This window comes from Schistocerca piceifrons, chromosome 7 (assembly GCF_021461385.2).
Source record: "Schistocerca piceifrons isolate TAMUIC-IGC-003096 chromosome 7, iqSchPice1.1, whole genome shotgun sequence".
NCBI lineage: Eukaryota > Metazoa > Arthropoda > Insecta > Orthoptera > Acrididae > Schistocerca > Schistocerca piceifrons.
In genome coordinates, this window is record NC_060144.1 from 227,586,998 (window position 1) to 227,659,086 (window position 72,089).

The following is a 72,089-nucleotide window of genomic DNA, read 5'->3' on the forward strand; positions in this document are numbered from 1 at the left end:
GACGAAAATTCGAACCTAAGTCTTCGCGATTTATTTCAAAGGTTACTTGGTTTATGGCGTATAACAAAATTATCTTGCTTTTACGCTTGAACCCGTCAGACAGAAAAATCAAATATGATTCCATTCATTCTGCCTTCAAATACATCGAACATTATACTTCGTTATTAACCTCACCAGAGAAAAAAATATTACTGCTGGAGAAATAACTGCAAGCATCATTTAATACGGTGTAATTCGGCCTGTGCGCTTGAGAACCGCTTGTATTCGGTTACGAAGTGAGTCCACAAAGTCGTGCAGGTACGTCGCATCCAGGTTAAGCGACTCGCTTATGATTTGATCGCGCTATTCCATCAAATTGCGGGGATGCTGATGTGGCATCTGACCCCTATTCCAACATGACCCACAGACTTTCTACGCGGTTCAAGTCAAATGATTCTGCAGGCCAATCAAGATGTTACAGGATGAGGGAGTATTCAGAAAATCAGTCATGTATTCTTTCTACCGAACCGGCTTAAGTGCTGTGTTTATGAGCAACGGCCTCTTGCGAGGTGGCCCACTCCAAATGTTCATTGCATGCAGTTCCCGTCGCCAGGTTCTCTCGCTAACACGTTGGAGTGGACCTTCATCCTCTGCCTGCAACAATTTTCGAGTTCGAAGCGATTTTGTTTCACAACCCGTGAAACGCGCCTCCGGTCCCTCTCAGTAAGGATCTTATTTCCGACCACAGCTCTGACGTGGTGTTTCGTGGCCACTTGGGTTACATCACTGCCTATGGAAGCGTTGAGCAGTCCACAGCCAAACAACAACAAACCCAGCAACTCTACACACCGAACGACCGTGGGCGCGGCAAAACATGATCGCCACTTTTTGTCATTCCTTCGCACCCTTACACTTATCCACGTTTACAAACAATGTCCCCTTGAAACGAACAGGCAGCATTTTAGCACGTGATTCTACCGTCGTGGCATCGGCAAAGGCTTAACGACTAATGTGCGCGTGCACACTAAGTGACTAAATTTCTGTCCGGTGAACTTAACAAAAGGAACAGAAGTGACTCAGACTTAAGCCATCTATTGTTAAGATAGAAGCAGGATCGTTTGCAATTGCACGGAAAATCAGGAAAAATCACCACCCTTCTTTTGAAAATTCAAATGGCTCTGAGCACTATGGGACTTAACTTCTGAGGTCATCAGTCCCCTAGAACTTAGAACTACTTAAACCTAACTAACCTAAAGACATCACACACATCCATGCCCGAGGCAGAATTCGAACCTGCGACCGTAGCGGTCGCGCGGTTCCAAACTGTAGCGCCTAGAACCGCTCGGCCACCCGGCCGGCCCTTCTTTTGACGTTGGAGATGTCAACAACGAATCTAACGTATCCAAAATACCGCACATTCAAGCATATTTAGCAACATTCCGCTCCGAATGGATGAAATCCTGACTTAAACAATAATGATTATCAACGCAAAAACCCTACAATTGATACGGTACTTTAAGTTTTAACCACCAAGCCAATATTACTCCGCATATCCGAGTATTTAGATGCCGATGTACGCATCTGCGCTGACCTCTAAGGACCTCTGTGTTAACATGAAAAGGCGTCGCACAGAGTGATCTCTCTATATACTTTTGAAATTAACTTAGATACAAAGATAAGCCTTGACACCAATGTTCCGGCCGTGCGTACATTGCTGTATGTCAGATGACTGCTTTGTAAGTCTGTCGATCGGTACTCACTTTTCTAACATTTAACTACATTTCTTAAGAATTCAGGAGGAAATCACTGCTTGCTAGAGAAAGAGACCAATTCTTGAATAATTCGTAGAAATGGTACACGCAGACAGCTCTACCAGTCTTGTTCCAAATACGGACAGATCAATGTCAGCTACGAAGATAGAAATCGTCTCTCTTATCTTTGCCATTGGCGGCTATAAGAATTAACAGTTTTCATCTATACCAATGGCAGCTATAAGAACTAGCTCTGAAGATCACCAATAGCACGGAAGAGGTGTTACGTGCCGAGAACGTGAGGTTCTGTTGTCCTACACTGCTAGCCATAGAAGTTGCGGCACCAGGAGGGACAATAAACAAAGAAACTTTTGCGGTTATACTGTTTCGCTGGAAGAATAAATTGTTAAATTTGTACATGATCTGAAGACATACAGGGTGTAAAATTCAGTACGCTTACCTGCCACCTCTGTCAGCAATGAATGGACTAATCCAGCAGCGTATCGAGTCGACCCGAGTTTGGATGACAGATACGGATACGTTGTTCCACGCAGTTTCAACTCTAGTCCAGAATTCATTAATCACAGTTGTTGGGGGTTAGCAGCACGTTAGACTCGCGGTAACACGTGAGTAGACGCTTTCAATGGGTGAGAGTTCTAGAGAACGTGCTCGCCAGGGTAACAATTGAGCATACGCTGTATGGAAGTAGGTCAAGACTAAACGGCAACATGTGGTCCTGTGCTATATTGTTGAAAGATAGCCCCATGAAGAGCTCAAAGATAGGCCACAGCCATCAGTTTCAAAGCATCAGAAATGTGACTGCTCTTGGGACCACAGGTAATCGTGGTGCGTACCCAAAGACACTCCATACCCTCACGCCGAGTTCTCCACCCGTTTGATGAGGAGTAATGGAATCTGGTGACGTTGCACGATTTTCTTACATATAATCAACAATAGTATCATATTTGTGAATGAGAAACACTCTACGTAAATTTTCCTCTTACGTAAGTATGGAACGTAGATGGTGTGACTATTGCCTACGTCGTGCGATTGTTCTGAAATGCTAATCATTGGTTTATCGAAGTATATAGTACGCTTTAGGCCAGCCCGACAACTGTTGCGTGCCGCGATCATGGCCAGCAATATGTTTGTATGCGAAGGGTGTACAGCATAGTGTAAATACTATTTGTTACATTGACCCTCATATTTCATTGAATAAAGTTACAATATAGCGGAAATACGATTGTCAAGAACATATATTTCAATGTTCAGATTTACTGACGTTCATAACTGAAGGCGTTCTGTTCTCTGAACATTTTATTTAGCGAGTCAATTTGTGATAAGATGCTAGCAGTACTGCGGAATCTCAAGGCAATTATACTCTTGCGCGACGTGTTTCGCCGCACGGCCAGTCATAGGCCAAACTGCGTTTGAGTGAACCCGAAACTGCGAGTGGGTCTGAAACCGAGAAAGCAGCGGTTCTATGCAGCGATGCGTATGGTAATGTTGTGTGGCATGTGCACGTGTGCATGGCGGGCGTCACTTGCAGCAATGCTGACGTCATCCCCCTCCGCCGCCACTCATCCCATACGCCGTGTGCTTGCGGAGATGCATTCAAGGTAGATCCCACTGGGATACGGACACGGTACTGATTTTTATAAAACCATGAAAACGATGAATAAAAGGGCACCGGAGGTTAATTATCTACGTCCAATCGTTGTAAAGGCAGGTATAGATGTAGATTTAACGATATGTGTAGTTCATGATGTTAATAACCACCCCAGAAATCCACTTACAAGACGTATATTAGGGTAGAGGAGCGTGGATTCTCTGAATATTAGTAGGCTCCGTATATCTCCTGAGCGATTCGTCTTACACCGGAGGTTAATTATCTACGTCCAATCGTTGTAAAGGCAGGTATAGATGTAGATTTAACGATATGTGTAGTTCATGATGTCAATAACCACCCCAGAAATCCACTTACTAGACGTATATTAGGGTAGAGGAGCGTGGATTCTGTGAATATTAGTAGGCTCCATATATCTCTTGAGCGATTCGTTTTAAAGTAACTGCGGGTAAATTTCAGAATAATTCTGTGACAAGAATACTCACTCTTTTCCTGATGTCACTGTAACATCTGACATTTGTGCTCAAGGATGTGTTAGTATGTGCCGTTAAAGGCTCTTTATTAGAAAAATATTGAGTCCTTCTCGCTGTACCCCACTTTTTGTTCACATTGATTCCCATAACTAACCCTGTTTAGTCAATGTTGAGTACAAAGCTTTCTACTCTACACGGAATGGAGCTAATTCCTTGTGATACAATTACGGAAAGAATCGGTAGGCAGGATAGGCGCTCCGTTACATCCTTAGCGACCGTGATATGACTATCCGTATCAGCAGCCACTGTACCTCCAATAATGATGTACAGATATTCGAAGACATTTATTTAATCAGTAGATCTTAACTTTTCATAATTTCGTGAATTTTATTTGATTTTTTTATACTTTTATTTTATCTGTAAATAGTGATTCCATTTACCAGGATCATGTGTCTTTCTTCTTCTAGCTGTACTTATACTGACGGGCCAAAACTTTTTAATTACTTGCTTAAAAGCTTTATTGTCCACCTTTGGCAAGCAATGCAGGAAAGTTTTTGCGTAGTATGGATGCGAGAAGACCTTGATAGTTATCCACAAGTATTTACATGTACGTCTACATATACAGGCTGGTCCAAAAGTCCGGAAACACCCTCATAAAATTCAAATGGAGTAGCAAACAAGGAATCAGAGTTCCTCCACACAAGGAACGGGAAGGGGGAAACTTTATAGGTGATGCCACCAACATGGCGGCCATCTTGAAAGCCGCCATCTTGGATTCAACTCCAAAATTTCATATGGGAATATGGTCATGTGACACGTCAAACAGATAGAGAATTTCAATAGAAAAACAATGCCGTTGTTATTTTAAACATAGCTTTATTCATTCTCGGGTTATAGCCAGTTACATGTGGCAGCAATGGAACGCTCAGCAGCAGGTGTGTTATGTGCCGAAGAGACATTACGCCGATGTTACACAGTCCCGAGAGACCACCAACAGTCATAGGAATGGCTCTATATGTTGTCCATTATGTTGGATTGTTAATGCTATCCCCCGAACCCAATCCTGATGAACATTGACCAACACATCTGGCTAAATTTGACCACACGCATCAACAGTGCGCTGCTTTAGATGATGCAAATTCCGTATTTTCACAGAATAAACCAGTACTTTGACATGGACCCAAAAATAGAAATCCAAAGGAGTCAAATCTGGTGAACGTGGTGGCCACTCCACAGCACCCCTACGACCAATCCACTTTTGAGGGAACTGCACATCCAGGTATGCTCGCACATAATGTGGTGGGGCTCCATCATGCTGGAAGAATTCCGGAAATGTCCCGTCCTCCGTTAACAACGAGGGAAACACTTCTTCATCCAATAACCTCAGATAACCGTTGGCTGTTAACATACCATCAATAAAAAAAGGTCCAACGGCTTTGGTACCCCACACACCACACCAGACCATCACTTTTTGTGAGTCAATGGTTTTGGAAGCATCAATACAGTGCGGATTTGTGTCGGACCAATATCTGCGATTCTGCTTGATCACATCGCCATTGATAAAGAAATTGGCTTCATCACTGAACAGCACCGATAGGGGAAACGTGGGTTTATCTGCAGCTGCTGTGTCACCCATTCTGCGAACTGTATCCGACATTCTGGATCTTCCTCGTTCAGGTGTTGGAGCAGCTGAATTTTGTACGGGTGCCATTTATGCTGCGATAAAATTCATAGTATGAAGGTATCGCTAACCCCACATTCTTGTGACAGGTGATGAGTACTCCGTCACGGACTCTTGCTAAACGATGCCAACACGCTCAGTGTTGCTGCTTCATCGGTGGCGGATTTTGGTCTTCCAGCCTTAGGTTTATCTGCGACAGAAACTGTTGCTCGGAATTTGGCCAAAAGCTTGGCAACAGCGCTGTGAGTGATGGGCTGTCTGGTTGCGTAACGACTGTTGAAATCCTCAGCAATGACCCGTGTGCTTCTTTCTCCTGATATCAAGATGATTTCAATGCGTTCACATGTGTTAAGGACATTTTGTAACCTGTAAATAAGGAAACAATGATTAAAACGTTAGCATGAGTAAATGATACCTAACAGTTAAACACATGTAAGATATCAGGCATGGGATTGTCACTTTGCACCGTTTCAGACTCCATTTTATGACTTCTCAGTACGTAATACTCACTCTGCCGAGCGCCCCACTGCTGCCGCAAGTAATTGGCTATAACCCGAGAATGAATAAAGCTATGTTTAAAATACCAACGGCATGACCGTCATGTTGGTGGCATAGCCTATAAAGTTTCCCCCTTCCCGTTCCTCCTGTGTAGGGACTCTGTTTCCTTGTTTGCTACTTCATTTTGATTCTATGAGGATGTTTCCGGACTTTTGGACCACCCTGTATACTACACAAGCCACCGTACCGTGCATGGCGCAGGTTACCACGAACCACTAGTAAACATTTCCTTTCCTGTTCCACTCACAAATACAGCGAGGTAAGAAACGACTGCCTATAAGCCTCCGTATGAATCCTAATGTCTCTCATCTTACCGTCATGCTCCTTACGCGAAATGCACGTTGACGACAGTAGAAAAGATACGCAATCGGCCGCAAATGCCGGTTGTCTAAATATCCGCAATGATGCATCGCGAAAATAGCGTCGTCTTCCCTACAGGAATTCCTATTTCAATTCATGAACAACCTCCGTAGTACTCGCGTGTTGATCGAACCTAACGGTAACAAAGCTGGCAGCTTGCCTCTGTATTGCGTCGATGTATGGGAACGATGGTCAATAGTACGCAGCACAATTTCGTCAATTTCGCGTTGTTGACAACGTCGACGCGAATCACACTATGACGTTTTAGTGTAGCTACAACTGTGTGGAATACGACGGATCACCATCGGTAGTTTATTTTCAGTTTAAAGGTAAAATGCACTTTCCTTACTTTTCGTAGTCATTTTTTATTCGTTGATCGTAAGTGTTTGTCATTATACAGACCGAAACAAATATCAACGTACGCATGCCAGGTTAAAGTATAGCTTGTTAGCAACAGGTTCGTATATTCCGAGATCTTGTACCTGTGACGTGCTGGTATCTAGCGGTAGTTTAGTAAACTGCTAACAAGGAGGCCAAGAGTTCGCAGCAGCTCTTCACTGCGTACACTCAGTTTGTCAAGATTTGCTCAATTTTACACAGCTACTGCAAAAGCTGAACTGGTTGAAAGACCTTTTTCAGCTACAGGTATACAGCCACTTAATCCTGACGTAATAGAGGAAGAACCCTGTGACAGCATAAGATATTAATGAAATGTGGATTTGTAGACCGAAGTCCCGGAGCAGACGAAACACTGTCAGAGAAAGACGTGACGCAAGGCCCTACAGAAAAAAATACTGTTAAAATTAGTTCACTTTAACCCGTTTCAAAGGGAAATGTAAAAGGAAACGTGACCGAGAACTTCAAATATGTCAGATATCTTGACATCTTCACCTTATAAAATTCCTTTGAAAAGAAAAATAAAAGGAAAAAAGTGCAAAAACAGAGTAACTCCATAACAAACCAGTAAACAGAAGAGAGAGAATAATAATAATAGCAGAAATGAGAAAAAAACCATCAACTTGCTAAGCCCACTTAGTTTCCGTTGATGCTATTACTTGCTCAGGATATGGAAATTTATGATGAACCGTAGATTCAATGTGGATTGTGCAAAGAATACTGGCACGAAGATTGCAGTGCCTACGACGGCTGTGCGCCTTTTGTTTGCGTCACTAGTGGGGTAAGCGCAAGCAAGTGTCACTATTTTCTGTTTCATTTTTCGTTTTTAAGTGACGAGAGACAAATTCTTTTACTCAAAACTTACTGATTCGTGGTTAAATAAAGGATACTGTGTGAAATTTTATCTTTTATCAATACCAAACCACTAGGTGCGTACTCTTATATACCTTTCCGACACATCTGGTAGGCAATAATGTTCTCGTAACCCGCAGATGTCACGGTGGCTTCAGTTGCCGCAGCAGATCCCAATGGAAGCCTAGGTGAATGCTTCGGCAGCGTAATACTGCCCTCACGCATACATGGTGCGGTGACTGTTTTGTATAGCCGTTCGCCTTGATAACGACTTATCCAGAAACAACCATCGAGCTGGCAAAGAATAAATGTGATGGATCAGCCCAGACGACACGATTGCATTGATCCATGGTCCAATCTCAGTGATACCACGCCCACTGCAATCGTAATTGAAGATGTCGACGGGAGCACGCAGAGGATGTCTGATGCGGAGCCCACTGTTCAGCAAATTATACTGAACGAGGAGCTCCGAAACACTTGTGCCTGCAGCAGCAACATTGTACTCGTATCAGATCTGCACGGACCGCCACCTACGCTGCTTGAAATCTCCAACCACCGCATTCTGTGACTAGCCATCGACGTCTATCCCCTTGTAGGACACGGAGGCCCACCAGCCTCGTTCCAAGACGCCGAGCCATAACATTCCGCCGTTTCTCAAAGTAGTTACTAACTGTGGATTACCTCATGTGTGTAGCAGCGTATGCTAAATAAATAAATCCCCAGAATGAGATTTTTCACTCTGCAGCAGAGTGTGTGATGATATGAAACTTCCTGGCAGGTTAAAACTGTGTGCCGGACCGAGACTCAAACTCGGGACCTTTGCCGTTCGCGGGCAAGTGCTCTGTAAGCCGCGTACGCCTTCTCCTCCTAAAAGTATATATATATAAACATTTATATATATATACACAAACATTCATTTGCTGCCAGTTGCTACGACATATATTTTCGATATGCTAGTGTACTATGTGCGGCGTTCTAGGTACTTCGCGTTGCCCACTGGGCGTTCTAACGCGACGCAACTAGTTTTACTTAGCGTCGCGCACGCTATTGCTCCGCAACCGGAAGTTGATAAGGGACTCGGCTCACTACTGGCTCGCTACTGGCAGCCGCACGTGCAGCAGCATCGACACAGACTAGTTATGCCGCGTTATTTTAGGAGGAGAGGGCGTACGCGCCTTACAGTGTATAAAACTATTGACAATATATCTGTTACTACGAAGAGCGGAGTAGGTGCGCAAGTTATTCTTCGTGATCCTTCAGTGTTGCGTGGATGCGTACTGAATTTCACAATTAATAATGCTCATGCTAGTGAACATGGTAATGGTTTGGTTACTATGGCTGTAGTTCGTGGTGGTTAAGTGGAGACTGTATCAGGGCTGGAGACTTATAATAGCCGAGAAGTTATTGCCTTTCGTACATTTCAGATATGTGAAGTGTATAACAGAGACCACGGTCCAGCTTACTATATGTCTACAATACCATTCGTTCTTAGGAAAAGGAATCGCCGTAAAGCAAATGAATCAGAGTCTGTGTCCGTATGGGTTAAAGGAGCGCTGAATTGTGCAAAGATTAAATTCATTGGTGATGTCACGCATTATTACAGGAACTGAAATAAAGCACCTGTCCTTTCCTCATTTGATAACTGATAACTGGCAGCTATATAAGTGACGTTTCTGGTAAGACGGCGTCAGTCGTCGAGCAGCCGCACGTGCAGCAACATCGACGCAGACGTTGTGCCGCGTGTCTCCTCCTAGAATAATGCGGTGGAACTGGACTGTGTCGATACTGCTGCACGTACGGCTGCCAGTAGCGAACCAGTGGCGAGCCGAGTCCCTTATCAACTTCCGGCTGCGGAGCAATAGCGCGCGCGACGATAAGTAAAACTACGTCGCGCTAGAACGCCCAGTAAGCAACGCAAAGTACCTAGAACACTGCACATAGTAAACTAGCTCTGGCGTTCTAGGGCACTTACCCGCAAAAGGCAAAGGTCCCGAGTTCGAGTCTCGGTCCGGCACACAGTTTTAACCTGCCAGAAAGTTTCAAATAAATCCCCATTTGCGGCCCGTATCGTCGCTGGAATGGCCCTTCATTGGCCTCTACTCCGCACATACGCGGTACGTCTCTTAACAAATCATCTGTCCGCAACGCCGCCAGGTGGCATTCAGTATCGCGGTGGGCAATAATCGTAATGGTTTGGTTCATCAGTGTATGATAACAGTTATTTAGGATACGTACCATAGTTTGTGTTAAGTATTGATAGTGTAAGTTACATCTAAATATGGTACACTGTAGACCACTATAGGAAACAAGGTTGTAGGTCTAGATAGGTTTCAGTATGTAATTAGATATAGAAAATAAGTTCACTGGGCAAGTAGTTAATAACGACGAGAGATATCATTATATGCGTCAATTAGTACCTTGTAATTCCGCCCCTGGACTTGACAACTGCCTGTTTTCGCTGACAAATTTGATAGCAGAATTCCACCAAATTGCGGGGATGCTGACATCAGCTTTTACGTGCTGCTTCAACATGTCCCACAGATTTTATGTGGTGCTCGAGTCAGATCATTTAACATGCAATGCGGGAGTATTCCGAAAACTAGTCACATGTTCTTTCAGCCCGATGAATTTTGCTGTTGTGGCGTTTATGTGCCTGTGTCACCAATGACCTCCTGCGATATGACCGACTGCAATCATTCATTGCAGGCAGTTTCCCTCCAAATGTTGAAAGGTGGCTGCACTGAGTCACAGCGCCAGAGACTGCGCCAAAGAGTTTTATTCCGCCGCCTCCACTGGCAGTGCTTGTTCAGAAGTGGTGGTGGTTAGTGCTCTGCTGAGAGAAAGTTGATAGCTGTATTTTTTGAGGCCATGTCGTGTGCAGTTGTTTCGATGGGCTAGACAGCAGATGTTGTTCGAATGGAGATGTTGTAATGATCAGAGTGTATTTTTAGTCAATATATATGAAGGTAAAAAACATTTTTTATTTTTAATTTTTTTAAATTTCCTAACTAACAATGCCTCTTGGTCACAGGTTCAGTCGACAAAGCATCTGACTTGTGTTCATGTATTAGAGTGTAATTCTGGTTTCTATGTGCAATCATAGTATTTCTGGTTTTTTTTATTACTCCATTGTAAATGGCGTTTAAAGCATCTTGTCGTATTGAGGAAGAACCGTGCCAGATGTGTACGTTGAATCACACTTCCACACACAGAACAGTTAAACTTGTGCCTTGTTGTTTCGTAGTTTTTGTTTCGTAGCTTTTATAGTTTCTGGGGACTTAATTAATTAATTGTGTTAACAGAAATTTCCTTTCATTCTTCGTTGTTATTCTATGCAGTCAGATTGCGTACTAATACTAGTCAGGGCCAACCGGTTACGAGACTGTGTAACCGGACAGACAGCGACTAAAATTGAAATTATTTGCAATATATTTAATTAAGCCCCCATGCAATGTTCTCTCGCTAACGGTTGGGGATGGACCTCCATTCACTGCCTGCAGCAATTCCTGCGAAACACTATCAAATCCAGCAACTTCAGACGCCGTATGGCCGTGGGCACGGCGAAACACGATTTTCCCTTTTTGCCACTCTGTCACATAATTATATTTGCCCACGTTCACGTGCAATGTCAACATGAAACGCAAAGGTCTCACTGATCCCTACTGCCTTATAGTCACGTAGAGGCACTGCGCGCCCCGTTGAACATGTGACTCGACCGCTGAGACATCTCTAAAGGCTTAACGATTCATCTGTGTGTACGTACTGGAATGACTGATTTTGTGTCCGGTAATCTTATTTACTTTATACAACACTGTCGAGGATGGCCGATTGGAAGGATAATTTGCAGGTAATTTTATTTGTGGCTAGTGACTCGGAACCAAATGAAGTCTACACCAATATTCCAGACTCTGTCGACATTTTCTTTTTTAAACAAAGCGCTCCTTCATTTTCTAACATTCGCCTCGTTTGTTAACTAGACACTAGCAGATTCATTGTGCAGTGTTACAGGCTTAATTGGTATGTTGAACCTTACCGATTAAATCAGTATAAGTGCAAATGCTTAGCGGACACTGTCTCCATACCTAACAAAGACAGTTCATAAAACGCGCCGGATTCACACTGCTAGCAGACAAGTCATTTCTCTACGAGCTTTCGGCATAAGGCGGCCAAGGAAAAAGACAATACGCAGTAACGGGATCGGTACTAGTACTAGATGTAACACAGCCATTTCTTCGAGTGGAGTACCACCTGTTTAGCAACGCAGTCAGAAAAAAAATTAAGTTATATCGTGCGTTTTGATGAGACAAATAACCGCACTAAATGTGAGATACATTAACATTCACTAATCATCTTAATAACAATAATTGGTTTCCAGCTGCAGAACGCCCTTAAAACATCGGACAGTTTCAGTGCAGTGCAAAAATAAGACATCCGTACATGACTGAAACAACTTGTTTTTAGTAAAAATGACAAACTTTCCTACATCTACATCTACATGGATACTCCTCAAATCACATTTATGTGCCTGGCAGGGGGTCCATCGAACCACCTTAGCAATTCTCTATTATTCCAATCTCGTATAGCGCGCCGAAAGAATGAACACCTGTATCTTTCCATACGAGCTCTGATTTCCCGTATTTTATCGTGGTAATCGTTTCTCCCTACGTAGGTCGGTGTCAACAAAATATTTTCGTATTCTGAGGAGAAAGTTGGTGATTGGAATTTCGTGAGAAGATTCCGTCGCAATGAAAAACGCCTTTCTTTTAATGATGTCCGGCCCAAATTCTTTATCATTTCTGTGACACTGTCTCCCATATTTCGCGCTAATACAAAACGTGCTGCCTTTCTTAGAACTTTTTCGATGTACTCCGTCAGTCCTATCTGGTAACGATCCCACACCGCGCAGCAGTATTCTAAAAGAGGGCGGACAAGTGTAGTGTAGGCAGTCTCCGTAGTAGTTCTGCTTTAGTTATCCTCATTTATACGAGTTCGTGTTAAAAAGTGATTCCCCGCTGTATATTTGCGAAAATTCTTAAAGCTATTTAATTGAAACAAACCGTATTAACATTCTACGTCTTTATTCTTCATGTCTACATATTTGTTTTTCAACATAGTCACCCTAGCGACGAACGCATTTCTTCCATCGACAGACCAGTTTGCTTGATACCGTCACCATAATATGTTCGACATTTTTGACGGAGCCACAACCTCACGTCTGCTTGCACCACTTCATTATTTGGGTGAAGTTCATGAAGGTGTTTATTAAGTTTTGGAAGCAGATGAAAATCAGATGGGGCCAAGTCGGGACTTTGTGGAGGATGACCGATGACAGTGAACCCTACGTGTAGGATTGTTGCAGATGTCGCTGTGCTAGTGTGTGGTCTGGCTTCGTCATGCTGAAGTTGAGGGTGCTCCACGTCCGAACGAACTCTTCGAATTCCTACTTTCAGTTTTCTGAGGATCCTCACGTGCAGAGATACTTATATTGCAAGTAGCCAGAGCAATATTCAAGTAGCCGACAGAGCAATATTCGTGACATGTAATACCTCAACCGATATTGAGAAAAGACTAAAAACTTCGAAGCATTAGTTTTTAGCAAGCCCTCGTATGCCCGAAGCGAATTTAAGGGTGATTCCCGCAATTTTGTGAAAGAAAACTGCTGGTACCTTTACAAATACATGGGAAATAACACTACGACAGTAATGACATTATTTTGGCCTAACTTAAGACTCTCAAAGTACTGCTCCCTAGCGTATGCAATATGTATATTAATACGTATAGTTAATTCCTCAAGCTGTCTTTTGTGATAGTTATCAGGTTTACACATTTCCAGAGATACTGTATTTTGCGTGGGCTGTGTTTAGTTCTATTACTTCACTTGATTTCCCGTGATGCCTACAACAAACAACTACGGGTGTCCAACTTCTCAACCATCGATCATAAGGACGATTCACCACTTGACAATGCCTGGAACGACGTACTACAGCGTATATATGTTAGGTTTACGACGCCGTAAATGTCACCAAGGAAAAAATACCATAACTCAGAAACGTGTATAAGCAGCTGTTGACAAACTCCTTCTGTCTCTTGATGCACATGTTTCATCTCTAAGTATGAAGCTGTTTGCTCTGCTTCGAACAAAACTTTCTGCGTGTAAAATTCAGGTAAGATGTTAAGTGGATGTGGTAGATGCGTTAGAGTTCTGTCAGTAAACATTCACACACTGTCGCGAATACGTTTTCTTATTGACTTGCTCACACACCTTCCTTGATTTTAGTCGGAACGTGTCTCTGTGTACCTCAGTCGAATCGTTGATCATCTTACCATATGAGGTAGCCGAGTGCTTAAGACGATACACATATTCGGAAGAATTGGAATACAAGCCCGCGTCTGCTCATACTGATTTGGGTTTTCTGTGATTTCTTCTCAAAACTTCGGTTGAGTGTCAGGATGGATCATGGAAAAAGCTATGGTCACTTACTCCTGCCGTTTTCTCCAGCTAAACTGGTAATGAGAAACCGATTGATTACGTTGAATAGATATAAAACTATTATCTTGCTTTTTTTCCATTTTTAATTTCGTTATTCCACTATCTGCCTTGTCATCAACAGGAAGGATTACGTCTAATACTTTGTTCTTCATAAAAATTCCTCAGTCTGTAATTTTAATGGCCGGCCGCGGTGGCCGTGCGGTTCTAGGCGCTGCAGTCCGGAACCGCGGGACTGCTACGATCGCAGGTTCGAATACTGCCTCGGGCATGGATGTGTGTGATGTCCTTAGGTTAGTTAGATTTAAGTAGTTCTAAGTTCTGGGGGACTGATGACCTAAGATGTTAAGTTCCATAGTGCTCAGAGCCATTTGAACCATTTTTTTGTAATTTTAATGGGCGGTCAATTCACAGTTTTTCTTTGTGAACACGATCTCTTTTTAGTTATCTTTCAAACATCTGTAAGTATTCTTGTCTTCACCATCTACCTAATATTGTACACTGATGAACCAAAATATTATCACCACCAATTTAACAGATTGTTTGTCCGTCTTTGGAACGAAATATCTTTGGAAAGAAATACACCACTGACTCTGCGTGTCAGAGATCTGACAGTTAGTTGGTAGGTTACAGTTTGTTGGTAGATATGTGGAAGGACGAGGCGTTAGATGTCTACGCACAGGTAATGCAGTTCGCGTAAGTCACGGGCCACTGATCTGCGTAAGCGACGACACTGCCCGATAGCGACCCAGATGGATTCTATATGATTTACAACAGGCGAATCTGGTCACCGAGACATCAACATGAGATCACTATAATGCTCCTCAAACCACTGTATCACGATTCTGGCTGCGAGACACGGACATGTATACTGCTCAAAGATGACATCGCCGTCGGGGAAGACAGGTGAACACGTACGGATGTCCTGCTGCGGAGCTCTATGTTCGACAATGTACGAGTGTAACAGCATTGTGCTTTTTCGGCAGAGATGCCACATATCACAATCTATCCTACTTTACAGAGCAGACAAGCACCCGAACCTCACGTTTCGTGAAGAGTCGTGGACGTCCAAGCATTTAGCACGTTCCTCACAAGCGTCTTCTAACCAAACTCTCTGCCTACGGACTATCGCCTCAGTTGTGCCACTGGACTCGTGATTTCCTGTCAGAAAGATCACAGTTCGTAGTAATAGACGGAAAGTCATCGATTAAAACAGAAGTAATATCCGGCGTTCCCAAAGGAAGTGTTATAGGCCTCCTATTGTTCCTGATCTGTATTAACGACATAGGAGACAGTCTGAGTACCCGTCTTAGATTGTTTGCAGATGATGCTGTCATTTACGGTCTTGTAAAGTCATCAGATGATCACAACGACCTGCAAAGTGATTTAGATAAGATATCTGTATGGTGCGAAAAGTGGCAGTTGACCCCGAATAAAGAAAAGTGTGAAGTTATTCGCATTAGTACTGAAAGAAATCAACTAAATTCCAATTACGCAATAAGTCACACAAATCTTAAGGCTGCAAATTCAACTAAATACTTAGGGATTACTATTACAAATAACCTAAATTGTGACGATCACATAGATAATGTTGTGGGTAGAGCAAACCAAAGACTGCCATTCACTGGCAGAACACTTAAAAGGTATAACAGGTCTACTAAAGAGACTGCTTACACCACGCTTGTCCACCCTATTCTGGAGTATTGCTGTGCGGTGTGGGATCCGCAACAGGTGCGACTGATGGATGACATCGAAAAAGTTCAAAGAAGGGCAGCTCGTTCTGTATTATCGAGAAATAGAAGAGATACTGCCACAGTCATGATACGTGAATTGGAGTGGCGTTAATTAAAACGAAGGCGTTTTTCGTTGCGACGGGATCTTCTCATGAAATTTCAATCACCAGTTTTCTCTTCCGATTGCGAAAACATTCTGTTGACACCCACCTACATAGGGAGAAATGATCATCACGATAAAATAAGAGAAATCAGGGCTCGCACAGAAAAATATAAGTGCTCGTTTTTCCCGCGTGCCGTTCAAGAGCGGAACGGTAGAGAGACAGCATTAAGGTGTTTCATTGAACCCTCTGCCAGGCACTTTATTGTGAATAGCTGAGTAATCACGTAGCTGTAGATGTGATAGTTTCACTTTTCTTCTACCTCTTTCCGTAGATGGTCACGACAGTAGCACTAGAACACTCGGCCAGTTTCGCCGTTTCCGAGACAGTCGTTCACAGGCTCTCCGTAATAATTATCCACCCTTTGTCAAAGTGACTTATGAAATAGACATCCGTATTTTCAGATCATAACTTCGCTAAAGTGATCCCCCCTCCGTGTCACGTTTGTTACCGCGTCACGAGCCCGCAACGCCACCAGGCAGCATTCAATGATAGGCACTACTCATAATGTTTTAGCTGATCAGTGTATTCTTGTAATATAAAAGAGCATTTCTCGCTGAATTGTAATGAATAAATTGCATTTAAAATTATTTCATTTTTCTTCTTTGATGAGAGGATGAACTGCACATATCTGCTAAAAGTTGAGCAATCATCGATGATTTCATTAGTCTAATGCAGTATCTTGTATCGAATTTTCTGCTGCAGTTTTAGCCTTACTTATCAACTGAAGGCGTAAAGTCTCTAAACGAGTCCGCCGTCACGTTTGGCGCTTTTTTCACCAATGTCGGTCTTAATCACATATACTATACAATTCATAAGGACAGCTTACCCCTTACCGTCGTCGTCAGATCATTTAATGAATTCTGACAGAAATATCGACACCAAACACTTTGTACATACGGATACTTGTTCCGTACCTGTGTGTACGAATTATTTGACGTTGGTGTATCGGAATTCCTTTAGTGATGGGACATGCTGCTCTGCGTGAATTTATAGTATATGTGAACAAGATGGACATTTGTGAATGAAGTACATTACAATGTATCGAACCGCACTTTTCAAAATTGAATATCGAAGATATCTTTTAAAAATAATTTTTTTCCTAGCTTCTTGCGTTTAAAATGGAATTCTTGGTCCCTGAATTCACTTACTGACCATAATACACGGCGTAGCCGAATTTCACAGATAAAATTTCAGATGTTGGTGAGGAATATTTTCTGAGTGTTTTGGTATAAGACCCACATGATCTCTGGTGGCTCGTTACAGAGAGGTAATTTAAATATGATGTGTTTCAATCAGACTTTTGTGATAGTAGCTTCACAGAGTGAAAAAGTACAGTCACCAAAACTTACAACACAAAACGCAGTGTAATGCAAGTATCCTCAGTCGAAACACGTACACTGTAATATGATAGCCCCCATTGCACGAATAGCTCAGCATAGAGTTCCTGTTTAGCTCTTCCGTTTCATTCATAAAAACCATACACAAGGTACATATCGGCCTTCATCAGCAAACCTCTGCATACTGCTGTGTTGAATGAACACTGTCGGGAAAACAAACCTGAAGTAAGTTTCAGCAGGGCCGGACAAAGGCATGAGGGCAAAGCGTTGTCAACAGCAAGTACTGTCAATTAATGGAACAAGTGTCTTCCCAAATAAAGCACACAATCCATACATATACACATATATACAAGTGTAAATAGTACACAAAAATAGTTACATACACACACACACACACACACACACACACACACACACACACACACACTCACTCAATAACACACAAAACTACCTACACTATGATAAAAGAGTCATACAACTACTCCGCAGACACACACACTCTCTCTCTCTCTATCTCTCTCTCGCAATTTAGCGATCTATGGAAAACAGTTTTGCCACAGAAAGTCTTGACTGCAGTAAATAATGGCAGATGGTGCTCCCACACCAGCAGCAGCAGTTTGATGGGTAAATTCAGTGACAAACGGGCTTTCCCATTAGGCTTGCTAGGAACAATGAACCCTGTGCTACTCGGGGAAAGATCTGAACGTCTCTCTCGGCACTCGACCTACACTCATTTGGGCAGGAAATTCTCAGGTGCCAAGTGTGGTGTCACCGCCAGACACCACACTTGCTAGGTGGTAGCCTTTAAATCGGCCGCGGTCCATTAGTATACGTCGGACCCGCGTGTCGCCACTGTCAGTGATGGGAGACCGAGCGCCGCCACACGGCAGGTCTAAAGAGACTTCCTAGCACTCGCCCCAGTTGTACAGCCGACTTTGCTAGCGATGCTACACTGACAATTACGCTCTCATTTGCCGAGACGACAGTTAGCATAGCCTTCAGCTACGTCATTTGCTACGACCTAGCAAGGCGCCATTACCAGTTTATATTGAGATTATTATTAATGTACCGTCAAGAGCGATGTACACCAATTATGGATTAAAGTTAAGTATTCCAGCAGCAACATACCTTATTGGCTGTATTAATTACATTGTCCTGTTCCAGACCTCACGTCAGTTTGCGTGAGCTTAAACGCGTGCATTTCGGCCTCCTCTAGCTACACGGTGTTGGCTCTGCTGCCAGCACTTCACCAAGTATGAAAGAGATGCTGCCACCCCATCCTTGGAGGACCCAAAATGACATCAACACGTTGCTTGGCAGCTGACAACTGCGTCTTCACGTCATGGGGACCGTCAGTGCATCCCAAGTCCTGTGACGTGTATGGAGTCGGCGGCGTTATCATCAGATATCAAGTGGCGGGATGTTTTTACTAACGTTCTTTTGTTTACTATATATACCATCGATTTGACCGACCAATAGGATGCCGTGAATTAAAAAAAAGCTACCCCATACATGTGAGAAATATCGATTAAATTAATTTGCTTAAATTTTTTATATCAACGTGATGTTAGCTGTAGAATATTTAAGGGGGAGCGTGCGTGAGTGGCTGACATGGAGCAGAACAGCAGGTTAAATGCAGAACACTACGTTTGCATAATTTTGATATAAAAAGTAGTACTATAGTTTATGGAGGTAGGTGACAAAGACGAATGCGCCAGAAATGGAGTTTAAAAGCATGTGAAATTCGAAAAGTGTCAGGAAAATGGTGTGAGAACATAACTAGTTACTTAATTTTCTATCAAAGGTGGCACAATAGTTTAAGGAAATGGGGATGACATGGTAAACCACTTAACAGAACAATAGGATAAGTGTTGACAAAGGGCCAATCATTAGGTTAAGACATCCAGAGTACAGTGCCAAACATTATGTTGTACAACATATTTGCCCCATGTAATTACTTCTTACAAGACCAAGAGAAATCCTACCCCCAGAATCTGATTTTTTTCATAAATAAACAATATACTCTTGACTTTCTGTGATCCTTCCTTTTCACCACCAGACCGCCATCTGGGATTACATCACAGAAGGGACGACAGGGCCCTCTGGTGGCAGTACTGTGTACAAGGCCAGTTGGTATTTGGACCTTGGGGTGAACACACTTGAGGGCTGTACCGCCTCTAATTCTTTAAAGAAAGACAGAAAATAAAGACTTATGTCCACGCTATCCAGCAAGTGCTGAGTCTTTTTCCAGCCATTTCCTAGGAAGAGGTGGCAGTCAGATGACTTAGGTTAGTGGAGGTAGCCATAGTGCCCTTTTTTCTCGCCATTTTCTTAGGTTAGTGGAGGTAGCTGAAGTGTGTTGCATTGTCCTGATGGAATTTGAGCTTCCCACCATTTTCTGGGGGGGAGATGGGTGGGGGGGTATGAGGGGATTTACCAGTGGGTGAGAGGTTATTAATTAATCAGTTTAATTAAGTAGTCAATCAAACTGATAAGAGTGAAAGAAGCTACTCCAGTAACTCAGACCTGAAAGTGTACGTTGAGCAGCAAGTGGGGACGTTTCCTGAGTGGGGAGGGGAGTGGGAGGGGATGGGGGAACAACAGGTCAATCAAAAGTAAGGATCATTGTAGCAGAATAATGGGTAGGTACCTATCAATCAAAGGAGACTAATAGGTTAATTATCTGTCAATCAAAGAAGAACAGTAGGTTTGCCCCTGGGTGCATAGCTGCCCCTGATATAGGCAACCTGCACTTACAAAATACGCCACAATGAAGTTAACCCTACTACTTCTCGATACTTTTGATCACATAGTGTATGTGTATACCAACAATTGAGACTGAAGCCGTGGGATCTAATGTTCACTTATTGAGCACTGCTTCAGGTTCACAAAATTATCTTAACGTGACATAAAACATTTCTTCCAGGAGCTATTAATCTCACTAATTCAGTTCTACATGGAAATACAATTCGTGAGTGGCGTATACACAATGTCTCTGCAGACCCTAGTCCAGAACCGGGTAGTAAGCAACCGTCAGTGTTACGCGTCTGCCTCTGGGAGAGTTTCTTATTGATAGGTTTAGTTGGACAAGGATTGACAACATTACAGACAATTTCAAAATTAATGTTTGAGCTTGATTTTGGAGTTACTGTGTGAGGTGTCCACTGTTTTTAGAGGTGTTTACTTTTCAAATTTTACGCTTATTGAACCTGGCAGGTAGCTGAAGACAATTTGCTGCACCAAGCAGTGATGCAAAATAATCATTCCCACACAGGGATGCAACAATCTGACCACATGGCGCCGTCATGAATCACGGGAAGGGATAGGGGAAGTAGAGTCTTCTGAACGGATCTTACTCAATAGGTAAGATGTATGAGAACCATTATTGTTCTCGAACGAAGAGGCGATTTTAGATTATTAAATACTAATGATTAAAGTCCTCTTTTGACATAACTGGTACTGGGAGCAGTTTACAGGTCATCAGGGCTTCAATAATAACTCTAAGTAGTAAACATGTAAATTTCGTAAACAAATGATTACTGTCAATTAACTGAAGATGCATTAAGGGCTACAAATGGTTACGATGTTAGCAAGAGATTTCCGCTGCGTGCCAAGGTCGTAAGTGTGTGATAGGAAATACTCTGAGCCTGGGCATACTCTGAGTACAGAATCTGCTCAGGTACTGTTCACATGTAATATTTGGGTTTACCTTGCTCTCGAAACTTATTGACTTAGTTTAAAGGCGTTGTTACAGACTGTAAAACTTGACTATTTCGAGTATTTGCTAATGAATGCATCGGGCCTTACTTCGTAGAAACTAGCTACTAAATAGAATTACAGGTAGCCTGCTTGAATCTTTTGAAGATTGCAGTGTGCTACGAGATCAGGTTTTGGGGACACAAGTACTGGCTGGAGGAACCTTCATCCTAAGTAGAGCAGTCTCCGATTTCTACGGAATCGTGATTGATCTGAGAAACTTCCGCGAAAGTTCAAATATGCGAGGAGATAGTGCAACAGAAATCATTATTAGAAAACTGGGCCTATGGATAATGTCAACTGTATAATTATAGGCGTATGTGAGCATTTGAATAATTGATATTAATAGAAAAAGTTGTGAGCTTGCCGCCAAGCCTTACTGTGTCAATCACCGCACTGTGACTGTTTGTACTCTAAACCCGAGACAAGAGACATGGGATACCTCCTAATATCGCTTCGGAACTTCCTTTTCACGACGCAGTGCAGCAACGCTATGTGGCGTTATTGCAGAAATACTGAACCACACTGCCTCTATAGCCGTTCGTAACTGCCGGTGCTGGATTTTGTGCACAACTGACCTCTCTATTACGTTCCATAAATGTGCCATGGTGTTCATATCGGGCGATCTGAATGATCAAACCATTCGCTCGAAGTGCCCAGATATTTCTTCAAAACAATCGCGAACAAGTGTGGCCCTATGGCCAGGCGTACTGTCATCCACAAGAATTCCATCGTTGCTTGGGAATATGTCCATGAATGGCTGAAAATGATCTTCGAGTAGCCGAACATCCAGAGGACCCAGTCCATTCCATTTAAACACTGTGGAGCCACCACCAGCTTGCACAGTGCCTTTTTGATAACTTGGATCCATAGCTTCGTAGGGTCTGCAGCATACTCGACTCCTACCTTCAAGTATTACCAATTGAAACCGGGATTCATCTTATCAGACCACGATTTTCCAGTCATATAGGGTCCAACCGATCATGTCACGAGCCCAGAAGAAGCACTGCAAGCGATGTCGTGCTGTTAGAAAAGGCACTTGCATCGGTCGTTTGCTGTCATAGCCAACTAACGCCAAATTTCGCTGCATTTTCTTAACAGATACTTCGTCGTACAACCTAAATCCATTTCTGCGGTTATTTCACCAGTGTTGCTTGTCTGTTTGCATTGACGACTCCACGCAAACGCCGCTTCTCTCGGGCATTAAGTGAGGGTCGTTGGCCACTGCGTTGTCTGTGGTGAGACGTAATGCCAGAAATTTTGTATTCTCGGCACATTTCTGTCGCTGTAGATCTCAGAATATTGAATTCCTTAACGATTTCCGAAATGGAATGTCCCATGCATCTAGATCCAACTACCATTCCGAGTTCAAAGTCTATTAAATCCCGTTGTCCTGCGATAAATACGTCGGAAATCCTTTCATATGAATTACTTGATTACAAATGACGGCTCCACCAGTGCACTGCCTGTTTATACCTTGGGGGAGTGATACTGCCGCCATCTGTAAAAATGCATAACGCTATCTCATAGCTTTTGCCAGTTCAGTGTATACACAGGCTCTACTACACCTTCGTTCTCATGCTTCGTGACCATCTGTCGTCTTGCGTAACGATTAGTGCTGCCGATATTAACTGCTACTTAGCTCACAGCAGCTGGAACCTTCCTACATTGTATGACGAAATCTAACCAAATGCAACCTGACATGGGACTTAAATGTCACAAGTCGTTCTGAAAGACTGATATAGCAGTTCATAAAAGTTCCGATGCCAAATCTTTTGATACTGGGTTTTGGCAGATATATCAGTTCCTAAAAGTTTCCATAACAAAATTTTTGAAACTGGTTCTTCGCAGATTTGTCGCAGAAAATCCATAAGCAATACTCTGCCAATATTCCATTAACAATGTAGGCTGCAGTAGCACTCTCTGTGTATAATGTGAAGCTGTAACAGAGATGCAGTAAATGAGTAGAAAAATGGGCGGAAGTGAGCACTCAGCGTGAATTGTGGCCAATAAAGTTTATTTCTGTTTAGGGCGAGAGCGGCGACCGGCGCGGAGAAATAAACGACATGAAGAGCGCGCTACTGCCCGATATCGATAATCGAACGCGTTATTTCCAGCGCCCGCCTGCCGGCCTGCCGGGTGCGAACCGTAATACGGCGCAATTGTGAGGCCGCCCATTGCCAATCCAGCCCCATTGTCGCTTGACTTATTGTTCTGGGTGACGCGATTCATATGCGCCATCTTTCAGACCTGCGGCCGTATCGCTCGGTTGTGTCTCTCCTTGCCGGATGAGAGTCACTTTATGGAATGGCGGATGCGTGACCACTGGCGATAGTATTCAATGGCACTCACACAGCCGGAGGAGATTTCTGGCTTTTTCCACGTTCCATGTCATCAGTTCCCCTATTACTGAGTTTGAATACATAAACATAGGTTTAGTTCCATCTGTATGGGGTGCTACAGGTTGCTGTCCATGTACTGATGGGAGAAAAACTTGTGTAGCTGAATACTTTTGTCCACCAGCTAGGTATTATTTCCACGATACATGCTTACTTAACCACGGCCCTGTCACATTGTGACTACCGCCCATGTTCGACGTCAACGTGATCTAACCCGTCACAGACAGCATGTGGCAGCAGTAGCAGTGGAGGGTACATAAAGGGTGTTGGGTAGATGCGTGAAACAGAGTAGTAGTTGTCGTAAGGGCATGAGCATCGGGTTTCGGACCACGGGTAGAACCATTTCTGAAACGGCTAAGTCTGTAGACTGTCCGTGTCCCACCATGGTTCAAGTGTCGAAAACCGGCGTCGAGGCAACTATGTTGCACCACAGGCTACAATTGACAGGCTTGAACGACGGCTGTGGAGATGTGTGAAGGGACATGCTACTGTTAAGCAACTGATACCCCAGATGAATCAAGAGGCTACTGACAGCATCTCCTCAACGGCCGTTCAACGATCGTTGCTGCATATTGCCCTCCGCAATAGGTGCCTGGTTGATGCACCTATGTTGACAGCTGTTTACCAGCGATAAAGGCTGGAATTTATACAGCAGCAGTGCAGCTGAATATCCACTGATTGGCGACAGGTGAGCTTTTAAGATGAATCACACTTTATGATAGATGGTCGTTCGCTTGAACATCGTGAAACGTCTGGAAGCACCCTGGAATAAGCTTTCAGACCAGAGGAGGGAGCGTTATGGTCTGGGAAATGTTTTCGTATCATTCATTAGATGGCCTCGTTCAGTAAGGCACAAGGGATCAACACAACTATCCTTGGAGATCATGTCCGCCTCTACATGCAGTCTGTTTTCCCTCAGCACTATCTACCAGGAAAATAGTGCAATGTAGAAACAGCTCCCAGTGTACGTGCGTGGTTCGAAAAGCACCGGAATGATGCTACCGTACTGCCCCAGCCAGCTCACTCCCCCTATTTTAACCAAATCGAGAATCTGTTGGACCAGGTCGGTCGACCGTATGCACCATTGATTTTCAACCCAGAAATCTAGCGTAGTTTACCACGAATTGCAATGGTGCACAACCCTGTCGTTACTTCCAGAACCTCACTGACTCTTGTCCTGCACGTCCCGCGCTGCAAAATGTGGTTATGCGGGTTTGTGCAGGTGATCACATTGACGTGACAGGACAATATACTTCCGAAGTGCCTACGCTATCCATTTCTTTACTGAGTCAGCCAGTGGAAACCTTCACTCTACAAGTCTACGTAGGTTGAAGTTCAACCTGAATACTTCATCAGGACCATACTGAGGGCGTGGAGAGATAGGCCCCCACTAACGGCGCAGGCACAGACTTGGAAAAAGTGATGGGCAACGGACCAAGAAAGATGGTTTTAGAATTAGCTGGGAGAGATTGCCCCTCAGGTTCCTTTCTTATACCTTCGAGACAGCTTCCCGTCTGTCGGCAAATGTCGTACCCTATGGTCACAGTGTCATTATGTCCAAGTAACATTTACAGAAATGACTAATACTGAAGAGAGTATCGCTGTCATGTTGCATGTGCCATGAGTACACTCGGTTCACCCATCTCGCTCATATTCAATACTGGAGCTCCTGGTTCTACTTTGTCAAGTTACTGCAAGATCTTAGAGGCAGTTCAGCTGATGCTTTTTGATTTTTGTTTTGTAATGAATCCTTATGGTAAAAAGCTACTGAAAGTAGAGTAAGGATGTAAGCAGTTTCTCAAATGTAGTATTCTCATAGGTAGAACATAGACGTTAAAAACGACTTGTCTTTATAAACAAGTGTAGAGTAGGTGTACATACTGTTGAACCACATATATTTCAAAATAATTTTGAAGTATGTCAATCCAAATGTTTATTGAAGTATATTTATTACACCATCATGTTAACATCTAAAGTAAATTCGACAAGATATTTTCAATGTTGTTGATGACTAAGTTAAACAATAACTTGTCTATATATATAAAAGATTAATAGTGTGTGCACTATTTATAATTTATGAAGAACAATTAAAATCCATCTTTGATTGTTCATCACATAAAATAAATTAACCATCAGGTTTGATTCCATGTGGAAACACTTCTGTTCAATGGCTGTATTTACCTCAAGTATTAAAGGGTATAGAAATCTGTCACATGCAGTAAACTCTATGTATGACACATTGCTGTACCCTTTACTGCTTAAGATTGCTGTGCAGTATCTGACACAAGCAGTAAAATACAGATTTTGTTTTACTTTAAACATAATTTTTAATCTATTTCATTTGTCATTAAATAATATTTCTCATCCACATTTCATTTTTATTAACTTACAAAATTAAATTAACTATTTGTAAATCCTCACAGAAAAATTTGAGAATGCAATTTCGAGTGGGACGACAGGGTCATAGGTTTGGCAGTTTTGTCAGGGGTGCTCAATCTGTCTTTGCACCCAACACAAAATTATTTGTCTAACAAACGTTTACCGAACCTAAATTTAGTGAAGTAAAACTGTTATCAAACCCAAGGTTTGTTTGAACAGCACAGTGCTTCACTAAGCTGGGTAATGTTGGAGGTAGAAAAGCGTTGATCTCTCTTCTGATCTCTGAAATGACTTACCCAGTCACTTATTGGGGGAAATAGTGGTTAACATGACTCCAAACCATGTTGCAGCACGACATTGTCATATAATCAAAAGAAGTGGTATATGCCAGGTGAAACTCCAAAGACTTTCACAGCACAAAAATAACCACCAAATATTTCCCATGGTTCACTGTGAAGGAATGCTTTGGAATAAGGCAACTAAAATTACGTAACGACAACGATGACGATGTAGGTTCCTACTCCTCTACAAGCTCACTGTCATCCAGGCACATTCGTATCAGCAGTTCCATATCACACTCATATAACACTAATAAACAACATATGATAGAAATATAATAGAATACAGTGTAAAGTACAATGTACCTGCTGCCAGTTCTAGTGTCTAATTGCCTGCATTAAAGAAGTTCTTACACTTGGGCAATAATGAAAATAAGATACCACTTTTCATTAAAGAATTAATTATTACCAGTAATATCAAGTTAAGTGACCATTAAATGACAATTATTAGGGAGACTTCAATAATGAATCAAGTTAATGATCTAATTGATGTCAAAATTTCAAAATGTAATGAGACTGAACATTTATGCATGAATAGTTGTTATTAAATTGAAAGGAGTAGCAGCCACTACAGTTCTAACGAATGCTAGTTGACTCAATTCTCTCGTGGCTTGCAGATTTTGACTAACCGCTGCCCATCTCATACGTGTCTTTGCTGTTACTTAGTTCCAATGAATTGATATTAATTAATTAAATCACCCTTAGTGCTTTTTCCTAAGCCATCCTGTTGTGAGTAAAAACCCATGTCTCATCCATCAGATTTCACAAAGAATTTTCCTGTATAAGTCAGTGGATATTTGCAGCAAAAATGTTGCATGCCCTTAAAATCCAGAAAATGCAGTGTTATAAGTCAATTACATTTAAGTTTACTTCTAGGGTAATTAAGCATTGTTCTAAGTACAATGAAAAATATGAATTGGTAAACTACATTGTTTTCTTGATCTGCTTACACAATTATAACACACAATTTTTCTTTAAAATATCTCTGAGAAGATATAATGTATCTAGTGAACAGTTTTATATGGTTGACATAAAACTTGTGAACCAGAAAGCCACATTCTACTCATTGTACTACGTATGTAATCAATGTTGTTTTCATACCTTTTTATACCAGATTTCTGCTGTATTTTATAGCCTTTGAAAATGACGAAGTTTCGAAAACCTTGAGGCATTTTTTTAAATAATAAAAAGCGTCGTCAAGACATCAGAAAGGTGTTGAGATGAATCCATATGGCCTCTTCATCCCATAGCATTTTCGTGCAAGTTACCACTGAATGGGAAGTTAGCACCATAGTCTGAGATGTTAAATAATCACATGGGATTCTTATTTAATTAATGACTAAATCAGTGTTCTTTCAGAGGATAAACCTCTCCAGGCATTCATTATTAGATGGGGTCAGGTGCTTCAAGTTATTAGAGTAAACAATGTAATATCAATTCTCATTTGAAAAGTTTTTTTGGGACTCAGCCAAAAAACTGCAGGAGTACAAATATACATAACATTTTTAATGCTCTGAGGACGCTTACCATCTGTAGCTACAGAGTCTTTAGAAGCATTATCCATAGATTGGGAGGGAAACATGTTATCGGGCATAAGATGCTTTTCATACTGAAAATTCATACTTGTGTCACCTATACACTGGTTAATGGCTATAATTGCTATTTATAAAGTACACAACAAGACTACCATGGCCTGAATAGATTTGGTGGGAACAATAAGTGTACAATCACAAGTTCTCAAGGGGGGAGGGGAGGCACGAGAGGATCAAGCAGGCTAAACTACATGGCACACATATAAATCGACAATAAATTCTGATAAATTGTCACACAATCACCCTTTTATCCTGTAATGAAATTCTTCAAGAATGATCACCGCTCATTAACTGTGCAACCTAGGTGATTGAGAGCCAGTGGCAAAATTATACACTCACCAAACATTATCGATCTTGGATTATCAGCAAAATTACACACACAACTTACGCAAACCATAACGTTTACTCACTTAGGAAGCCGATAGCCCCTTCTCTATGCAGTTATGTTCTCGTGGTATTATGGAGACAGTGATAAAGCGAGATAAAGCAAATAAAATCAAATAATTTCACATGCAAGGGTACTTAAATGTTCACACTATTCACTCCATCATAAGTCTAAACTGAAACATCGATATAGAAACGTCTCTCTTTGTTACAGTGGTTAAGACATTGCTGCCATAAAGACAATGGGTGAGGCCTATATCATTATTTATTTATTAAGCGTATGATACATAACAATGACAATAACACATAAAATACAGTACCACAGACACATTAACATACAGTTTAGATATTTATATCTAAGCCTTTGATCCAATCCAACACTTCGGAAGTAACCATGTTCGAATCCACTAGGTTTTCAGGGAAGGCACAGAGGGGGCAGTCCACTGCTATATGCTTCATAGTTTGTGGAACGTCAACACATTCACAGTGTGGAGTGTCCACCCAACGCCATTTATGAAGAATCGGAGCACTTGTTCTCACACCATACCTGAAACGGCTAAGTCTACTCGAAGTGTATCATAAAGAAAAACCAATAAGGAATCTAGGAGAAAGTCGACTAAAACGAATAAGCTATAGCACACTATCACATAAAGTCGTCAAACACTAAGTCTGCTGAAGGCACCACTTGATTAACTCCATTGCAGTGGTCGAAAATAAGTACAATGGGTTCGTTAGAAAACAAAGTTCGAACTCCGGAATTTACTTGGAGAGTAACAGCAAAAGACGGTTGCAACATAATCTTAACTAGCGAGGTCCGGAATAAGAACGGATTAATGATTTTAGCTATAATATATCCTGTACTCTGAATTTACCAATGAAGCTGATGGAGACACACACTTCCTCCAAGCCTGCCGGAAACCGAATTCTGAAAGTGGCGGAGCTCTGGCTAACAGTCACTTCACTTCCCTGATGGGAAAGGGAAATGGCTCTACAAAGCCCGAAGATCTTTCATGAACTTGGTTGATAGCAAAGGTCAGTGAACAACAGCTTCTCTGTCCACGTAAACACAACCGAATCATTCACTCAGTGCTTGACTGACAGCAACATATCATTGATAGGAAAAGTATCCATAACATAACCTAAATAAACAGCTCTGTGACCATCCTTTCACCAAAGGTTATCGCAAGGTAAACGATACATAAAGATGACCAATGTGTCACAGATAATGAATAATACTGTGCCTTGAGAGAAAGTAATGAAGCGAAACAATCAATTCCGTCAAAACGCTCCTGTCCTATCAGTCGGTTAAGTAAGTTACTGTGTACGAGACCACTGAATATATACAAGCAACTTCAAATATATTAGCTTTGGAACAGACTACATGAAGGAAAAGCCTTTAGACGAAACTGCACATATTGAAACTAACATACACAAAGCGGGAGGTTGATTTTTGCACTAATTGTTCCATGAGAACTTCTGAAAATACGTATGGTGAGCAAAATAATTGTGAGCACTGCGCGCCGCGAGACTGAATGCTGCTGAGTACCGTTGCGGGCCCGTGGCGAGGTAAGGAGAGTGCGCAACCAGGAAAGGGACGAACAGGGAATCATTCTAGCGGCTGTAGGTACCGCAAATGATCAAGTACACTGAAATAAGCGATTGCAGGGAAGGACAAATTGTTATTGCGGTTGGGAACGAGTATAACCGAAACGGCAAAGCTGGTCAGCTGTTCACATGCTATCCTCGTGGGCACGTATGGGAAAAATGGACCAAGGATGGTGAGCCCCAGACCATGGACAAGATGTTGGACGTCCGTGGCTCGACATAGAAATGGAAGTTAGAGTCTTGGCCACTCTGAAAAGCTGGATGGGTTACTATCTGCGGCAAATACGACCACAGAATTCGATGATGGTGCAGGTTGAGTTCGGCGTACTTCCTTGAAAATGAAGCTGGCAGTCCCTGCGTGTTCCAACTCCGATCCAACAACATCTTTCAGTACGTTTGCTGTGGGCACGGGATCATGGCGATTCAATTGTGAATCAATGGGACAGTGTGACTTGGTAGAAAGAATCAAGTTTCTTGAACAACCAGGCCGAAGGCGTGTCCCCATACAGTGTTATTCAGTCAAACGACTGCTCGAAAATATGACCTAGACCCAGACTGTACTCTATGAAAGTGCATCATAAATCCTTGTAATGGCTGTAAGTTAGTAATGAAATTTTTGTAAGCAGTAATGAGCTAATTTACACTGTGTTGCATAAAAAATCTTTCAGAAACTGTACAAAGCTACAAACGTTTTACTAGTGTAATTGTTGTGTATCCGAATGTTTCTAACTAAATATTTGATAAAGTTGTACTCTAAAGTAAGGATTAAAAGTAGGAGGACTATCTTGTCAATAGTAAGAAAGCAAAATAACGAAGCTATAAACATCCAACTCACCCACAAAGTAGTCTATTGCAAATTTGTTTGTGACAGCACTCGAATTTTTCTATAGGTTCTGGTTCACTTTTCACATGCTATAAAAAAAAACCATACAAATTCTTCGAATTTATATGGTTTTTTCCACTTGGGATAATTTACTCAGAACCTAAAGAAACATCGTACTCTCCAAATATAAGACTGGCTAAATTTTTGTGTTTTCTTCTTCTGACTTTACTCTGTTACTAATAAAATCGAGTTTAAAGAAAAAGAATGAAATGAATCCTCTTATAAAAATAAATTATATTTGCCTAGTATTTACTTAATTTTTTCTTCTTTAGCAGAAACAAGATTTTTATGAATTATTGATTGTACATGTTTTTTGAGACAAAACTTAAATACATTTCTACCACATTCTCATGTAACTGTAATTTTTTGGTACCTAGATAGACATTCTCTACACATAATATGGTACCCATCTTTTTGATACTATCTTTATGAAGGTTATCCCTACTCTTACTACACTCCTTTGAAAATCACTTCACTATATTTTAAGCTAAATTTTTTTCTTTAAAAAAGTTCAAAACCACTCCCATATTGCCCTCCACAAACCTTGCATGATTTGGACCCTTCTGACCCTATGTACAAGGCGCTACATGGAAATTAGCTTCTGAATTACCAGAATCACTCCATTCATCTGAGCCACTATTAAGTACATAGGTGAGGGGGTTGGTTACTTTAGCCAGATGGCTAGCTTGTTACATTATAATGAACTCTGAAGCAGAGTATCGACCACTGTGTAAAGGCTTCATGAATCAGTTCAAACATCATTTTAGAATGTGGTATTTTCTACAGTTTATTTTAAATGTAAGTATATGATCCCCCTCACATTAATGTATCGTCTTTGAAGGGACAAAATGTAAATAACACGTAATGTCAATTACAGCTCTCAGTAAACAGTAAAAAAGGAATAATTTTGGTTTAAATGTTGCGATATTAATTCAAATGGAGCTTGCATCATCTCCATCTGTTGATGGATTTTCTAACTAAGCCTGTGTGCAGTAAATCACCATAGAATTCATAGATGTCACCGAAAACTAATGTACTAGTTCACATTCACTATTCATAGCTGCCACCACTGTAGCTCACTCTCTCACTGATGGCAAGTTTTAGGTGCATGATATTTGTTTGTTTTTTAAGAGGTAAATCAATTCTAGTTGCATTTGTGGATATGGCCAATGTGTCTGAAAACCGCTACCAGCAATTCATGGGTTGCCTAAGTTGCAGGGGCAACTTTTGTTTTTAATTTCTCAACTAAATATAACCAATTTTAAAAATACAAAATGCTAAAATGATAAACACAAAAAGAGCAGTTCAGAAAAATAATAATGAACAAAATCGGATATCATTTAATAAGTAAGATACTCAATTTTTCACTTTAAAAATTCTGAGTTAATATCATGTTGTATTTCATATATGAGATTCTTGTTGCTATACATAATTACATATGTTTAAGTGTCTGTTTTTCATTAAAACATGGAACTAATCTCGTCATTTCCTTCTGTGAGGTCATACTACGCATTCTGTGAGTTACGTTAACCATACAGGACACTTTCTATGAAGTTGTGTGGACTTATTTCTAAAGTTCCATTCAGTTGTGTAACTCATTTAAAGTCCAGGAAGACATAGAATGATTTCAAATAATTATTTGATGGATTGCTCCTGAGGGAAAAGATCATTCCTCCTATTTTCCAAGTAGAGCATGCATAACCTAACGTGATCCAATAATGATGAAACAGCCAACTGAATGGTTTTTCGATTTATCTGAATGTAACAAATACAAAAATGACATACAAAAGTCTGCTGAGTTATTGAGATTAGTGATATCTAACTCAAAATTCATCTTCATACTCAATCCAGCAACTCTCACAGTTTGGACTTCATAAAATAATGTCAGAATTCTTGGATTTTTCATTATATTTTATTGTTGCTCTAGCTCGTAATTTGACTTGTATTTAACAACAGGTACACGAATTTCATTGATCCTTCAACAATTTTACCTTCTTTTCGACAGTACCTTTTATTTTAATTCCAGCACATTGTAATCAGCTCATCTAAGAAGTGCATCTCCAGCACTGGACTCCAAGCAAAAAGTGCAGGAAGATCAACCTCCCACATAATTTCCTTATAATGTTTAAAAACTCTAACAAGCCTACCTAATGGATAAGGAACATGATTTGGCTTATGCTTTACTCTACCATTATTAAATATACTTCCTTCCACATTTAATTTATCATTAAGAGATGAAATCAAATACAACAGAACTGACAATGAAATGAAAGGATGGTCTATTCAAGACATGACATTCTTTCCTTTCCTTATGGTTAGAAAAACAAATTTCGTTGGCACATAATTATCAAATAATTTTTTATTAGATTTTCTGTCATATGTGGGATTACAAGAGCCATTCGTTATTACAGTACTAAAGCTTATGTAGAATTTAGCATGATTAAAATGAAGCTATCCATCTGCTATATTTATGTCAATTTCAGTGTCCTTATTGGGAACATTTTGGTTATATTTACTTTTCTCAGTCACAGTGATTGAGTAAAACACATAGCTCCCAATCTTGTTCACAAAGTTCCATAAGCCATTTCTAAAATAAATATTTCAGTAGTGCCACTGAAGCCAAATAAATCACCCCTTTCATCAATTATAGTAATTCTAAATCTTGTGGAGTACGATAAATTGAAAAATATATGGAATAATAAGGCTCATGAACTAGTGGTCTACCAAATACAGCATTATGCTTGAATGAAGCTATTGTTTCTTCATGAGAATGAGGGGTATGCATCACAAACATACCATGAATCAAAATAAAATTTGTATTGATTAATTCAGATGGAATAATTTTAGGAACATCATTGGTACCAGTTATTTCATTTGCTTCAACAATTTGATTGCTAAATCCTAATCCACCTCCAATACTATTGTTTTTATTCATATATTATTTTACACCACTCCCAATGATAATTCTATTTTCTTTCTTTCTTTATCTGCTTTATGTGTATATTGAGCATTTTTAAGTGAATAAACTTTTCCAAGCTTTCCAAACGACATTAATCAACAGGAATTTCTGTTGTATCTCCATCACGACACAGTTTATAATTCTTTTATTTAAAATTAAATTTATAAAAACCAACAAGTACAAAATAGCTATATCTTTCTCATATAAGTACAGTCAATCTTTTTTGAGACCAGATGACGTACCTCTCAATTGGAGAAGATGACTCATTTTATACTAATAAAAATTATGTAGCTAAATGGCAGATTGGGAACCAAAAATATTTCCAGAGAAGACTTTGAAAAAGAAACGTGATAAACCTTTACCATTTTATATTCAATGTGAAATAAAGTGCATGTGGAAAAATGAAAACAATGATTGATAATTGTATTTTAGCTTCATTATAGTTGAACTGGAATAAAATCAATAATTTTAGTGTTCATAAGTTAAGATAAAACGAAGTATCTAGAATTTATAAAAATAATGATGGAATTCTACCACTGGGTCAGTGCCAAGACTATTCATTTGTAGTATTTGATGACATCCTTCTTGGAAATCATGTAGTGATTAGAGAATATTTTACTAGAGGTAGTCATAACAGGATAAATCGTTTTTATTTAAGTCAGACATGTTCTAAAATACCCAAACAATCATTAGTAATGTAATTTTTTTTAACATTTGTGTAGAGGATGACACAAATTTAAATCATATTTACCTTGAGTTTGTTGGCATTGATTTAAGTTTTGATAATTTTAAGGAATATTGTAATAAATGTTGGAAAGTGGAGCAGTTTGGATTTTTTATAGGACTAGGAAATCTAATGATGGCAGTTACAGATGACAAATTAAACAATGTTTTTCCACATCTTAAATATAAATATAAAATAATTTATTAAAGTTCTATCTATATTAAATATTTTTGGAACATGACCCAAAGTGTGTTAAAAAAGAAAATGGGTTTGAAATAAAGATTCAGGCTCTGAGGAAAACAACTAAGAACAGAGTAAAATTAACATGAAAAAGAAAATAATCCTGTTAATGATCCAATCAAGCAAGTAATGCAAAGAAATGAAGGATTAGGTGTCAATGTTCAGAAAGCAACTGAAGAAAATCGAGAGTTTGAAAAAGGAATGGTTCCATATTATCATCAACATTTAGAGAGATCTGGAGTAGTACTGGGTACGTAACTCCAAAGTATGATTGGTCTGATGAACCTTCTAATATGTGTAACTGTACATTAAGTGAATCAGAAATACACGATGGACAGAAGAAGTATGAAAAAGAGGTTAAAGATAGAAAAAAGATAGCTCACGCTTAGGGACAGTTAAAAAGTAAAAGAAGATGCTGGTAAAAAAAAGTAAGGTAAAGAAAATTAAAACATGTCAACCATAGTGAAGACACAGATTTTGGTTTAGGACTTGTCAGCACATTTAAAATTTTTGGTAAATTACCAGTACCAGATGTAAGTTAGTGATTGATGGAAAGGAGTATGAAGGTATAGATGGACTGATGAATCTTTAAACTAAAAAGAACATTTCTACAGATCATATACACAAAATCTGATTCAGTTGATTTATCAAATTATACAGGCATATTATTTTATCCAGGATCATTATATTCTGATAAATATCCGAAGAAAAGAAAATCAAGTAGAGTTAAAATTACAATAAATTCATAAAAGAATTTTTTGGTATTTCCTAAGACTAAGGCTATCACAGTTAAATGCTGATAATTTTTGAGATTATTCTGTAAATGATATTCTTGATATCAGACAAAATTAGTATATTCAGATTCTTCAGATGAAATAGTGGATGAAGATTTAGTAAAGAAATGTAGAGGACAACCAATTGAATATATTTGGATGAATGATATGAGAGAATTAATCTACAGATTGCAGTAACACATGATAGAGAATTAGCCAGAAATAATCATTACATTAAGTATTTTTAAAATTTATTGAATATCTAGCAAAAAAGGAAGAATGCTCTGGATTAACATAACATGAAGCACGGACTGTATTACCATTATTTAGCTACTATGGGTTCACTAGCTCAGGGTGCAGCTGCTGTAGCAAATTCAGGACATGGCAGGTGACGAACGACTTCCTAGGGTCCGCACATGAGGCCTCCCTGGTTAGTCTGACCCACAGGTTACAGCTCTGTCTATGGTTGACACTGTCCTTCATCCGGGTGCAATCGCTTGTCCTGTGTCAGAGGGCACCTCTCTACCTTCAAGATCCAGGCAACCATAGACAGTGGATTATTGGTAGTTGACAGCTGCTATCCTAGGTGCATTATGGAGCACTTAGGGACGTGGCTGCTAACAGAGGCAGAAAGTCATGTGCACTCAATGTACATATTGGGTGGAGTCATTCCAGATGTGGAAAGGGTCCCTGTCGATGCTATGAAGAACACAGGGTGCAGCCAACAACAGGTGACCGTTCACATTGGTATCAATGATCTGTGTCACTTTAGCTCAGATGAGATTCTCTCTGGTTTCAAGGAGCTAACAAAAGTGGTAAAGACTGTCAGTCTTGTTTCTGAGATGAAAGCAGAGCTCACCATTTTCAGCATAGTCGTCAGAGCTGACAGGGGACATTTACTACAGGGCCGAGTGGGGATTTGCGTAAGAAACTCAGGTGGTTCAGCAACAGTCCCTCGACTTATGCCATAGGGGGGTGGGATGTCAGGTTCCACTGAATAGGTCAGGAGTCCACTACGCCCAGGAGACGGCTACACGGGTAGCAGGGGCTGTATGACTTGGAGTGGGTGCTTTTGTAGGTTACATGGGTTTCCTGAATACACAAAAAGAGCTTCAGTCTCAAGGGCTGCAGGTCGAACAAGAGAAGAACGTGGATACAGGAATCATTGGTATAACAATTGTAAATGGTCATAACTATGTTGGGAAAGTACCAAGTCTCCAGTTGCCAATAGAAAGCAGTGATGGTCGAAGCTTTATATGCACTGAAAGCTGGATGAAGGTGGAGAGAAGTTGCGAATAACCTAATGATGTTCTGAGATGAAATAAACACCACGTGCGGTGGTGTGTTTATTGCTGTTAGAAGTAGTTTATCTCGTAGCAAAATTTAAGCAGATAGGTCCCGTGAGTTAGTATGGGTCGAATAAATTAATATTTGTAATAAAATAATAATTATATCCTTTTACCAACCTACTGACTCAGATGATACTAAAAGCAAGTCTTTTGCATCAGACTGTATACCAATTAGGTTCCTATCAGAATATGGTGATGCAATGGCTCCATACTTAACAATCATGTACAACCATTTGCTTGACAAAAGATCATTAGCCAAAGGTTGGGAAGTTGCACAGGTCACTCCAATATCCAAAAACTGTAGTAGGAGTGCTCCACTAAATTACAGGTCCATATCATTGACATCGATATGCAGAAGGGTTTTGGAACATACATTGTGTTCGAAAATTATGATTTATCTCAAACAGAACGGTCTATTGACACACAGTCAACATGGATTTAGGAAACTTCATTCTTGTGAAACACATGTAGCAAGTGTGTTAAGTGCTATTGACAAGGGATTATAAATTGATTGCATATTTCTGTATTTCTAAAAGGCTTTTGACACTGTACCACACAATCAGCCTGTTTTGTAATTGTGTGGTTATGGAATATCATCTCAGTTATGTGACTGAATTTTTGGTTCCCTGTCACGGAGGTTACAGTGATTTCTGGCATCCAGCCAGGTACTGTTGTAGGCCCTCCACTGCTTCTAAGCTAAGCAAACAATTTAGGAGACAATCTGAACAGCTGTCTTAGATTGTTTGCAGAGAAAACTGTTGTTTATTTTATAGTCAACTCATCAGAAGATCAAAACAAATTGCAAAAATCTACTGAAGAGGCTGCGTATACTACTCCCCTTTTGAGTACTGCTGCACAGTCTGGGATCCTTACCAGATAGGATTAACAGAGTAGCTTTAAAAAGTTGAAAGGAGAGCAGCATGTATTGTATTATCACGAAATAGAAGAGGGAGGATTTGCAATAGAGCAAAACAAGGGCGTTTTTCTTTGTCGCAGAATATCCTCACAAAATTTCAGTCCCCAACATTCTCTTCCAAACTCGAAAATATTTTGTTACGTCGACCTACAGAGGGAGAAACGATCATCACAATAAAATAAACGGAATCAAGAGCTCACAATGAATGGGAAGCTGTTTGTTTTTGCACAGCAGCGTTCAAGAGTGGAACAGTAGAGAATTATTGTGAAACTGATTCTATGAACCCTTTGCCAGGCACTTAAGTGTAATTTGTTAAGTATCTATGTAGATGCAGATGTGATAAAAAATTCAAACACAAAAGCATTGTCATACAATAAAAAGGTGTCAGGTTCAGATTTTAAAAAATTGCAAAAATTGATAATTTTGCAAATGTATTAAGTAATCTGATATAGAAAAATTAGCTGAACAATTAAAAATCAAACTTTTGTGGAGTATATGTTATCGATGATTGATCTAATAAACCAAGATATAATGTGTATGGGATAGTAATTTTAGATACCTTTGATCATGTTGGCACTCATTAGATATGCTGTTATAGAAATAAACCAAGAAATTATGCATATGGAATAGGAAATTTAGATACCTCTGATCATGCTTGCACCTATCAAATACGCTGCTATAAGAACAATGATAAAAAATTTTGTTATCATTCATTTGGAGGAAACATATTCGTAAAATACCTTAATTCAAGTAAGCTGTCATATAGTGGTCAGTGAATATAATTTTAATGACATAATGTGTAGTCATTTTTGCTTATTTGTTTCAAAATTGATTTCAGGTAACTATAAGCTTAAGAAATTTTGGATTTAATAACTGGTTATTTGTGGAAATAAAATAAATACTAGAAACACAAAATCTAGAGATTTTGAAAACATCTGACAAATTAATTAGAACCAAAGATAGAAAATTATAATCAAAAAATTTTATAAAGAATTATGTACCATTTTAAAAGTAAGTAGAGGACATATTAATTTTAAAGGGGGAAGGGTAGCAGAATTAGAAGATCCAATAAGTAATTATGATGCAGTTAGCAAACTCTATTTAGAAAAAGTATATGTTCCAAAACATGAAGAATCAAGAATTCACACACAGTTGAGTAGCTACTCACACATTAATCTAACAAATTACTTGACAAAGAAGGAAAATGAAAAAGCTTATACAGTTTATCCCTCAAAGGCATACCTAAGTCAGTTAATTGATCTTCAGAAAAGAACATGTGACTAACATGAACTGAAATTCATTTTGGTACTGGTAATGATACACTGAAATACGCATCTGAGTAAGATGTAAGTATCAGGATTTTTTTATTTGTAGACAATATAGATGGTGATTTGTCACCATCAAATTTTAATACAGAAATCTAGACATATGATGTTGATGAACTTCCAGTTTTATATACCTCTCAATTAAATAATGTTTTACTTGAAATGGAAGTGAAAGGCAAACAATTTTTATCTCTAAATCGACCTGTTAAAACTGTACATATTTCATGTGAATTACTCATGTTTGGTGAACTGTTTTTAGAATCAAATTATGATGATAGAATGGAACAATTACTAATATTTTTTTATCAGTATAAATGGTATAAATGGATAATAGCATCTGGTGCTTGAAGTGCACAACATTTACTGAAACAATTAATCCTCACAGAGTAACAACTAAAAATGGCATACAGAGGATTGAATGTCTTTGCAGAATTTTTACTTCTAAAAAGAGTAAATTAGATAAAAATTGTAGGTGATGAGGTGAATATTCATGATGAAATGATTAACAAAGCCCATAAACTAACAAGAAAAAAGTTTAAAACAAAAAAATGTAGTTGCATTTGGTACAGATGATTCATGGCATTTTCATGTAGTAGAAACAGACCCAGGCAACTTGGACGAAATATCAAACATAAATAAAGGACATAAATATTGATTCACTGTTATTGATGTGTTTTCAAAATATGCTTGGATTGTACCAGTGAAAAATAAAACTAGTAATAATGTAGTTGATGGTTACAAAAAAGTATTTAAAGTAAAATTCCAAGAAATTTACAAACAGATAATGGAAAAGACATTAAAATAAATAATTTCAAGAAGTGGTGAAGAAACACAGGATCAACTATTACCAAACTCTGAAGCAAAAATTGTGGAAGAGATCTGCTCTTCACGGAAATCGTAAATAGTTTGATGTAGCTAAAAATGTAGTTGATGAACACAATACAAAATATCCAACAATAGAAACAGAACCAACAGGAGTCGATAAAAGGAATTATAAGCCTGCTGCTGTTATATCTAATGATAAACCAAGTCATAGAATCTGCTTTAGCTGACCCAGGATATGATGTGGATGATAAAGGGAGTATCAGAAAAGTAAATGGAATTTTTGAAAAATGTTAATATCTGAACTGTCAACAGAAATTTTAGGAATTGTATGCGGTTTTCATTCTGATCTTATCACATATAAATTTAGAAATTTAAATGGAGAAGCAGTGGAAGGATTTTTATGAGAATAGGTTACAGAAAACTAATTATTCAGATGTACATCTTGTTGGAAAGGCTTTGAGATAGAAAGGATAGAAAGTATCTGTTAAATAGTTATGATCTGATGTTTTACATGATAGTTGAGTAAATAAAAGTAACCTTATTTTTTAGTTATATAAATTGTTTTACAAAACTTTTGTATAAGGATGGAATTCCTTTCTGAGAAGTTAACATTGAAATTGACTGAAAAATTAATTTCGGTGATTATATTATTATAGAAGGTAGAGTATATTTGGACATTAAAATAAGAGTTAAGATGAATGACAGTAGGTCAGATTATTTGAGAATTTCAAATCTGTGTTGACTGAATCAGATGTACTTAGCAGATTTAGACGGTTAGATGTGTTTGAAAATCGTTATAAACCTCATACAAAATTCATGTATGGAGAAATAACTGGATTTTGGCTTTTACTGAGAAATAACCTAATTGTCAATATGATGAAGCCTTATTACATCATTAAGCAATTGTTGTGTGTAGCCATGCCAAACACTGCAATAATTATGACAGGTGACAATCCTCATATTTTCTTTCACTCTAATACAAGCTCATGGAATTGTGATCATAATTATGTCTTAACATTTCCCACAATATGAATGTTTGTCTTGATTAATGAGGAATTGTTTTTTGTAAATTTATTCTTTGCATTCTAATGACAAAATAATCATGTTTATAAGCAGCATCTAATTATTTTAAAAGAAAAACATCTCTCAAATTAATAGCTGCAGTTGGTATAATGACATGTGCCTGCATTTCTCTAATTATTTAATCCTTCCCATTAAGTTGCTTTACTAATGCTTCATCCCTCCCTTCCAATACTTTATAATTAAATTGTAAATTTTCTACATTCTGTTGTAAGTTTTCAATAGTTTCATGTAATTTGCATATGTCATACGTCGTATTGATGGCACAAACGCACTCATAACCATTATTTTAGTTGTTTGGGTGCTTCTATTTTAGCCTTTAAAATTAATGAATATATGCCAAATTCACTGATAAATTCTGTGTTGTTTTCATTATGGCTAAATGGGGACGCAGTTCTCTCTCACATTTTCCAACATTTTTGTGTTTATGTACATCAATATTTTATTTCTGGTTGCCCTTTTAGTATCTTTATAGTGCAATATCTCTGCAACATCCTTAGCTTTAGACCAAAGATTAGTCTATTTATAAACTATCACAAACACCTCTTTAATCTTACAAACAATACTGTTGGCATTCTGAAATATATTCATTAAAGATGTTTCTGATCCAGTAGATGTGCTTTGGAATGTTGTCATATAATCTGTCCCTACTGCCTTCATCCCGCATATTGTGCAGGCTCGGCAGGGTTAAGTGCGGCTATTGAATGGTCAATTTTAAGGGGTGGAATGATGCCCTTCCTGCCACCACCCCATACCCGTGGGACAGAATTAGTATACCGTAGCTGTATGCACCTAGTATAAATCAAGAAATAGTACAAATGTGTTTGAAACGTCTGCGAGGTGTGTACCTGAGGTGTGACATGGGGACCAACCCAGTATCTACCTAGTAGGATGTGGAAGACAACCTAAGAACCGCATCCAGGCTGGCCGGCACACCAGCCCTCGTTGTTAAACTGCCACACAAATTCGATCTGGGCCTGGCGCGCCTACCCGAGTCCAGGAGGCGGCACATAAGGGCTTTGAGCTAACCTGGTGGGCCAGAATGCTGTCATTTAATGTAAGACTCATTTTTATTAGGAAAACTAATCTTATAAATAATTTTCATGTACATAAATATCCACCCCTGGCAGCTGAGGGGTCAGCGTGACTGAATGTCAATCCTAAGGCCCAGGGTTCAATTCCCGGCTGCATCAGAGATTTTCTCCACTCAGGGACTGGGTGTTGTGTTGTCCTAATCATCATCACTTCATCCCCATCGCCGTGAATGTCGCCGAAGTGGCCTCAAATCGAAAGACACCCAGTGTATGGTCTAGCCGACAGGAGGCCCTAGTCAAATTCAAATGATTGAAATGGCTCTGTGCACTATGGGACTTGACTTCTAAGGTCATCAATCCTCTAGAACTTAGAACTACTTAAACCTAACTAACCTAAGGACATCACACACATCCATACCCGAGGCAGGATTCGAACCTGCGACCGTAGTGGTCTCATGGTTCCAGACTGTAGCGCCTATAACCGCTCGGCCACTTCGGCCGGCCCCTAGTCATATGACATTTATTTTATGTCTATAAATGTGTTCACTACAAATGAGAAAATTAAGAGTTTCATATTTTATATCTGTATTTTGTTCTGATGACGAAATTCCCTATATATCTTCACTTTTAGATAATTTAACAGATGAAATTGTGAATTATTCATATGATCTAACTGCAGAGAAAATGTGTATTGGTTATGAATACTTCGACAAACAGATTCCTGGCACTTAAAACTGATTTATGAGTTTGGGCTAGCTTATCTTATAATATTCCTTGTCTCGTTTCATATTTTATTCTTTCTGTCGGTTTTATGTCCTTCAGACTCAAGAAGTTGTTCTAGAGTTCTTCTAATCGTATTCAGTTTATCCTCCATTGTATTGTACACAGAAATAATAATTGGCTCCTGAATTAAAATTTGTTTAAATTCTATACTAGGTGTAGTCAAAATTTCTTCATAAATGTTTTTCCTCTTCTCATTTATTTCATCCACAGTATTATTTGACTGGTCACATAATTTATCAACAAAGTAAGGCTGACCACTGAAGCATGTATTGCACATTTCATTATTTGTATCTACTATATGTACACCAAAATAGATGAAAACCAAATACTCTACTAATTCATAATCTGAGCATACATGGAATGCTTTATTATGCTGCATTAAGACTTCTGTCTCCTCTTTTACCCTAGTCCTTAAAAGCGTGAATGCTAGTGAGACAGCTGAGTATGTGAACACACACAATGAGAGAGCCAATGATCTTGGTCTTCACTAGACAAGCATGGCACATTGGTTGGTCCTATGTGTGTCATGTACACAGCACTTTGTCACTGCCCAGAAACAAAGGAAATATAATTCGAATACAGAATGAGCAGACTTATTAGGTTGTTGTGCTAACATCAAGCAACTGATAATCTCGTATGGTAGTCAACAGGTTCGTAAAACTAAGACTCTCGGTTTCTCGACAATACTTGAGAGCCACATAGTACTACATCAGCATTGGTTGCGTCTAAATACATAGTAAAAAAGCGCTAAGGATAAGCAGTGTGGGTGTCCCCTTTGGTATCTGCTTCCACTGTGAAAGACAGTGTGATATTTGGATCTAAACTTTGGTAAATACACTTTTGGACTGGATTTGTATACCAAGTGTTCTCCACGAAATTATAGTGATTTTTACATCCAGTAGAAACTCCGTTTGTGGTGGCAGATAGAACCAAAGAGAATGTTTTATAGTGAGATCAACCATCATGAAAACGATACTCATTACCGATATCTAGCATTTATTCCTCGTAACTCTATCGCTGAAACTTCCTGGAAGATTGCAACTGTGTGTCGGATCAGTATTTGGCCAGAGCACTTTTTCATTTCGAGGACAAATGCTCTCCTAGTAGAGTTACCCCAACACTACATAGCTTTATTTCTCTCCTACTTCACAAAGCCGTGAAGAAGAGTCGTAACTCTTGCTTGGATAGCTCAGTCAGTAAAGCAGTAGCTTGCGGAAGGCGAGGCCCCAGATTCGACTACTGGTTCGACACACAGTTTTAATCTGCCAGTAAGATTCAAATCAGCGCAGACTCCGCCGCGGAGTGAAATTTCATCCAAGGATCTCTCTTTTGTGACATAAGAAATTCCAAATTCCATAGTGCCATCCACATTTTCAAGAACGTAAAGGGGATAACGATGTAGCATACGTTATCATTGACTTGGAAAAAACATTATGTTACTAAATGATCAGGAAAGGAAGAAGTCTTGGTCTCTTTGACGCATTCCTAACAACATTTCTTAAGTTGATTTGGAGAAACTATGAAAAGGAGATGGGATCCGGATAAACTGAAAGAACCAGAAGTTGTAGAGAGTTTCAGGGAGAGCATAAGGGAACAATTGACAGGAATGGGGGAAACAAATACAGTAGAAGAAGAATTGGTAGCTCTGAGGGATGAAGTAGTGAAGGCAGCAGACGATCAAGTAGGTAAAAAGACGAGGGCTAATAGAGATCCTTGGGTAACAGAAGAAATATTGAATTTAATTGATGAAAGGAGAAAACATAAAAATGCAGTAAATGAAGCAGGCAAAAAGGAATACAAACGTCTCAAAAATGAGATCGACAGGAAGTGCAAAATGGCTAAGCAGGGATGGCTAGAGGACAAATGTAAGGATGTAGAGGTCTGTCTCAATAGGGGTAAGATAGATACTGCCTACAGGAAAATTAAAGAGACCTTTGGAGAGAAGAGAACCACTTGTATGAATATCAAGAGCTCAGATGGCAACCCAGTTCTAAGCAAAGAAGGGAAGGCAGAAAGGTGGAAGGAGTATATAGAGGGTTTATACAAGGGCGATGTACTTGAGGACAATATTATGGAAATGGAAGAGGATGTAGATGAAGACGAAATGGGAGATAAGATACTGCGTGAAGAGTTTGACAGAGCACTGAAAGACCTGAGTCGAAAAAAGGCCCCGGGAGTAGACAACATTCCATTAGAACTACTGATGGCCTTGGGAGAGCCAGTCATGACAAAACTCTACCATCTGGCGAGCAAGATGTATGAGACAGGCGAAATACCCTCAGACTTCAAGAAGAATATAATAATTCCAATCCCAAAGAAAGCAGGTGTTGACAGATGTGAAAATTACCGAACTATCAGTTTAATAAGTCACAGTTGCAAAATACTAACGCGAATTCTTTACAGACGAATGGAAAAACTGGTAGAAGCGGACCTCGGGGAAGATCAGTTTGGATTCCGTAGAAATGTTGGAACACGTGAGGCAATACTAACCTTACGACTTCTCTTAGAAGAAAGATTAAGAAAAGGCAAACCTACGTTTCTAGCATTTGTAGACTTAGAGAAAGCTTTTCACAATGTTAACTGGAATACTCTCTTTCAAATTCTGATGGTGGCAGGGGTAAAATAGAGGGAGCGGAAGGCTATTTACAATTTGTACAGAAACCAGATGGCAGTTATAAGAGTCGAGGGGCATGAAAGGGAAGCAGTGGTTGGGAAAGGAATGAGACAGGGTTGTAGCCTCTCCCCGATGTTATTCAATCTGTATATTGAGCAAGCAGTAAAGGAAACAAAAGAAACATTCGGAGTAGGTATTAAAATTCATGGAGAAGAAGTAAAAACTTTGAGGTTTGCCGATGACATTGTAATTCTATCAGAGACAGCAAAGGACTTGGAAGAGCAGTTGAACGGAATGGACAGTGTCTTGAAAGGAGGATATAAGATGAACATCAACAAAAGCAAAACGAGGATAATGGAATGTAGTCAAATTAAATCTGGTGATGCTGAGGGAATTAGATTAGGAAATGAGACACTTAAAGTAGTAAAGGAGTTTTGCTATTTAGGGAGTAAAATATTTGATGATGGTCGAAGTAGAGAGGATATACAATGTAGACTGGCAATGGCAAGGAAAGCGTTTCTGAAGAAGAGAAATTTGTTAACATCGAGTATAGATTTAAGTGTCAGGAAGTCGTTTCTGAAAGTATTTGTATGGAGTGTAGCCATGTATGGAAGTGAAACATGGACGATAACTAGTTTGGACAAGAAGAGAATAGAAGCTTTCGAAATGTGATGCCACAGAAGAATGCTGAAGATAAGGTGGGTAGATCACGTAACTAATGAGGAGGTACTGAATAGGATTGGGGAGAAGAGAAGTTTGTGGCACAACTCGACTAGAAGAAGGGATCGGTTGGTAGGACATGTTTTGAGGCATCAAGGGATCACAAATTTAGCATTGGAGGGCAGCGTGGAGGGTAAAAATCGTAGAGGGAGACCAAGAGATGAATACACTAAGCAGATTCAGAAGGATGTAGGTTGCAGTAGGTACTGGGAGATGAAGAAGCTTGCACATGATAGAGTAGCATGGAGAACTGCATCAAACCAGTCTCAGGACTGAAGACCACAACAACAACAATGAAAAATTTAAATCCGGATTGCAGGACTAATTTTTGACCACCGTAACTCTCACAGACAATCCAGTGCATCAACTGCTCCTATCGAAGTTATCGCCCAGAATATGAATTTTCGTTCTTCTTCGCTGTCAGATTCTTCCCTCGGCTATGTTTCTGCGCGACTTTTATGTTCTGCGATATGGTATTAAATTTTCGATTCCTTCATCGTCCCGAGGACTGGGTGTTTGTGTTGTCCTCATAATTTCATCCTCATCATCATCATTCGGGACAACGGCTAGATAGAACTGTGTAAAAAAATAGGACTGTGTCAAAATTGGGATTTTGTATGGGCGCCCCACAAACCTACATCATCATCATCATCCTTCATCGTAGAAAGCCCTGGGCATTGTTCTTGCATGTTGTTGATGCCTAAATATCTGAATGAAAACGGGTAAAATATAGTAGTTTAAAGGAACAATGTCACTAGGATGCAGATAAATTGAAGGGGCTCTGCACGTAATGTAGTTATTTCCTTTTGTTCCAGGGTCAACGACAACGATGCGGAGATGCAACTCGCATTGGTAGGTGTAAGGGGTTCAAAGCTGGTTTTATGGCAACAAGCACAACACTGCAAATTGGATTCATTTTACTGATAGAGGATTGTTCAGTACCTAATCAGATTCCAACAACGTCCGTTTCAACATCCCCGTGTGATCGTACAACTTCTGTCAACAATTCGGATCCTGAAATCTTAAAGGTGATGTGATTTCGAGACTTTTTTAATTTGGTTCACCAGTCTTCTGACTGGTATGATGATGCCCGCCACGAATTCCAGCCCTGTGTCACACTTTTCATCTGAGATTAGTACTCGCAACCTATGTTCTCAATTATTTGCTGGATATACTCCAATCTCTGTCTTCCTCTGTACTTTTTACCTTCTACAGCTCCCTCTAGTCACCATGGAAGATATTCCCTCATATCTTAACAGATGTCCTCTCATCCTGTCCATTCGTCTTGTCAGTGTTTTCCATACATTCCTTTCCTCGCCGATTCCCCAGAGAATCTCTTCATTCGCTAGCTTATCAATCCGTCTAATTTTCAACATTCTTCTGTAAAGTCACATCTCAAATGCTTCGATTCTCTTCCGTTCCGGCTTTCCCACAGTCCATACCTCACTGCCACACAATACTGTGCCGCAAAAGTACATTCTCAGAATTTCTTCTTTAAATTAAGACCTATGTCTCATACTAGTAGACTTATCTTGGGGAGGAATGTTCTTTTTGCCAGGGCTAATCTGCTTTTTATGTCCATCTGGGTCCATCCGTCATAGGTTATTTTGCTGTCTAGGTAGCACAATTCCTTAACTTCTTCTTCTTCATGATCTCCAATTCTGATGTTAAGTTTCTCGCTGTTCTCATTGCTGTTAGTCTATTACTTTCGTCATTTTTCAAATTAGTCTCAGTCCACATTCAGTACTGACTAGACTGTTCATTCCATTCAACAGGTCCTGTAATTATTCGAGGCATAAACGAGATCAGTTTCGCAATTGAGAGGAAGAAATTGAGGAGCATGCTGAGCAGAGAAGACGGTGACTTGGCAGAGATGAGCTAATCCCATCTGCTGTAATGGAAGAGTTTCAATTACGGAATTTCCAGTGGAGTAAGGTTTTGTCCTGCTGAAACCGAGTGTGTGGCTGGAGATAAGCTACCTGCGGATGGGTATATTTTCTACAAGTCTCAGCATGTAAATGAAATAATCGTCTCTCTAAGAAGAAAACGGACCTGATGTTCCTGTCAACAGTTTATTTATAGCATTGTCTCTGTTCTGTGTATGTTCGCGAAGGTCATGTGTGATAAGAATTTCATATTCGTTCGACAGACTCGGCAATGTGGATAACAAGAGCTGTAGAGTTCGTTAAGTGCAATTTCATTTTCGTATATTTATTAAATCTGAACTTGGAATACAATGAAATTGACATTACAGTGAGTGTCAAAGGTTCAGTTAGTACTTGTACCTCAGCAGCTGCTTACCAGATTAATATACAAAGGAATTGAAAAGATAATTAATAGTGTGGTATATGACTTACGGTGGATAATGGAAGTAAAAATTAATACCTTCATAGGACCGGATGTGAGTAAATCATGAGCTGTGTAAAGAGTGAAAAAGAAAAGAATCGAACCGTCTGACATCTAGCGTTACAGAAGGAAACTGAAAATGAAGTAGTCTGACAAGAAATGAGAAGATCCTCTGCTGAATCAGGAATATGTGAGAAATACTAATTAGAAGCAAGTAAACAAAATATCCACTCCGTGTTGGACGTAAACGAAACATTAAAGAATTACATAGAACCAGTTAATGGAAAAACCGTGGATTTCTCGGAAGAGACAGAGATACACGAACATCGGATGAAACGGCCAATACAAATATTAAATGACCAGGCAGACTTGTGAAATATGATATTTTTCGACAATTTTACTCGGATTTTGCTCTGTGAATCTGTCGCGGTTTACTGAGAAGCATTGTGTTTCTGTGTTGGTGTGGTTCTTGTACTTTTTCTGGCGACGCAAACAGTTAATTTTAATATTCTACTTTAGGGAGAGTAAACAAATTAGACCAAAACAACTACTTATTTTTGCACAGCAGTAACGAAAGTAAATGATATTATTATTTGACAGCACTGTAAACAATTTTAACAGTACACAGATTTGTGTGGTATATGGATTTTATTCAAATACAAAGACTCTTTTTAACTACAGCGGCGAAGGACAGAGATGTTGCGCAACTTTATGGTTTGTATAAAGAACCCAAGTGTAGCGATCACTTTAACGAATAATTGATTATACTAAAAAGCAATGTTAATGTCACATGACTCCCTCTGTCGATAAGTTTTGACTCTCTGCAGAATGGCATGGCTAAGTGCAGGCTTTGGATGATGCATGTTTCCCGCGTTTTCGTAACTGATATGATTATGTATGAGTAAGCAGAAGACCACGTTGTCCGTTAAATGAGTGCCAAGGACCAGGAAGCTGGCTGTTCTTAATATTTTTATTTACTGTACGTGCTGTATAATGTGTGCTTGGAAGCAGGTTGTGATGTGTTCGACGTGTGTGTGGATATGGTGAGGGGGGGGGGGGGGGAGCATGAAACAGGCTTTCAATGTAACACGCATGTCACCAGCGCTGTTTAAGTAATTCGACAATAGTTTTAATATGTAAGCATAATGATGTTCACTAATGTGCCTTACCTGATTACTGTTCGTTTGGTATTGTGTTCACAGGAATATGAAAATAGCCGAAGATCGGAACTCGCCAGTAATGTGAAATATATATAAGGGACAGCCAAATGAAAATGAGATAGCTGAAAACAGCAAGTAAACTCTTCATTATTTCAAAAGTAATTGCCATAACTGTTAATGCATTTATCCCTTTCTGAGACAAGACGGCCAGTGCCTTGATGGAAAAATGTTTGCGGTTGCCTATGGAACCATTATTGAACCCAGGTGTGCATATGTTCGTCCGAAGCAAAAAGACGGCCACGAATATCTTTCTTCACGGCTCCAAAAATATGAAAATCGCACGGGGAGAAATCAACACTCTATGGAAAACGTCTAAGGGCCTCCCAGCGAAATTGCAGCATGGCCGAAACAACCTGGGCAAAATGTGGATGTGCATTATCCTGCAACAGAATGATGCCGTCCGTCAACGTTCGTGGGCGTTTGGACTTGATGATGCGCTTCAGTATTCGTAAAGTGTCCACGTACTGCTGTGCGTTAATTATGACGCCGTGATCCAGAAAGCCAGTGATGTCACAGAAAAACGTCATTATAACTATCTCGGACATGGTGTGCACGGATTTCGAATTTTTCGTTGGGCGTGAATCCATATGATTCCATTGTTGGCTGTGACACTTGCTTCCGGGTGCAAAGTGATGGCACCAAGTTTCATCTCCCGCTACAGTACGGGACAGAAATCGATATTCTTCGTTGTGATATCGTTCTAGCTGCTGCTGTGATTTCGACATTCTGTTTGTCATCTGCTCCTCCGTATGATTGTCGGGAACCTCATGCTCTGACATGGTGGTATGAGACCGATGCCCAACATGAGCGCTGGCCGCTGTGGCCGCGCGGTCCTAGGCACTTCAGTCGTGAACCGCGCTGCTGCTGCGGTCGCGGGTTCGAATCCTGCCTCGGGCATGGATGTGTGTGATGCCCTTAGGTTAATTAGGTTCATGTAGCTCTAAGTGTAGGGGACTGATGACCTCAAATGTTAAGCCCCGTAGTGCTTTGAGCTGTTTGAACGCAAACATGAGCCAAATGTCTGCTACCACCCACCGTCAGTCATTTATGAAGGCAGCATCCACCGCAGCAATGACAGAAGGAGTAATTACATTATGAGCCTGCCTTCGTCGACAGCTGTTTATTAATGACATCCGACCTTCTTGAAGTCTATTATTATCTACAAACACACGCGGGCGTGATTTTCTGTGTTCACCATATACAACAGACATTCGGGCATGAATTCCACTTCCTGAAACCCCTTCCGTAGTCAAAAATTGCACTACACTCCGCTGTTCACCTTTCCTGACCTCTAGAGTGAAGTTGGGCACAGTCACGACCCACTGACCTCACATCGAAACGTGTAAGAGACAAACGGCACAGCGACGAACATTTGGGCTCTACCTTCCTTATTCCCAATAGAGAACACTTCTAAACACTAATCTGCACGGTTACCAACATCCGAGTTATGTTCGTTGTATAGCTTGTCTCGATTTCATTTGCCTGACTCTAATCCACAGTGCAATAAACCGCTTTGCATAATGTAGCTGACAGCGTACAATGGTTTTTAAAATGGTGTCATCATTTAGAAAAACAAATACGTTCATGATGGACTAAGTTCACTGGTACTAGAGCGAGACGGAGTAAAAAAAAGGGAACTCCATACATCCATCTTCTAGTTGATACTGGTACAGCTGCTGTTATTGTATCATAGGTGTGGTAAGGATAACACCGTTACTTGTATTTAATAGTTTTATTCACGTACAACTGATTTCGGTGTGAAAACAGACCATCTGAGAGAAGTCTTCCGAAGTAAGAGTGATTTCAGGTGTGCCGCAGGGGAGTGTCATAGGACCGTTGCTATTCACAATATACATAAATGACGTTGTGGATGACATCGGAAGTTCACTGAGGTTTTTTGCGGATGATGCTGTAGTATATCGAGAGGTTATAACAATGAAAAATTGTACTGAAATGCAGGAGGTTCTGCAACGAATTGACGCATGGTCCAGAGAATGGCAACTGAATCTCAATGTAGACAAGTGTAATGTGCTGCGAATACATAGAAAGAAATATCCTTTGTCATTTAGCTACAATATAGCAGGTCAGCAACTGGAAGCAGTTAATTTCATAAATTATCTGGGAGTAGGCATTAGGAGTGATTACAAATGGAATGACCATATAAAATTAATCGTCTGTAAAGCAAATGCTTCAAATGGCTCTGAGCACTATGCGACTTAACTTCTCAGGTCATCAGTCGCCTAGAACTTAGAACTAATTAAACCTAACTAATCTAAGGACATCACACACATCCATGCCCGAGGCAGGATTCGAACCTGCGACCGTAACGGTCACGCGATTCCAGACTGAAACGCCTAGAACCGCTCTGCCACCCCGACCGACTTATCTATACTATACAGGGTGATTCCTTGATGACGTTACAAACTTTCAGGGATGATGGGGAATAGTAAATGAGTCAGTCTGAGGTACGGGACACTGATCGGGAAACGACCGAGTCTTATGTTGTAAGTGAAAATCGTTTTGGTACCTCTTACAATGGAATACATGTACCGGTACTGTTGTTGCTAAGACTGTAGGTGAGGTAGTTTCAGAGATGGTAGCATGGACCAAAACAAGAGAAAAAAAGCACTAAACAAGACCTCTAAATTTCATACCTTAACAGATATGAGCGGATGTTTATCTTCGCTACCTTGAAACATTCCTTCTACTGAAAAAGTGCCCGTAGCCCATAGGGTATGTGCTTTATAGCCCGTAGTTACTGGACATTCTTTCTTGTCTTGACTCATATAACTTTCTCCAAAAAGATGGAAACCAAATAGCTCGCAGTATAAGAGATGTATTTCACAGTATCAAAGATGAACAAGTCCTCATGTCTCTTAAGGTATGCATTTTAGAATCCATGTCACTACACATTTGTTTTTTTGTTTTGGTGAATGCTACCACCTTTTGAAATTTGCCCACCCTACAATCTTAGTAACAACAGTATCTGTACATGTATTCCACTGTCAGATGTATCAGAATGACATATGCTTATAATTTTCGACTCTGTCATTTCCAGGTCAGGGTTTCTTACCTCAAATTGACAAATTTACTTTTTTCCATATCCAGGAAAGTTTGTAACATCATCACATTATCATCCCATGTATATGAACCTGAGGCGAAAGTGAGGTATTGAATTATACACAAGATGTAATCATGTAATCGAGGACGTCGGGTGTAAGAATATTGTGGTAGGCCCTTTGAAGCTTATAGGGAGACGGTCCTGCACCCGTGCCGCCCCCTCACCAAGTACCCTATGCATTTGTTTTGACGGAACAATTTTATTCCGAAAACGAAACAGTAACGGCACCCCCTGACGGACGTCACTGTGAGTCGACCTCAGTCCTCGACGCCTCCATGTGTAGGAGGAGACGGGGGTGCTTTGGTCTATAGCTTACAATCACTTGGGCGGACACGGACGGCGCGTGTTAATCATTCATATATCACGACAATTAGCCATAACGCAGCATTAGGAGGCCGGGCGCATGTTTGGCGGCCGGAGGCGGCTAATGCGGATAATCCGTGGCTACGGCCGCCGGTAATGAATTGCGTCCACCAAGACAGCTGCGGTGTGGTGCGCCGTGGTGAGCTGAACTACGGCCAGGCACCTGCGGATCACAGCCCCATCCTGTCCGCAGTCCCAGGGCACCTGTCCGGCGGCGTGCCGATATCCCGCCGGACGCCTCGACACAGCACGGGCGCAGTGTGCTGCAACAACAAAAAGGAAATATGTGGACTAGTTAATAAATAATGGGGAATAAGTCGAGATAGAGATGAGATACAGAATATTGTTTTAGATAAACGTTGTACGTAGCAAAGAGGGTCACACATTGCTACTAATGTCCATGACGTAGAACGTGATTTTCAAGGGACTTTTGAGGTTAAAGTGACCTTTTTATTAATGTAGTACCTTATATTTCATTTAATATTTGAAAGGAGCAGTAGATCTTAAGTATAATATGAGACATTATTCAAGGTTATGGCAAGGATCAATGAAAGCCAAATAAGGAAATATGGTTTTGGTTCTAGTAGGGATTAACTCGAGGTAGAGGAGCGATACAGCAAAATACAACGTTAGATACAAACTGGAAGGACATAAGGGGTCAAGTGTCGTTACCAATAACCACGATACTGAAGGTGTGTACTGTATTCTGTATTGAACCAGGGACCTAGAAACGACGGAGGGGCTTCGTCCCGTCGTAGCTGTCAGAGATTCACAACCCCACAACAGGCCAAAGCAATCCACCCACCCCACCGCCGTCCCACACCGAACCCAGAGTTATTGTGCGGTTCGGCCCACAGTGGACCCCCAGCTCTCTGCCCCTCCGGAAACGTGTCATAAGAGACGAGTGTAACCCCAAATGTTTGCGTGGCAGAGTAATTATGGTATACCCGTACGTGGAGACAGTGTTGCCGCAGCAATCGCCGACATAGTGTAACTGAGGCGGAATAAGGGGGACCAGCCGCATTCGCTGAGGCAGATGTGCCGGCCACAGGATGGCCGGCACACCGGACGTCCACACCAAGTCGCCGGGCGGATTCGTGCCGGGGACCGGCACGCGTTCTCGCACGGGAAGTAGTGCGTTAGACCGCGCGGCTATCGGGCGGACGATACTAAAGGTAATTATGAAAGGTCATTCGAAAGTTGAGTTTTATTTCATGGAACCCGCTATTTGTGACGTCGGATTTAGAAACAGCTGAGCGAAGCTTGAAATTTAAGTTTTGGTTAACGTGCTTAATGGCGAGAAGAAGTACATACGACGCATAAATGTTATTCTGATTTTTGCAAGACCGAACAAACACAAATAAAACGTACGTAACTGGTGCACAAATCGCTGAGTGGGTCCCCTCGCCCCTCATTCCTCGGTGTTGTATTTTACTGTATAGCTCCTCTATTCCCAGTTAATTCCTGCTATATACATCCGAAAGAACCAACACGAGATACCTATGTCCTCTGCAGCTCCTTCCACGCCCTACAGAGTGGTTCTTATTGACGTGTTTGTAAATCTCCGAAGCGACGTAGATAACGCTGAGACACGTAATTAAATACAAGACACATGAGGTCGCAAACATCGGGAAATACCCGAAAAGCGGATGACAAATGTGGAACATGTGAAGTCACCAGCCGACGTACTACGCCGAACGTGCAGTAGTTGAGCCTAATCGGCTGACGCAGATGATCATCCCAACCCAACTGTTCACGTTGGTATGCCTCTGGACCCACATCCGCGACTTTAGCACGTGCAGCTCCGGGTTCTAGTCCTGCATCTGCAAGACAATATTTTTTCCATTGCCTTGGGCAGTAATGTTTCTACATTGAGGTAAGGTTTATTATTTTATTTACCGGTCTCGCGGTTTCCAATGGTTTATTGAAAATTACAGTATAGCAAAAATCAAACTTCTACGTCTCAGGCAATTCAGTATAAGTTACCCAACTGTGTCGTTCCAGTAGATGACCTAAGATTTCGTTACTAAATGACATCTGTCAACAAAACAAGAAGGGGCAAAAGGAAAGAAACAGCGAATAAGAAACGCTTTTACTTGGTTACAGCGAGGACAATAATTTCCTAACTTCTTTCTTTGCAACAGATTACATCCTCGAAAGGTTTTCTAAATTTGCAACGTTTGCTTGAATGCAAGTATTGGATCACTGAATCATCCAGTCACGCCCGAGTCCAACTGTTCCACGTGCGGCGAGGTACGTCGTCTTGTGACGTCAAATATTCAACGTTTCTCATTCATTTTTGGCGTATTTCTCGTTATTTGTGACCCCAAGTACCTATATTAAATTACTCGTCTCGGCGTCATCTACGGACCTTCGGAGGTTTTCAATCGTCAGTAAGAATCACCCTGTATATCAGTAAATAAGATTCGAAAGCAAAGAAAAGTTCAATTACATTCCCTGCAGTAAAGAAAATGAATCGATGTGGATTTGATGAAAGAAAATTACACCACCAGATATTCCTAACTCGCAATACTACGAATGCGGTGTGACCAATGCAAATTTTTCCCAACATCGAGTCAACGATCTGACAATAATTTTCATTCGTTTCGATATTGTGAGGTAAAACACAAATACACTGCCGACCATTAGAGATTCAGATCTTCAAGAGTTTCAGTGCAACCGCTCGGAGAATGTAAGAGTAACGTCATCTTTACTCTGTATACGGTATGGATCGATTAAGCTTTCGTTACTTTAGCCAGTGTAGACGGTAAGCTATTTAGCGCACGGGTACCCACCTTTCAGGAATGATGTTAAGACAGTGCGCTGCAGGATTTGTGTCGGTAACAAAATACTGAACACCATTGACATTTCATAAAAAACAAATTCAGAATATTCGATGGTAACGTAAACCCCTTCCCATTATAGGGGTGCGACACCTCGTAAGATACCGAACACGTTAGCCATCTCTTCCTAAAAAATATTCTTTAATGATGTTTAGTGTCAATAGAGGATTAGATACGGAGACCTATGAAAATTTTTTTTAAAAACTGTATCGATAATTCACTTGACTGTAAGGTTATTTATTTAAAGACAACTATTGCAATTTCGGCTGTGCGAACATTATCAAATGGAATACTGTGAAACAGTGTTTCGACACATGTGAAAATCTTAAAAAATACCTGACATATATATATGTCAACGTTCGTTATTTATTACGGTTTTGACATTGCTCTGGCCTTGGAAACACCCTGAATGTCTGGCCGAGCGGTTCTAGGCGCTACAGTCTGGAACCGCGCGACCGCTACGGTCGCAGGTTCGAATCCTGCCTCGGGCATGGATGTGTGTGATGTCCTTAGGTTAGTTAGGTTTAAGTAGTTCTAAGTTCTATGGGACTGATGACCTCAGCAGTTAAGTCCCATAGTGCTCAGAGCCATTTGAACCCTGATATGTCAGATGAAGTTGTCCTGGACAAGGTCTTCTTTTGATGGCAACAGCTTGGGACTCAAAACCACGTAATGTACTAACAGTCCATAGATCAGTGGCTAGCAAATGTTACCGCTAGGCGCAGTTAAAGCTGCTTGACCCCCGAGCGACCGATGGCTGGTGTAGTGGATGAAACGGCTCCGGCAGTAGTCGAAGTCATGGTGCCACTAGGGAATGAGGAGAGAGCATTTATAGTAGGCTTACTCAGCTGTGACAGGGTCCCGCCTGTGGTCACCAAAGTGACCATGGCAGCATGGCATTTTGCCACGACATGTGGACATTCGGGACAATACTGCGACAAACTGGGGTTTTGCAACACGCTGTGCCAGCTAGTTTCTAACACCCAGCAGTAGCATTTAGTAGACAGCTCGCCTGACAGTCTCTCAGCGGGCTATAAACTCTGTATGGAGGCTGTTGCCAAACTACTTGTTGACAGGATGTGGTTCATTTTAAAACTCAACGAATAATGCATTATGAATGTAGGTTTGACACGTTCTTCCGCCGAACCCTTCGGTTTTGTCACTGTCTAATTCAGATACTTGCTGATAGACGAAGTATAACACAGTATTGCCACAAATTAACAACATTCGAATGTGACACCTGAATGAGAAACCTGCAGCATCATTCTCCCTCATACCGAAAAAATTATGCCTGTTTTTGATAATCATCCTTTCCACCCAATACTTTAGTAAGTACGCCCACAAGTTAACAAATGAGAAACGTTTTGAATTTGTTTCCACTCAGCTATGTGGAGCCCTGCAACTGGAATTGTCTCGGAAAGGAACAGGACTGCAATACGCTAGTAGTTCTTCTGTCGGAGGGAAAGTGTTTTTACCCATGACTCGTGACAGATGCTGGAGATGCCCTTCCGTTATGATCGCCTTTCGGCTAAAAATTTGACTTTATTTTTGTATGCTGAGATATTTGTCACCGGCAGTGACATGAAGAATCACTACCTGGCGATACAATTGCAAAAATCGTCTGAAAACTGAATGGATTAACAATACATCGGAAAAACAGCCAAAGTAGCAAGCTTCCCTTTTATTTACTATATGACTAGTTCCGTGTCAGGACCCATTTTCAGATCATCTTGATAGTCAAAATGGTATTCTCCAAAACATAGAGCGTCTTTATGCTCTGTAACTGTTCATTTGCACTTTGTTATATGTACTTGCTTTTTTACCTGACACGGTTCTTATATTTTTGGAAATACCATTCTGAATATCTGGATGATTTGAAAATGGGTCCTGACTTGAAACTAGTCTTCGAGTAAATGATGTGAAGTTTGGAACTTCATCTGTTTTTCCTTTGTACCGATTAACACAATTCGCTGCCGCGCAATTATTCTAGCGTGTTGGAAGTTCGTGAAGTGGATGATATTTATTAATCCCTAATTCCAGACACTCCCTGTGTTGGACGTACCAAAAAATATACACATTGCTTTGCACCACTCTATGATTAAGTGAAAGTCTACTGACATTTTCCATTGTCTTGCATTCTAGGTACAGTTGGTCTCACGCCATATACAGACTTTTCAAGTTATTATTATCTTCGATAGACGAAGTAATAAATTTTGCTCCCTGTTGAGTTTGTTGTTTGACTGTTTTCTGGGCGTGGAATTCTGAAATGTATTACCTTGATAACAGCCATAGTAAGTTAAAGAAAACTGTTAAAACGCAAGCGAAACTGGTATTGTTGGATTAGGGCAGTTACTGCTTTGCATTGTATGAAAAGATCTCCTGCTTTGGACTTTATCCTGTTTTCCAAGTTTTACTGGGACTCTGCAAACATCAGAAGTAATTCACTGCCTTCAGCATCCCTGCAGAAATCGATAGCACCGAATAGGAAGCTGGTTCCCATGAAGAAATTGGACCATATAGCACGGTAGTGAATTACTGGCGCCGGGATAAGTACACAAGCCTTGGGAACAAATCTTGCTTGGTAAACGATAGGTTGGGAAAACATAAGTGTTCTGGTGTGAAACACACAATCTTGTTTATTAAATATTGGTTATCGAAGTCCACAGCAAAAAACGAGAAGGAGCCTACGGATCATCAGAGCTCTAATACAATAATACCACTATACAGTAAACCAGTTAATTGGGTAGACAAATGAATATTTTTAAATTACCCAAGGTGTACGAAAGGATACGTAATTTTACGATGCAAGCAAGAGATTTCGGCTGCAAGCCAATCTCGCTTATCTGCTATAGAATGTACTCGGAGGCTGTTCACATGCGATAGCTGGCATTACCATGCTTTCGAATTTTATTAAATTTCTGAGAAGAATCTTTTCAGATTATTGTTTTACGGCGTTTGCTAATAAACGTATCATAATGGCATCCAAGGGCTTATTTAAATTAAATTAGCTATCGGGACATCCACTTATAATCAAAGGTCACCTGCTTATCTCTTCTGAAAGCTGCTTCGAGGAAGAGCGTCTAAGAGGGATGCACAGAAAACAAGTAAGAGCAAATACCACATGCCTGTCGGAGGGTTGATCGAACCATCCTCACAATAATTCTCTACTATTCCACTGCTGAACAGAGTGCGGGGAAAAACAAACGCCCTTATCTTTTGTGCGAGCTCTGATCTTCCTTATTTTATTATGATTGTTGTTTCTCCCTATACAAGTCTGCGTCAGCAAAATATTTTCGCATTTCGTGAGAAGACCCGCCGCGACCAGAACCTCCTTTGTTTTAATAATGTCCACCCCAAATCTCGTATCATCTCCATGACACTCTCTCCCCCATTTCTCGATAACACAAAACGCGCTGCCCTTCTTCGAACTTTCTCCGGGTTCTCCGTTAACCCTATTCGCTACGGATCCCATACCGCGCAGCGCTGCTTCAAAAGAGGACGGACAAGCGTCTGTACGTCTGTTGCATCTTCTAAGTGTACAGCCAATAAAACGCAGTCTTTGGATCGTCTTCCCCACATTATCTTCCATGTGTTGTTTCTAATTTAAGTTCTTTGCAATTGTAATTTCCAGAAATTTAGTTGGATTTAGTGCCTTTAGATTTCATTGATTTGTCGTGTAACCGAAGTTTAACGGATTCCTTTTAGCACTCATGTGGATGACGTCAAACTTTTCGTTATATAGAGTTAATTGCCAATTTTCGCACCATACAGATATTTTATCTAAACTGTTTTGCAATTTGTTTTGATCCTTTGACGACTTTACTAGACGATAAACGACAGCATCATCTGCAGACAACCTAAGACACGTGCTCAGACTGTCCCGTAAATAGTTTACGTAGACAATGAACAGCAGAGGGCTTATAACGTTACCTTGGGGAATGCCAGAAATCATTTCCACTTCACCCGATGACTTTTCCTCATCTGCTACGAACTGTGACCTCTTTGACCGAAAATCACGAATACAGTCGCATAACTGATAAAATACCCCATAAGTACACAATCTGATTACAAGTTGCTTCTGAGGTACGGTGTCAAAAGCATACTGGAAATCTATAAATATGGAATCAATTTGAATTCACTCGTCAAAAGTAGTCAACACTTCGTGTGAGTAGAGAGATAGTGGTATTTCACAAGAACAATGTTTTCTAAGCCCGTGTGGACTACGTGTCAATAGATAGTTCTCTTCGAGGTAATTCACTATGTTCGAAAATAATATTTGTTCCAAAATCATGCTTCATATCGACGTTAATGATATGGGCTTGTAATTTAGTGGAATACACCTACTGCCTTTCTTGAACATTGGTGGTACATGTGCGTCTTTCCACTCTTTGGTTACGAATTTTTTGTCGAGCGAGCGGTTGTACGTGATTATTAAGTATCGAGTTATTGGATCATCATACTATGAAGGAAACCTAACTGGTACACAATCTGAACCTGCTGACGACTTGCTTTTAATAACTGATTTAAGTTGCTTCATTACTCGGAGGATATCGACTTCTAAGTCACTCACGTTGACAACTGTTCTTGTTTCAAATTCTCGAATACTTGCTTCGTCTGCTTTTGTAAAGGAATTTCGGAAAACTGTTTTTATTAATTCTTCTTTAGTGGCGCTGTCTTCAATAAAATCACCATTGTTGTCGCTCAGTCAAGGTATTGATTGCGTCTTGCAAATGGTGTATTTTCCATACTATCGAACAGAATCTCTTTCGATTTACTGCCACGTTTCGAGACAAAGTGTGGTGTGCGTACTGTAAGTCCTTCGGTACACACACCATCAGATTATTTGACTTGTCGCTCTAACGAAGTAGGCGAGTGTCAGCAATATGTCTCGTGGTCCTATCGTGGCGTGTTTATCTTCTGCCGTTAGTTCAGACGATAGAAATGCCACTTGCACGCTTAGAGTAGCTGATTGACGGTGACCAACTTTAAACAGAACTTGATTAATTTTCACACACATTTATTAAAATAATAAAAAGCATGGATATTACGTAACTTGATTCTAGATGCTGTTTACAATTGACAATCTTAAATTCCTTTGGTCTTGGTACGTTAATCTTATTCTCACATATCTCTGATACTCGACAAAGTGTCTATACATTTCTCTTCATGGCTATTTACAGGAATATGGAAATCTTATTAGGCGCAGACTGAACTTGACTATAGACTGCTACAGACTGGTGCAGACAAATGCAGACGAATGCAGACTGACTAATCGGAGGTCTGTACACTCGTTATAATACCTCGCGCGTTCAGGTATCACAGCGCGAGTGTGATCCGCGAGGAGAAAAGGTTCTACGTTAGCAGCAATCTCATTGGCTGCATTACATATTAATACGCGGATCGACGGAAGCAGAATTTGGTCCGTCTCTAAGACAGTGCCATCTCGTAGTGCGCAGACGGACGAGCGCTGTGCCTGCGCTGTTGTGCTTAACGGGGACCGCTCTAGTAGGAAAGTTGTGTACGCGCTGACTACGCGGAACTATGTACACCACACAAAGTTTCGTCATGGAAACTATTATTAGCATCCCGAGAAGAAATCTGCGCTAAATTCAGAGGTTCTGTATAAGATCGCCATTCTTTGGGATTCTGCATTAATTTATATTTGGCATGGTTTGTTCGTTGCAGTGTTCTGACCTGTTATGTGTACCATGGGGGATCAGCTTCATCGTCTATTCATGTATTTGGTACACATCTCTCAGCTGCTTTCGATAGTATTTCCTTGAATTCAAGGCACATTAGGTCCACACTTACATTGTTAATGTGGAAAGAGTGGAGATTGTCTCTCGATAAGACGTCAAGAGAATTTTTATCAGCTTTCTTTGTGATGCATTTGGTAGTTATGGTATTCAGTCTTGCTACAACAACGCTGTGTTCACTAATCCCAGTGTCCATTTCGAAGCTCGTTAGCAGCTCAGGATTGTCCGTTGCTAAGAGCTCAAGTGTGTTTTCACAAGCGTTTACTATTGGATTGGACTCATGAACTAATCGCTGGAAACAATTTTCAGAGAATACCTTTAGCACAATTTCGAGTAAAGTTTTAGGTGCACCTTCGGATTTAAGCATGCTTTTTTACCAACATGTTGAAGGTAAATCCAAATCACCACCAAATATAATGGTATGAGTCGGGTATGTGTCTGAAATTATACTCAAGAAGCTTTTAGTAACTGTGTCATTTGAGTTGGAAGGTCGGTAAACACATCCCGTTGTTACTCTATTCCGGTTGCCAAGAATGACCTCTGCCCATATTATTTCACAGGAATCATCTACTTCGATTTTGGTACAAGATAAACTACTTCTACAAGCAATAAACATAATATACGAAAATTTTAGCTTAACTAGCACAGTCTCGGGTGGAAGGGCAAGGCATACTGTATGTCGCCTACACCACTTTCTATGTAATCGCTGTTAAACTGAGAAACTTTTATGGAGGCATAGTACCCCGACGAAGATCTTACAGTCTTTGAAGCTGAACTTTTCATATACGCTTGTAAAACACAACTCCATCAGAAAGCGGATCTCCGTTGAATCATGTGCAGAGATACCTCCGACGATAATTCAGAACAAGTCAGTTATTCTGAGAAATCGTACCAGTCGATGCTTTAAAATAATATTCTCTATTGTGTGGGCTCTTTTTATAGTGCTGTAAAGTTTTCCAGGTTTATGTAACTCTTGTTGTGGTACAAGTAAAGCGCCATATAACGAATTTGTGGCAACTGTTAGGAGAGCGAACGCTTAAGGAGTATAGTTGGTGTCCAGGGTCCACTTTTCAGTAAAGGCTAAAGACGACGAGACAGATAAATGTCGTCGGTTACGGTATTGTCACAACGCGAAGCTAACCTGCCGCTCTCCTCTGTTTCCCAGTTCTCACCTACATCTGCAGAAAGAACGCAGATTCCCGTAGAAGGTCGTCCAGTCTAACACCGCTCGTTCGCTCCGTCACTTTTGTTGTGGACTTTCTTTGACAGCGAAGTTGCGGTTTCTGCCGTTCTTTTCAGCGCTGGGAACCGGAACTAACGGTCGTAGCGAATTTCTGGGATTCTACAGAGACAAACGAACAGTTAGAAGGCGGGTTTTCAACAGGTGAGCACCCAGGGTCAAGATGCTGCCGTTGTTCCATCCGTTAACGGTTGCAATCAGTGGAAATGCGTGTCGAGAACTAAAGACCGTCCGTTGCTGTTATGAAATACAAGAGCCGACCTCTGCAAAAGCAAAGGCTGAAACGCCATTTTTCTACACGTTCACAGTCGTTGAACGCTGTTACTCTGCTGCTGTGTTGCCTATATTTGGTATTTATTGTACATATTATGAACTGGGACGCTATTAAATTTATCGCAGTAATCAGACGAATATAAGGAAGGTGTAGTGCTAAAGTTTAAAATGGTAAAGCAAGTATTTTTTTGATCCGATTTGTGCCAAAAAATAGAGAAAAAGTGATCATACAATGCTTGCTAAGCAATAATGGCATTTTTTACGAAATGAGTTACAATATGTTTGTAGATTTTTTAATATACACTCTAAGAAAAAAAAAGGAAACGACGCACCACGAAGCAATTATTAGAACGAGACGGAAATCCGTAGATGTTAGGTGCATGTACGGACAAACAAAATGATTACAGTTTCAGAAAAGTTGAAGAATTGTTCAAGAGAAAAACCTTCACAAATGGAGCAAGTCAACAACACTTTAGGCCGGCCGGTGTGGCCGAGCGGTTCTAGGCGCTTCAGTCTGGAACCGCGCGACCGCTACGGTCGCAGGTTCGAATCTTGCCTCGGCCATGGATGTGTGTGATGTCCTTAGGTTAGTTAGGTTTAAGTAGTTCTAAGTCCTAGGGGACTGATGACCTGAGATGTTAAGTCCCATAGTGCTCAGAGCCATTTTTTTGAACAACGCTTTATCCACCTCTAGCCCTTATGCAGGCATTGATGGATAGAATTGTTGGATTTACACCTGAGGAATATTAAATGAAATTTTGTCCAGTTGGTGCGTCAGATCCTAAGACGGAACCTGCCAATAATGCTCCAAAGACTTTCAGTCGGGGAAGGACGTAGCGACCTTGCTGGCTAAGTTAGGATTTCGCAGGTACGAGGACAAGCAGTGGAAACTCTTGCCGTATGCAGGCGAGCTTCATCTTGCAGAAATGTAAGCCCAGGATGACTTGCCATGAAGGGCGACAAAACGAAGGGTACAATATCGTCGACAGCCGCTTTCATGGAAAGATGCCGCGGATGACATAACAAAGGCGTCCTGCTATGAAAAGAAATGGCACCCCAAACCACCAGACCCGGTTGTCGTGCCGCATGGCAGCTAACAGTCAGGTTGGTATCCCGTCACGGTTCGGGATGTCTCCAGACACGTTTTCGTTGGTCGTCACTTCGAAGTAGGTCTCGTCACAGTTTAGTATGAAATGTAATTTCGTTAACAGCCGCTTCATCCCTTTCGTCCTGCCAGGATACATACCCTCGTACCAGACGATTATTTATCTCGGTATGAGTTCGTACGCAGGTTTGTGAAAGAGACTAACGAAGAGCCTCAGTTTACTGAGACTATTGTTTTTACACATGACGCTCAATTTCCAGGGCCAGATTTATACATCTGTCTTAAGTCGCGTGTTTGGGTCGAGGAAAAGTCGAGTACAATCCTTACGTGAGGTTATCACAGACAATCTGTAATACATATGTGGGCCGGTATCGTGGGCGACTACTTGCATGGGGCTCACATAGAGCCTCTTCGACTCAGGTTGCTAATGTACGGGCTGTTGTTGCAAGAGCACCTGTCGATGTTACTGGAGCAGGTACACCTCCCGAACAGAGAGAGGATGACATTCCAGCATGATGGGGACCCGGCGCACTTCGCAGAAACCGTAGTTTCGGCTACAAGTGAATCGGTCCGGCAAGATCTCCACGTTGTCCAGCAGGATCCCCAGACCTCATTTCGTTAGATTTTTTTGTCTTTGATTATCTGAAACAGAATTTTATTCTCAGACTCAGAGGAGGGATAAGTGACAAGTATTATTGCACTTGCCACACAAGTACAGAACACGCCTCGCTTTTCCCACTGAATGCTCGACACACTGCTACGTCGATACCGGCTCTACGCTGAAGTTAATGATACTCATTTTGAGCATTTGTTGTAACATTGATCAGAACAATAAAGGACTCAACATTTAACATTGTTTTATTCTCATCCATACCCACTGACCGCCTGGATAAACCGTACTCACTCGATAGTTATTTCCGACACCTTGTTGCTTAAAGAAGTACACTATGTGATGAAAAGTATATGGACACCTGGCTGAAAATGACAGACAAGTTCGTGGCGCTCTCCATTGTTAATGCTGGAATTCAATATGGTGTTGGCCCACCCTTGGCCTTGATGACAGCTTCCATTCTCGCAGGCATACGTTCAATAATGTGCTGGAACGTTTCTTAGGAATGGCAATCCATTCTTCAGGGAGTGTTGCACTGGGGAGAGGTTCGATGTCGGTCACTGAGGCCTGGCACGAAGACGGCGATCCAAAACATCCCAAAAGTGTGCTATAGGATTCAGGTCAGGACTCTGTGCTGGTCAGTCCATTACAGGGATGTTACTGTCGTGTAACCACCACAGGCCGTGCATTATGAACAGGCGCTCGATCGTGTTAAAAGATGCAATCGCCATCCCCGAACTGCTCTTCAACAGTGGGAAACAAGAAGGTTCTTAAAACATCAATGCAGGCCCGTGTTGTCACAGTGTCACGCAAAACAACGACGGGTGCAAGCCCTCTCCATGAAAAACACTACCACACCATAACACCACCGCCTCCGAATTTTACTGTTGGCGCTTAACAAGATGGCAGATGACATTCACCGGGCTTTCGCCATATCCACACCCTGCCATAGGATAGCCACGTTGTGTACCGTCATTTGTCACTCCACACAGCGTTTTTCCACAGTTCAATCGTCCAATGTTTACGCTCCTTACACCAAGCGAGGCGTCGTTTGGCATTTACCAGCGTGATGTGTGGCTTACGAGCAGGCGCTCGACCTTGAAATCCAAGTTTTCTCACCTCCCGCCTAACTGTCAGAGTACTTGCAGTGGATCTTGATGCAGTTTGAAATTCCTGTGTGATTGTCTGGATAGATGTCTGCCTATTACACGTTACGACCCTGTTCGACTGTCGGCGGTCACTGTCAGTGAACAGACGAAGTCGGCGTGTACGCTGTTGTGCTGTGCGTGTCCATTCACGTTTCCTCTGCACTATCTCATCGGAAACCGTGGACCTAGGGATGTTTACGAGTGTGGAAATCTCGCGTACAGACGTATGACACAAGTGACACCCAATCACCAGACCCCGTTCGAAGTCTGTGAGTTCGCGGAGCGCCCCATTCTGCACTAATGATGTCTAATGACTACTGAGGTCGCTGAAATGAAATACCTGGGAGTAGGTGGTGGCACAATGCACCTAACATAAAAAACGCATGTTTTGGGGGTGTTGAGCAATTCGGGGATGGAGATTGCATCATCCAACACGATCAAGTATATGTTAATAATGCACACCTGTGGCGGAGTGGTTACACGACAATAACATCCCCGTAATGGACTAGCCTTCACAGCGTCCTGACCTGGATCCTATAGCAGACCTTTGGGATGTTTTGGAATGCAGACCTCGTGCCAGGCTTCAGCGACCGACATCGATACGTCTCCCCAGTGCAGCACTCCGTGAAGAATCGGCTACCATTCCTCAAGAAACCTCCCACTATCTGAACGTATGCCTGCGAGAGAGGAAGCTGTCATCAACGCTTAAGGTGCACCAACACCATATTGAATTCCAGCATTACCGATGGAGGACACCACAAACTTGTAAGTCATTTTCAGCCAGATGTCTGGATGCTTTTGATCACATAATGTAACACTGTGAGACGAGACGGTTAATTCCCGTTTCGTAGAAGACGGTCGGCCGCTGACGCATCCCCAACCACACCCATTCTTTGTTCGTCCTCGTCCGAATGAAACCGACTATCACGTACGCCTTTTCTCAGGTTGCCAAAGGTGATAAAATCACACAGTGAAGGATGCTGCTGTGTTTCTCAACGAAATAGCTGAAGCGTAGCCTTCGTCCGATTGGCAGTGTGGGGGCGGACGTTATTGTGCTACAGAATGATTCCGTCAGACAGGAATCCTGCGCGTTTTGTCATTATGGCACGTCGAAATTTCTGCTAAGTGTCTTCACGGAGCTGCGCACTGATTATGGTTCCACGCTCGAGGAACTCGACCAGCCCCTGCAGTCGAAGAAGTAGGTCGTCATGACGTCACCGGAACTTGTGTGAACGGCTTTGGATTTCTTCGGCGGGGGAGATGTGGGACGTTTCTACTGCGGCTTTGCTATTTGCTCTCGGGCTGTCGCAATTGTCTCTGACGGATGACGTGGTAGTGTGAAAGTCACCTGTGACATTGTTCTGTCACAAGTAGAAGAGTGAGATTACCTTTCTAGCTGCAGGTATATTTCTGTATTTATACGGGTTGGTCCATTGATAGTGACCAGGCCAAATATCTCACGAAATAAGCATCAAAAGAAAAAACTACAAAGAACGAAACTCGTCTAGCTTGAAGGGGCAAACCAGATGGCGCAATAGTTTGCCCGCTAGATGGCGCTGCCATAGGTTAAACAGATATCAACTGCGTTTTTTAAATAGGAACCCTCATTTTTATTACATATTCGTGTAGTAAGTAAAGAAATATGAATGTTTTACTTGGACCACTTTTTTCGCTTTGTGATGGATGGCGCTGTAATAGTCACAAACGTGTAAGTACGTGGTATCACGTAACATTCCGCCAGTGCGGACGGTATTTGCTTCGTGATACGTTACCCGTGTTAAAATGGACTGTTACCAATTGCGGAAAAGGTAGATATAGTGTTGATGTATGGCAATTGTGATCAAAATGTGCTATGTATGCTGCTCCTGGACGACATCATCCAAGTATCCGGACCGTTAGCCGGATAGTTACGTTATTTAAGGAAACAGGAAGTGTTCACTCACATGTGAAACGTCAATCACGACCTGCAACAAATGATAATTGCCAAGTAGGTGTTTTAGCTGCTGTCGTGGATAATCCACACATAAATAGCAGACAAATTGCGCGAAAATCGGGAATCTCAAAAACGTCGGTGTTGAGAATGCTACATCAACATCGATTGCCCTCGTACCATATTTCTATGCACCAGGATTTGCATGGCGACGACTTTGAACGTCGTGTGCAGTTCCGCCACTGGGCGCAAGAGAAATTACGGGACGATGACAGATTTTTTGCACGCGTTCTGTTTAGCGACGAAGCGTCGTTCAGCAACAGCGGCAACGTAAAGCGGCGTAATATGCACTATCGGGCAACGGAAAATCCACGATGGCTGCGACGTTGGCGGGTTAATGTATGGTGCGGTACTATGAGAGGAAGGATAATTGGCCCCCATTTTATCGATGGAAATCTAAACGGTGCAATGTATGCTGTTTCCCTACGTAATGTTCTACCGATATTACTACAATATGCTTCAATGCATGACAGAATGGCGATGTACTTCCAACGTGATGGATGTCCGGCACATAGCTCGCGTGCGGTTGAAGCGGTATTGAATAGCATATTTCATGCCAGGTGGATTGGTCGTCGAAGCACCATACCATGGCCCGCACCTACACCAGTTCTTACGTCCCCGGATTTCTTTCTGTGAGGAAAGTTGAAGAATATTTGCTATCGTGATCCACCGACAACGCCTGACAACATGCGTCAGCGCATTGTCAATGCATTTGCGAACATTACGGAAGGCGAACTACTCGTAGTTGAGAGGAATGTCGTTACATGTATTGCCAAATGCATTGAGGTTACGGACATCAATCTGAGCATTTATTCCATTAATGTGGTATATACAGGTAAACACGCTGTAACAGCATGCGTTCCCAGATATGATAAGTTCACAAAGGTACATGTATCACATTGGAACAACCGAAATAAAATGTTCAAACGTACCTACGTTCTGTATTTTAATTTAAAAAACCTACCTGTTCGTCTAAAATTGTGAGCCATATTTTTGCGACTATTACAGCGCCATCTATCACAAAGCGAAAAAAGTGGTCCAACTAAAACATTCATATTTCTTTACGTACTACACGAATAAGTAATAAATAAATAGGGGGGGTTCCTATTAAAAAAAAAACTCAGTTGATATCCGTTTGACCTATGGCCGTGCCATCTAGCGGGCCAACCATAGCGCCATCTTGTTTCCCCCTTCAAGCTAGACGAGTTTCGTTCTTTGTAGTTTTCCGTTTGACGCTTATTTCGTGAGATATTTGGCCCGGTCACGATCGATGGACCACCTTGTATATATTAAAGGCAATCACACCTAGTGATGGGTTATATCTGTTGTTTCTTCGTAGTCATGATATTCACTTTGAAGAGAAGAAGGCGAAGAAAAAGAGAAAACATTTGGCTGATATTAATGAAAAGGAGGAAAATATTTTGCTCCATTTGTCTGTGAATGCACACAAATGAACCAAAATGACATGACCAATACCCCCTGAGAGGTTCAGTGTCGCCTAGTGGCGAACGCGGAGATGAATGTATATAAAATGAGCGGAGACAGTCTAGCAACGATAAATGTCGCAAATGGGATACTTCCACAAACAGAAGAATTTAATTTCCCGGCGCCTGGAAATGAGAATGTCGACAAAGGCGAAGCTGGTCGGTTTTCCATGTGCTCTTGTTGTGAGTTTCTATGGGTAGTACTTGAAGGGCTGTGACCTCAGGAGAGTTGGACGTCGACCCCTCATCGCAGAACGTAGCGTTCGGAGACTTGCCAGCTGTGTAAAGCAGGATAGGAGGCGATATGTGGTAGTTTAAACGACGGATTTCAATGATAGTGCAGGTAGTGTTTCGAAGCACAACGTTCAGAAACACTGTTGAACGTGGGGCTCCTCAGTAGACGTGTCACATATAACCCGAAAACATTCCTCCATTCACGACTGCATTGGTAACGTGCTCATCGAGATTGGGTCGTCGTTCATAGGAAACATATAGCCTGGTTGAATGAATCCCATTTCTTTGTAGATAAGGTCAACTGTCATGTCTAGATATCATATAATCGAGATATGCGGCCGGCTCTAGGCACTTCAGTCTGGAACCGCGCGACCGCTACGGTCACAAGTTCGAGTCTTGTCTCGGGTATGGATGTGTGTGATGTCTTTAGGTTAGTTAGGTTTAAGTAGTTCTAAGTTCTACGGGACTGATGACCTCAGATGTTAAGTCGCATAGCGCTCGGAGCCATTTGAACCACATGTGTGTCTGCTCGAAAAACACGTCGTGCCAATGACCCAGGACAAGGAGGGCAGTTTTATGTTCTGTGAAACCCTCATCTGGGCTTCCATCGGATGTGTGGCGGTAATATAATACACTATGACACCTGTAGACTATGTGAACATTATTGTGGACCATCTGCATTTCTCCATACATCATTTTCCGATGGCAATAGCATGTACCAATAGAACAACAGTGTCACAAGGCCAGAATGGGCTACAGTCGCTTGAGGAGAGTGATTGTGAACTTACGTTGACGCCTTAGCCACCGAAATCGCCTTATTGGAAATTGATGGAACACAACTGGGACGGTCCCAGCTTCCGTACAGAAACCACTGGCCCATGTTTTACGAGAACTGCGTGACCTATTTGCTGATGTCTGGCGCCATACAGCTCCGAAATCTGCCAGAGACATCTCAAGTCCAAGCCACGCAGAATAGATGGCTACTGTGTTAACAGTACCCACCGCACGCTATTAAGTAGGTGGTCACACGGGTTTGGTCAACAATGTGTATCGTACTGGCCTATGCCCTGTGGAATGACCACGAACTCAAAAAAATTGACACAACTCGAAGGAATTGACCGAATAGGACGGGAATCGATAGATATGACGTACATGTACTGACAAAGAAACGATTGGATGATGTATTGAAGAAAAAGAGGTTCATAAATTGAGCAAGACAAAAAGGCGTTGGTCCTTCCCCGACCCTATGGAAGCAGTTATTGGGCTTCGCATTGACTGACAGAGTTACTGGATATCCTACTGAGTGATATCGTGCCAAATTCTGTCCAAATAGTGCGTTATATCGTCAGAATCCCGAGCTGGTTGGTGGACCCTACCCATGATGTTCTTAACGTTCTCAATTATGGACAAAGTTGCTGATCTTTCTGTTAAAGGTAGAGTTCGGCAAGCACGAAGGCAAGTTATAGAAATTACTGCCATGTATGGGCGAGCATTGTCTTAGGTGAACTATAAGCCCACAAAGGCTTCCCATGAAGCGCAACAAAACAGGACGTAGAATATCGTCGACGTACTGCTATGCTCTGAGGGTGCCACGAATAGCAACCAAAGGCATCCCGCTATGATATGAAATGCACCAAATGGTTCAAATGGCTCTGAGCACTATGGGACTTAATATCTGAGGTCATCAATCCCCTGGAACTTAGAACTACTTAAACCTAACCTAAGGACATCACATACATCCATTCCCGAGACAGGATTCGAATCTACGACCGTAGCGGTCGCGCGGTTCCATACTGAAGCGCCTAGAACCGCTCGACCACTGCGGCCGGCTGAAGTGCACCCCAGACCATCACTTCTGGTTATAGGGTCTTGACACATTTACATATATATATACGAAGTGTTCATACGTACACAAACATGTTTACTCATACTGTGCTTCAAAACAATATATGCACTACTGAAAACAGTAAGTTATATTACGATTTGTATCAGCTTTGTATTCTTATATTCACAATGTGCCCACTTTGTAATATACGAGGGTTACCCAGGAAGGTATGTACCACTTTTTTTTTCTTCAACAGTTCCTTACTGAACATAATGAGGATTACACAGACGAAAGAATGGTGTATTATCTAAACTCCCTATTTCTTCACGTAATCTCCTTCCCGTTCTATGGCCTTCATCCAGCGCGAAACAAGGGCGTGTATGCACTTTCGGTTACCAATCCTTGTCCTGGTGGCGCACCCAGTGCTTCACTTCCTCATCGTCCTCAAAATGTCT